General features: G+C 36.0%; 1 long non-coding RNA gene across 1 annotated transcript; it reads left to right on the plus strand.

Annotated features, from left to right (window-relative positions):
- Positions 1–23,430: 23,430 nt before the first annotated feature.
- On the plus strand, positions 23,431–58,337 carry LOC131396467 (uncharacterized). Its single transcript, XR_009216569.1, has 4 exons — positions 23,431–23,468; positions 43,986–44,128; positions 45,893–45,990; positions 56,844–58,337. It is a non-coding gene; the product is annotated as an uncharacterized LOC131396467 (long non-coding RNA).
- Positions 58,338–72,089: the final 13,752 nt, after the last annotated feature.

Here is a 72,089-nt window from a genome sequence, read left to right on the forward strand (position 1 = left end):
TGCACAGGCAACTATGAGAATACATGTAAAATTAAAATGATTATGAAATAATTATGTAAATTATTGGAGAGGTTAAATAATTAAAATGCGCTAAGATTCTAACATTAGGAAATCAAATGCAAATTTTTCTTAAGAATATAGGAAATAAATCCCAACAACATATAATCATAAAAATTAGAAATGATGAGATTAATCTCAAAACACAGGGACAAATGTAAAAAGTGGATTTTATCCTATACAAAAACCTATTACAGTTTGATTGCTGATCTACTTGTGGGAAGTGTAACTACAATGCTCTTAGAAAATGCTCATAGAAGAATGCCATCATGACCTTAGGGTGCGAAAAGAGAAACACTGATTGTGAGTTTAAACTGATCTTTCCAATTCAAATTTAAGACAACAATGTTTTCAATTAACATTTTATTTTAAAATTTTGCCTCTTTTTTCTTAAGCTGAAAATCCTGACTCCTAATGGCTTTACATTCTTTGCTTTATTATAGTTGCAAAATAACTATGCTATATTCTTAGTGAATATTATTACTAAATACAGTTTAAATTTTCTTTGGACTTTTTAAAAAATAAACAGTTAAGTTACTATCATTGCATTTTAAAGACACTCAAAATGACTCCTCTTTGTGTGCTTCAGCAATCAACCTGATATTTGATGTGGCTCAATTATATTATTTTGCTTTATACTTTTAGGGATTCCTTCTTTCATTTTTATTTGATTCTCTTTAATTATGTAAATTTTTTAGATTCTTTAAAATCAAAACTACAAAAAAGGCAAATTCAGGGAAACCTAGCTTCCATCCTTGTCTTCTTTTCACACTTTCTTTACTTATAGGTGATAATTTTTTTATACACAAACACACACACATGCATAATCCTATTTTTTAATACAAATAATTTTTTTTGTTTATTTGTATTACCCTTCCTTTATGGTAGAGTAGTACTACATACATTATTCTGAACCTTGTTTTTTTCAACTTAGAGCATACTCTGGGGATTCCTCCACAGAAGCAATCAGAAACAGCTGAATACTTGTAGGAAAAGAGGTCTTTAGGAAAGCTAACAATCCAGTGAGAAATGGGAGGGGTGGTGGTTGACAGAGAGCAGTTGCTGATAGCAGATTTTATTCTACCGGTTTATGTTTACTACAAAAGTGTTTAGTCAAACCAGTTATACTTGAACATTGAATTTAGACACAACAGAACTGGGCCCTGGGCAGAACATGGCTGCCTGGGAAGCTGTCCTTAGGTCTCCATTTTCCTTGGAAACTATTAAGTCAACTACACGTGGAATGTTGTATCTACAAGGTGCATGCTAGGAAACCCTGACAATTAGCTGTGAGTTGTCATGCCAGCACTGGAGTCATGACAGGAATGAAATAAAACTTCTGTGCATTTCTTGGAGTGACTATAAAAAGCTCCAGCCTTCCAGAGTCTTCACATACCAGGAGGATTAGATCCGTAGGCATTTGCCTAGTTAATCACTCTGTTCTGAGAGGATAATAAAACTTCTCTGATCTCCTTGAAAGGGCCAAGTGGTTACAGCCCAGATTAAGTTTCAGGTTAAGGCGGAGGTTCTAGAGAGTGAGGGGGCGGGGCTCATCTTTCTAGGTACTTATATTTCAAGAAGGAATCTAGTCTTGGAACTCGAAAACCACTCTATGTTGTAAAGGAGGTTATATGGCTCCTCTAAAGACTCTATTTACATTCTAAAGAGTTGGAGTTCTGACTCAAGCCCATTGTGTTTCTAAGGAGACCCTTTTCAGGATGGGAGAAAGATACAGTAGAGCCCCCCATCCATGGTTTTGCTTTCCATGGTTTCAGTTACCCTGGTCAACCACAGTCTGGAAGCAGATGATCCTCCTTATGACATGTCAGAAGGTCAATAGCAGCCTAGAGCTAAGTCACGATGCCTGCATTGTTCCCCTCACTTCATCTCATCACATCTCACATCATCACAAGAAGAACGGTGAGTACAATACAATAAGGTATTTTGAGAGAAAGACCACATTCACACAACTTTTATTACAGTATATTTTTATAATTGTTCTATTTTATTATTAGTTATTAATAATAAATAAATACACAATTAGTTGTTAATCTCTTACTGTGCCTAATTTATAAATTAAACTTTATCATAGGTATGTATGTACAGGAAAAACCAGTATATATGTAGGGTTCAGTACTATCCGCGGTTTCAGGCATCCACTGGGGGTCTTGGAACATATCCCCCGTGGATAAGGGAGGACTGCTGTGGCTGCCTCCTCCTTCTCAAGCAAAGAAAAGTCAGTTTTCCTCAACCCTCACCTATGGGGTGCCAGGCTACTTGCACAGGACAATTATTCTGGCTCTCATTGTGTTTCCCCAAGAGTAAGGGGACTCACGCACTTATTTTTTACTGTGAAGTTATAATAAGAAATCTGTCTCTGATCCAGAACACTTCATGTGCATATTTAGGATAATTTTAATAAAAATGAATATTCAAAACATATGTGTTACTTCACTTTGGGAATCTACACACTGCTTGTTATAGAGACGACAGATAGCATGCTGAGAAAAGGAAATTGCATGAGAGGTCAATTCGAAAAATGTTTCAGAAAACCATTCAGAATAGCTCATAGCAAACACATGAAGAGCATTTTCAAAGATAAATTACCTTCTATTCTCAAGAAGCTGAAGATTTAACACTCATCGAAGACTATTAACATTGAATAGATGTTAACTTGCTCAACTTCCCTACATTTTAAACATTCATGCTTGAATAATGTGTAATTGCTAATAAATCAGTAACTCTGATGATGAAACAGATGTATGTCAAAAGAAGTAACAATTTAAATGTTATAGTTATCAATGTCTCTGTAAAATGAAACTATGCTCATAAAACTTTTTAAAACAGTGAATATGAAATTGTTTTATGTATATAATTAAAAATATTTGGTGATCTTAATAATTTTTTTAAAAAATAACTAGTGAGAATTTAAGTTCACATACAGTTATTTAAAGTGATATGTAAAAAAGGAGATTTCATTACAAATAGCACATTAAAGGCCATGGGACCATATTACAACACTGAGCTTTGAACACTGAGTGATTCAACCTAGGAAATAACTGGACTGTACTTCTCTGTGGCTTTGAGAGGAAACTTCAGTTATATTATGTATAACTTATTGATGGCTACATGTATCCAAATATCTGCCCTAGAGGATGAAAGATAATGTGTCAATTTAAACTACTGTCATATTGAAGTAATGTATTCTTTCTTCTTGCCCAGTGCAGTAAGGTGTGTGTGTGTTGGGGGTGGAATTGGGGGTAGGGGTTGTAGAAGAAGCTTTGATTACTCTCTGTAGAATTTAGAATCCAATCAAGAATTTGCAATATGTTAAGATTACTGACAACCAAAAGGAAATGAGGAGAAAAGCAACATCATCTCTTGTTAGCAGTATCAACAATGAATGAAAAGATGGAGACATCAGACTTTATATGTTAAGCAGGAATAGCATAATACTCTCTCTGCCCCTCCTCTCTCTCTCCACCTTCTAGCACTTCCACAATGCATATGTTGGTCCATTTGATGCTGCCCCACATGTTCCTTAGGATGTGTTTACTTTTATTCAATCTTTTTTCTTTGTGTTCTTCAAACTCAATAATTTTAATTTTCCTATCTTCAACTTCACTGACTCTTCTGCATGTTCAAACTCATCTTTGAATCCCTCTAGTGAATTATTCATTGAGTTATTGTACTTTTCAGCCCCAGAGTTTCTTTTTCAGGTTTTCTCTCATTATTGACATTTCCATTTTGTTCATAAGTCATTTTCTTGACTTTCTCCATGTCATCTTTTAGTTCTTTGAACATCTTTAAGACAGTTGTTTTAAAATCTTTGTCTAGCAGATTTATCACTGGAGTTTCTCAGTGACAGGTCCTGTTGGTTTATTTTTTTCCTTTGAATGGGCCATACTTTCCTATTTCTTTGTATGATTTGTGACTTTTTTGTTGAAAATTGGACATTTGAATCTGAAAATATGGCAACTCTGGAAATCAGATTATTCCCATTCTCCAGGGTTTGTTGTTTTAATTTTGTTTAGTTTTGTTTCTGATTGCTGTAGACTGTCTCCATGCCAAGGATCAGCCTGACATATAAACTTAAGGTCTTTTCAGATCTTTTCTGAGCCTGCACCTTTCATTGGGTATGTGCAGTGACGTTTCAATTTCCACTGTAATGCAGTTGCTTTTGAATGTATTAGAATTCAATGTCTGGCTCTCAAAAGGAGGAAATAAGAAAAATAAAGGTTGGAAAAAAGGTGCCAGTCTTTAAATCCCCTGAAAGTCATTTCAGCCAGAGGGGACAGGACTTACAACAGTAAAAGGAGGGGTACAAAAATGGCTGACTGCCTCTGTGTCTGCACCTCTTTGTTTAGAAGCAGCAATAGGTGATTAGAGCATAGATCTCTGATATTTGGAGGACAGGGTCCTTTTTGTCCATCCTGGCTCCCACAAGCTGTGTACAAGCTGCTCCAAGAATACATGCACAGCTGCTTGCCATGGAGCTGGGGGTGGGAGATGGGTAGCTGCTACCAAGCTAAGAGCCGAACTTGACAAAATTAATCACAGTTTACCTTCCCTTGGAAGTTGCAAGCATTAAATAGACTCCAGAGTCACAAAATAGTTACATTAAAAAGCTTCTTCAAGTGCAATTGTTGTCTAAATGGGGAGACGGATTCCTTCTGCTTCCTACTTCACCATTTTTCCAGATTCCATTTGTTTCATATACATATATAAGTTATTCAGAAATTTAGATACATATTATGTGTATTAAATAGTAAATGCAATCACGAGCCAGTGTTGAAATACTGACTTCATGTTCTTTTAGATTTTTTCACCATTTTCATTTTAATAAGGGAAATAAAATTGAATTTATAACCAATCCATACAAGTGTGGATTTTAGTTGCTTTTAAGTCATGTTGCAGGAAGAAATTTTGAGTTCAGATGAAAACTCATTGGTTGCTATGCAGGATAGAGTTATTTAAGAAAAAAGCAGATGAAATAGAAGGATAAAAAAGTAGAGTAATACTATGTAATTTATAAGGAAGGCTATATTTTTTTTAAGGTAAGGCTGCTCAGAATGAAATTCTGTTCCAGAAGATTAATTTTTAAAATTAATTTATCTATTTATTTATCACCTGGAACATTCCCAAAAGGAATTGAAGAGACTCCCAGAAAACATAGTTAAAATGCAGAAAGATGAAAAGGAATTGATGCTTACCTAGCATTGCTCTTTATCATAGTGGTGATCAATATCTTGTAACGGGCTACGTAAAAATGTATCAGAAATGTAGAACATACTAGTATTATACCTACTGTGTTCACTTCACAAAATCTAAATTTTGCAGAATTTTTATTCGAAGAAAAAGAGTGGATATTTTTCCACTGTTCAACCATTTCAAAATCAGTAAAATACAAAACAGCTTATGTCTATCCCTCCCTCACTTCTAAAAGCCCAACTGCCCTCTTCATGCATACTAATACAGGAGATAGAGGTCGGGCAGAGTGGGATGGAACGTGAGAAGGGAGGCCTCCGGCTCCAGAGGTCGTGCTGTTTCTGCTTCATCGTGTTATCAGCCTCCCACCACTTTATACATCTGCCCATTCATTTCTTTAGCCCTTGATAACTAAAAATAATTATCTCATTTAATCTTCAAAACAATACTTTTTGGTAAGCAAGAAAGTTAATAATATCATCAACACTGAAAAAAGAAAGATGGGTGAACGGATGAGAAGTTAAGTAGATGTGGCCAAGGGCCATATGCTGGCCAGCTCCTGATTGCCCATTCAGTGCTCCAATTCACTGCACCTCAAGGATGGTCTCCCATAGACCACCCTTTTTTTCTCTTTCTCTCTCTGTCTCTCACATGTACACACACAGACTAACTCTCTGCACTGTGGCAACCAACTTTTCTACCTTCCATGATTTTAGTCAATAAAGATGTGGCAGAAAAATAATGATAATTCTCCACATATTAAATTCTATATGTTTCTCCCCCCACATTTCCCCTTTCTGACCATTTCTGCCTCTCATTTATCTTCCTGGTAGGGGTCCTTGAAAATGCTTCTTTGGCTGTCTCACCACTAAGCCTTGCTTTAGCCCAAGTGTTCTGAGCCCTGAGAGATACAGATTGATTGAATGCTTAAAATTATGTTGGATGGCCTTGCCTTGGGAGATATGGAATATAGGCTGCTGTGGGAAGAGGGGCAGTGGTAGGTGACAGGCTCCTAGTCAGATCATGAGCTCCCTGGAGCCAACACCAGCTTCCAAACCCTAATCTACCAGGATCCTAAAGGAAAGACCACTGGTGAGTTGGCTTTTCTGAAAGATTTGATCATCTCAGATTTAGATGATGCATCCTTACATGGCAGTTTTGATTTGCCACCCTGTCTCGTCACCCTCCCTAACCCGGCACTTTCTTTGTCTCTGTATCCTCATAATCCTTCAAATACATCAAAACTTTTTGTGGAAGAAGGGGTCTGTTTGCCTTTTATATTTTAGACCTTTTACCCTCCTGGTTTCAAGGCAAAAAGAAAAAATAAAAATTTAAAAATTAATTAAAATGGTGATGGATTGGTCATCTTTAGCTCTTCAACTTGGAAACCATCATTTCTGAGATATCTGGCAACATTTCTCCCCTTCCAGCTTGGACTTGGTTTCCTGCTTAATGCACTTGGTTTATTTCAAGATATTTCCCTTAACATGGAATATATGTTATATTTGAACATGTAATGTCTTTTAGATGATATTTCAAACTTTATGTATTCCATAGGTGAATAACACAGATAACTTTGGGAACCAAATAACTGGAACTAGGTTGGAAGTGTAGAGAGGCTAAGGAATCCTACGACTGAAGTCCTGTGAAACCGTAGATTTAGAGAGAGAGACATGTATACATTGTCATGTCTGTGTGGCTTTAATCAGGCTCCTCCTTGTAGCTCAAATATTCTTCTTCTAATCTCTAATCTGTCAAAATCATGTTGACCCTTCAAAAATATCCATTTTCCTAAGAATAATGAACATTTCCCTTCTTTAGTTTTTCCTAACACTCATTTCATGTCTCTGAGATGTCCTTATCATATTTTTGTAAATGTTTGTTTCTCTGGATTACTAGATCCTTGAGGGAGGAGTCTTCCTCTCGCATCAGTTAGACTAAGTCATCATCAATCTCACTGCAATTCTTCTCCTGTCCCTCCAATATACTCCCACCATCCAAATGCTTTGTAAAACACATGTGACCATACCAGACCTCTGCTTAAAATCTTAGAATTGTTCTCCAGTGAAGAAAGGAGAGTTTCTCACAACAGTATAGCAAAGCATTCATAATCTTATCTTTGTCAATATTTTTAGCATCATTTCCTGGACTATTCCTTAGCATATATACTCTGAATCATGAACAATTACTTACTATTTCACAAAACACTATATAAATTTTTGGTCTCTTTCTAAAATATTTTTCTTCCCATTGTCAACTAGCTATCCTCACCTCATCTTTCAAGACTAATTAATTACCTCCTTTTTCTTCTCTCTTTCACTCCATCTTTTCTTCCTTCCTTCCTTCATCCATAAAATCTCCTTAAATGTCTATTCTCCCCCGACACTGTCTGAAGCTGGGGATAAACACATAGGCCTTATATTTCTTCTTATTCCAGATACAGTTAAGAGTATATTCCTCTATGATGTCTCTTTGCCATGTTACGCTTGTTTATTACTACATTTATTAACTGTTATATAGTTGTTTTTTTTAACTCCTTAGGGAGCTGTGTTTATAATTCCTTCACCTAACACAGTACTTGCACACTAGAAGTGTAATATGTATATTTTTATATTCATCTTTTCAAAGCCTTTCATCTGGTTACCTAGTATAGTATCTTCAACATAGAAATTTTCAGTAAATATTAACTGGATGAAACATGTGTTGTAAAAAAAAGAGGTAACTTTTTGGAGGAGCATGGGTCAAAAGAGGCAAGATTGAGTTTCAGTTTTGTCTCTGATAGCTGTGGTAAAATCACCTATTCCTTCACTTTTTTGACTCTCATTTTTCTCAAATGGAAAACAAGGGAATTGCATTGGCTTACTTCTTGCATCCTTTTCTTCTATGGTTCTATCAAGTGGACTTGATATACATAGGCGTTAACTTTGGTTTGATTCTCTTACTTTTGAAATAAAAATAATATGTTGGAAGTATTTTCTAAACATAAAAAATATGTTTAATCACGTAATTCTAGTGTCTCTACTAATTAAGATAAATAGACTAAAATTTATTTCTAGTGCTGTGAGACTAACTTAATTCTTATTTTATTCACTAAGCAATATTTTTTCCTAAAGGGAAAAAATTAATAATCACTAAAGAGGCATATTTTATGGCTTGATTTTACTTTTTTCAAGTTTAAAATTATAAGGTTAAAATAGAGGTGAGAAAATTGAAACTTTTTTTTTAAACAAATATGCTATGAACTTATAAATGTTTGATACCAAGATTTTCTTCAAGTATTTTAGTTTCGATGACTGGAAAAATTGATGGGAACAGTAATAACAACCATCAGGTATGGTTTCCAGAATCCTCTCCAGCCTGTGCTTTTTATATTCCCTCCATCTGTGGATCTGATCCTTTTGAAAACACTGTTGATTTTTGTTTTGTGCACTCTTGAGGAGAGACACTTGAAGGTCTGAAGGAAGACAGCATCCACACCTCTAACCCTTGGGGAGTAGCCTGTTTGAATCCCCATGGTTTCCACACTCCTCTGAATTTAGTGCTACATATCATCATTGTGGTTATTCTTTTGAATTATTTGTATCGTTTGTGTAAATATTGACACAAGATAAATTATTTATGGTCTACCCTTTCCAATTAAAAAATATATATGTCTTTATGTCAAATCTTATTCCCATTTTGAATTCATCTTGAACACATACTAATAGACTGCTGCCCAATATAGAGAATAAGTATAAGTGACCGCTATGACTGTTAACATTTGTTAAGTGGAGCACAGGGTGCCGGATGGTGAGCTGCAGTTCAACAAAAGGCCACAAGAGAAATTGAAATAGAGAAATTTATTACTCACAGGTCCTGGAGAAGGTGCATGGCACATCTCAAGGGACCATGGGGAGGTCAAACAGGGTACAGGCAGGGAGAGAGAAGCAGGACCTGGGGCACAAGACTTTACTAGGGTTGGTGTGTGGAATGCTTTGGGGTTCCCAAATGAAGACCAGATTGATTAATTCAAACCAAAAAGAGCGAGGTTTTGGTAAGCTCCATAAGAGCTTACCAAAGAGAAGGCCCTGTGAGGTGGGGGAGACAGTTTATCGCAAGGGCTGTGGGGAACTCATGTCAGGAACCTACATTTGCTTGTGACTCTGCAGGCTGTTATCTAAGGCATGTGCTGGCATGAAGTGACTAAGTGTCAGTTTAAGGCCCTTGCATGCCTCTTGTCCAAACAAACTGGATGCCAAGGCAACAATGCGGTGGGATGGCTCAGCTAAACTCTTTTCAGTGACACATGAAAAAATGATTCTTTTTGTAGTAAAGTAACAGAAGTTAAATTTCAACCAAGTATTAATTTATCCCTTTTGTACAATTTGGCAAATTGTCCCTCACACTGAGGTAATTGAATTCTTAATTCCCTTTCTCAGTCTGCCAGTGAATTCCCAGGTAGTTCTGGGTAAGTCACTTTCGTTCTTTTGGTTACTTTTTCATCATCTATGAAATGAAAGTTTTTGACCAGGCTATGTGTGAAATCTAATATTCCACATTTAGTGACTAATTGTGACTTTGAGGAGGCCTAAATACTTTAAGGAATATTCAGTTTTAGGCTGAGAGAAGTGAAAATAGAAATATACTAATTATGGGCAAGAGATTAAAATACATGATAGATAGATAGATTAATAGATAGATAGATAGATAGAGAGATGATAGAAAGATACATAGATTTCTTAAATGTTAGTACATACAGTCCCTGACTTACGATAGCTTGACTTACAATTTTTTGACTTTATGACAGTGTGAAAGCGACATACCTTTAGTAGAAACCGTACTTTTTTGAATTTTGATCTTCACCCGGGCTAGTGAAATGTGGTAGGATACTCTCTCTGATGCTGGGCAGTCGCAGTGAGCCACAGCTCCCAGTCAGTCACGTGACCACAAGGGTGAACAACGATACACTTACAATCATTCTGTTTTCACTTTCAGTACACTATTCAATAAATTACATGAGATGTTCAACAGTTTATTATAAGATAGGCTTTGTGTTAGACATTTCGCCCAATAGTAGGCTAATGTGTGCATCCGAGCACATTTAAGTTAGGCCAAGCTAACCTATGATGTTCAGTAGGTAAGGTGTATTAAATGCATTTTTAACTTATGATATTTTCAACTTACAATGGGTTTATCGGGATGTAAGTTGAAGAAGATCTATGTTTTTTTTAGACAACTTTGACTTGTTTTTTGCATATTTTCTATTTCTTTGGAGAGCACATAACCCAGCTATATAACAAAGCAGAAGTATGTTGCCCCTGATGAACATAGACAATTGAATCACGAAATAACTATCAACTGCCTGCCAACCTCAACTTCAAAAGCTTAATTTTAGAATCCCACATAGATGTTGCTACTCAGAAGAAAAGGGAAAAGCAAATTTTTTTTTTTTTTTTTTTGCTGAGGAACATTCACTCTGAGCTAACATCTGTTGCCAACCTTCCTCTATTTTATATGTGGGTAGCTGCTACAGCACGGCTGGTGAGTAGTGTAGGTCTGCACTCGGGATCCAAACCCAGGAACCCGGGCTGCTGAAGCAGAGTGTGCTGAACTTAACCACTAGGCCATGGGGCCGGCCCTGGGAAAACCAAATTTTAAGGTCTCAAGTATATTTTCTGAGATGATATATATAACATAATAATCAGGGGTAAGATACAAGATTAAGACTTTTCTAATATTTTCCTTTTTTTTTTCCAGAAACATATTTATTATTCTATAGAAAATAGTTTTCACACAACATATCAGCTCTTGATGGGATTATAGTAAACATTCCATAATCTGTGACAATGAGAATTAGGAACAACAGGAAACATTAAAAGCTATTGGTATTCAGAAATTCCCCTTTTAGACATTATTCATCACTGTTGCATTGTAATATTGCATTGTGTCTTTCAAAGAAATGTTATTTTGAGAAAGCAGAAGTTATTCTGGTTTTGCTAACAATTAATTGCACTGCAAGTGGTAAGCCACACACTAAGTCTCAGTGTTCTCCATTGTAAAGTGGGATTAGTATGGAAATTAAATTAGATATGAATATCTCCGAGGGCAGTGCCCAATTCATTGAGTTGTAGATGTGGTTTAATTACTATGTTGTCAATCAAAGCCCTGAGAATTTCAATAATTGGCTTAAATGGCAGAGTTTTAGTGGTGCGATTTTTCTTAGAATTTAGGTCACTGGCTGTAATTTCCCTTCTCTTTGCCCATAATGTCTCTGCTAGTTACAAGATGACTGAAAGAGGAGAAGGCTAGGCATAGATATCACTGAGGCATAATTCAAAAAAAGGGAAAAAAATAAGAATATAAACTTGGATTATCTACAAAACTGGAAACCACTATCTGGATAACTGAGACTAGAACAGAGTACAGGTAATGAAAGATCACAGCAAGGGCAAGGCCTGGTTGTGAAAAATTAATATTATTCATGGAAAAGAATGAAATCTGTTTCCATTAGTTGTACAGGTTTTACAGTCAGTCAAGTACTGACTTCTGCAGCTATAGAAGACCTCTGTGTTCCAAGAAGTTTTGTTGTCATGAGAATCACATGAAAGCTGTCATCTTCAGATTACCCTGGTTGAAGTGTCAGCACACCGGTCCCGGGTCCCAACAGCCTCACAGCACCAGCAGGACCCAGAACCTCTTTCCAGGACCCTGCCCACCAACTCCAGACTTGGACAGACTCACTCCAGAATCTACTCAGCCCTAGAGGCTATTGTTAATCCTCACATTTTAGGATTCTGGGATGTTTGTATGTTTGTCAAACTTTCTAGGTCTGCAGAATATATGGACATCTTGTACATTGCCAGATTCATTGGAAAAGTCCACAATATAAGACATGAAATTTGTCTTCTGGATCTAGAAATTAGAAGATCAAGGGTGAGTCTTCAGAGAGTTTTGGTTTTTCCTTCTTTAATAATGCACACTAAAAGCCAGATTGCAATGTGTAAAATATCCTATAGGAACTTAACCAGAGTTGGCTCACAAGTTGCCACCTGGAGAGAGCCAACTTTCAAAAATTAAATGATGAATGTAAAAGAACCAGGAAAAGCCAGTAAGGAGACAAGAATACCTGTAAATGATATTCCTGAAGTATAATTTAATAAATTCCTGAGCCAAAGCATGCTTTAGCATTCTAGACCCTCTTGCAAATCTACTCATATTTTTTAAAAGGGGTTACTACACCCATGCTCATAAGAACAAAAAGTAAAATATTCAAACTTATTCTATAACATTATTAGTGCATTACATTTTTGCAGTTGACTAAATTGTAAATGTACACTAATGTGAGTGAAAATCCAACATTTTCTAGTAATATCCTTGTTTTAGGTTTAGCTATCAGATAAAAACTTCCGGAGAGTATTTGCTAAAAGAGTACCTTAATGGGAAAGTTTCCAGATACATCTCTTTTCAAATTTTTTAACTTTTAAAATTCCTCAATTTATGAAGAAGAAACTTATTATATCAATAATAGCATCATAGCCTGTAAGTTTCTATTTACTTGGGCTATTTATGAAAGTGTTTTTATTGAAGAAAAATATTTTCCTTTGATTACAGACATGCTCTTCCCTATTTTCTGGCTAATCAATTCTCTAGTTAATTGAATTTTGGGGGGAGGGTGGGGAGGAAGATTAGCCCTGAGCTAACATCCAATGCCAATCCTCCTTGTTTTGCTGAGGAAGATTGGCCCTGGGCTAACATCTGTGCCCATCTTCCTCTACTTTATATGGGATGCCGCCACAGCATGGCTTGACAGGGTGCAACCGTCCATGACCAGGATCCAAACCTGTGAACCCCAGGCTGTGGAAGTGAGGCGCACGAACTTAACCACTACACCACTGGGCCGGTCCGGGTTAATTTAATTCAAAGACTTATAAAATAACTTCATCAAAATCCAAGTATTGCAATGTATGTCCAGTAAGGAAGGAACTCATTGAACATGCATAATGAATTTCCTTACTTCTAAAATTATCATTTGAGAATCTTCAACCAGAGCTCCATAAACAACGTTCCACTAGAAATCAGTAAGCAACAAATTGACTAAACATTTTTTGCAAACTCTGGACTGGATATTATGTCGAGTTACATAGAGGTGGCATGTGTGATCCTACACTGTCACTTTAGTATTCTAAGAGGGGCCACAGTCCTAACACACCCACGTAAACACCCAGACCACCAATTCAACAACAAATACAAAAATCACGAACCAAAAGGTCAGTGAGAGATGAATCAAGAGTATTTGTGTAACAGGGAATCTGAAAAACTGATTTTTAAATATGTTTTTAGAATAAAATGTTTTCTTTTAAAAGTTAGCAAGTTGCTTCCAGGGAAACAAAGCATTTGCTAATCTTGACAAAGGCCACTCGTCTCTGAAACTCGGCCTCTAAATGTTTGTGGAAAAGTGGTGAGGATATTTCCACAGGAGCTAGGGTTCCTCTAGTGAGAAATGGGATCAGGACCCTTGTTCACTCTGCTGCCAAGTCAGACCTTTTTACATGGACCTCATGGATTTATGTAGCCCTGACTGAAGTCATCTGACGCCAGAGGGCCTTGATCCTGAAAGAGAAACTCACTGCAAAAGTCTCTCTCTCTTAAAAAAAAAAAAAAAAACACCCCCGTGTCCTGGGTTGGTTCAGTGTTGCTCACCGGGTGTGGGGTGGCTGCCTCAGGAACTCCTGACTGGCCGTCATGGACCCCTGGGGTGTCGGGAAGGGGAGGATCCTGTGTGTGTGTATGTGTGTGTGTATATGGAGGCTGTTTGTTAAAGAGAGAAAGCTGAATTGTAAAAGAACAGGGTTATTATAAATCCAGGTCAGTTCTGCCCCAGACAACATCATACACTCTGGAATTGTAAAGTTCTCCAGAATCATGAGGAACCATAGAGTGTTTTGGCTCCTTCAATGGAGAGAGCAGCAAAACAAGAAGAGAGCAGATTTTCAGTATTTCCAGGTGTTAGTTTATCCCAGACCCACCACCAGTATCGGTAGTGAAAAGAGTTAGGTGGAATGTCCTGGAGCCTCAACACCAGTGGGAGTTGTGCCATTGTTTAGCCTCAGGGGTGGGCCTGAGTTCTGGCTCTGAGGACAAGGTACAAGGGACTAACCCTGGGTTGAGTAGTTTTCCAATCTTTTTATTATGTCACAGAAGGGCTCTAGGAAAGGAGGGGTGAGTCAGTGAAATGCAACCTTACTTTTTTCTCAATCTGGTGAGATCCCACATATTTGTTACACATATGAACCAATATATACTATCTCTAGGCATTAAAATTAAGTTGCTTAGAGTAATTGGTCTAAGGTGGAATGAACTTGAAAATAAATCAAATGAAAGAAACTTTCTGAGAGTGTATTTGTATCCCACACTGAAGAACAGAGTGACAAAGGCATGCAGGCATTAGGACACAATTCTGGATCACAGGTGACTGGGGTGTGGAGGCAGTGAGGGAATTTGGAGCCTTGTTCTCGAGTGTGTACATAGTAAATTTAAAGGCATAAAAATGAATACTGGATCAGAGGAGTGTCATGATCAAAGCTATTCTTTAAGACGAGTCATCCAGCGATAGCAATATGAAAATTGTAATGAGGAGAGAGAAAACATTTAGCGATAATAGTGTACTCTTCTTAAGTTTGTGTTGCAACATAGTTATTACTTTTCTGCCTCTATTGACAATAGTAATACTAGTAAAAAAGAAAAAAGCAACCCTGCCAGGGGTGGGCTGAGAGCTGGTCTGGCTCTTGCAAGCCCATGGTGTTCTGTTGTTGAATGCAAGTGATTTCATATAACACCACGTTGGGCAAACAAAGACAGCCTAACGGTCATATCTGAGTACAGATACAAATGAGAAGCGTGCAAACCAGAAAACTGAGTACTCAAACACCTCCCTCCCAGCTAATACAAACGGCTACTGCTTATTAACCAAGTACAGCTTTAATCTTGCTCCGTGCCTCCCACTTCCTAGATAACAATTGTATAGATACCCTGTTATAGAAATGCCTCTACTGTCAGCACCCAATCTAGAGCAAAACCATGATTCCTTGAATCTTCCCTCTCATCATCTAATTTCAAGTCCAAATCCTGTAACAAGCCTTTCCTAACACCCTCTTACTGAGACGCCCCATGGCTCCTCATGATGTGAAATCTCCTTTGTTGCAACAACTATCAACAAACAGAACTCTGTTCAGTTACAGGTGTGTTCCTGAAGATCTTTGGCTGGTGAGCACTGGCAATAGTAATGTCCTAAAAAGAGGTTAGAGGCTGCTCTTATGATCTGTTACTTGTGCAAATACTATCCATTAAGTAATTTCATCCAATTTAGCAACTTTATGAGGATAACATTAATTCATCTTTTAGATAAGGCGATGTGGACACAAGGAGTTCAAGAAACTCACTCACGGCCACCTAGCTAACGCGCTGAGTCAAAGTCAAACACAGAACTCAGGCCCCCGACACCACACATTTAACTATTGTCCTTCACTTCAATTCTGTATACCTATTTGAATGAAGGACTGGAGAGGCTAAGTGAATTGTCCAACTTCACACGAAGAGTAGCGCCAAAGGCACGACTGAACTCTTATTGTTTGGAACTTCACAACGCATACATTAACTCATCATTTAAGTTTCCTTCTCTGTTTTTGTTTGGCTTCATCTCAATGACTTAGTTACTTCTAACTTATTATAATTTCAAAATTATGCACTTAAGGCTTGGAGGAGCTGGAAAAGGAAAGATTGGTGTTGGAGATCATGCTGCTGACACCAGCACAGAGTTTATCATGTATTCGAGGTCCAAAGCAGAATTCAACTGTTATTTATCCAAATGCTGAAGATAGATGAACTTGTTAATTTATTTAAAATTTCCTGGACTATAACTTAGTAGCTCATGGTCGGTAAGGTTATTTGGTGATAATTTTGATATTTTAAAGTTAAAGAAGTTGACACAACAAATATGTGAAATAACATCCCATGTATATGTAAATCGCAAACAGATGACTTGAAGTGCAAATAGACCATATTGATTATAGACAAAGTCTACTATAAAAGTGCCACCAAGATACATTGCCCATTATATGTTATACACGTTTTCTTCTCCTTTTATAAAGTGTGCAGTCTCTTACTTTTGAAGCACTCCTGCTATCAGCAACACATGCTGGAATGAAGCAAAAATCAGATTTATAGGAAGCTTTAGGGAATATAAGATATTTAAGGAGGAGGCCATTAAGTGTCACCTCTTACAGGGGAGCATTGGGCAGGTTTTTGGCTGACCTACCATTTTAAGAGGATAGGGATTTTTCCAAATGTGCTGTAGGTTGTTCAGTGTGTGGATTTCAATATGTTCCCAACACAGGAAACTAGAGATTGTCCTCAGATTCAGAGTGAGCTGGGATCATTGCATGGCATTTTAGCTTAGACATTTCTCTTGCTTTGGTGGACATTTGTTCAAAAAATTCTTCACTCAAAGTTGTGTGCAGGCCCTGGGTAGGATAACATGAGAGCTGAAGACTGGTATCTTTGCTAAGTACATTTGAGTCATCAGTACTATGTACTCTTATATAGTTGTATGTTTTCTTCTTATAACATCTTATATTATCTTTATGTATTATGAGTATTAGTCAACGTTTAATTACTACTATTTTATAGTAAGGATGGCATCATGAGAGAGACAAAGCTTTCTCTATTTTTCAATACTTTTAATAACAATTTCTTCCAGGGATACTTGTTCAACTTAAAAAACTTTACTTTTTTAATCAGAAAATAATTTTTACAAAAATTACATTTTACAAAATGTAATATAGAATGTTCTTATTCTTTTATGTGGCAGATTGTATTTTCTAAGGATTGCAGCAACAATCTCCCCACACCACAGGCTCTTCTACCATGTGACCTTGCCACTTGCCCATGCCCAACAAGATATGGTAGAAGTGATCTGTGTGACTTCTGGGGCTATCAGAAAAGGCCACACAGCTCCCACTGGGTTTTCTTAATGTGCGTATTCTAGGGGAAGTCAACTACCTTGTGAGTTGTCCCAGTGCCATGCTAGAGTCCACCTGGAGGAGCTGGTTGACGGTCACACTTGGTCCCCACTGAGTCATCAGACCTGTGGGTGAGTCGTCTCGTGTCTCCACACCACCCTTCCTGCCATCTGAGTTCTACCGTGTGATCCCAGCACACACCAAGAGGAGCTGAAGCACAGCCAGCTGAGCCTACCTAAACTACTAAACCACGGAATCCATGAGCATAACACAGTGACTGCTGTGTAACACCACTAAGTGCGAGGTAGCGTGTTACACAACAATAGGAACTGGAACCATGTCTTATAAAATTAGCAAAGGGTTTTAAAATGATGATATTTAATAATTATTGAAAAGCACATTGGTTTGGCCTTGATGGGAAATGACTTTATATTGTATCAAGGGCTTTAAAACATGCAGGATTTTTGACTCTATGAAATTATCCTAAGGATATGATAAGGTATATAGATGAAAAATTAATGTGCAAAATATTAATGACAGCATTATATATAGTAATTTTCAGTTGCATATAAGCTATCCACCAGTAAACAAATTTTTAAGTAATGTCTTTCAATGAAATCATAAACTTATTAATTTATACCATGTGGGAGTTTTTAGTAATATGTGCATGAATGAGAATCCAGCCATGAAAGAGAAGAAACTGAGGGCATTTAAACACAGCTAGGAGAGAGAAATCTCTACGGAGAATGTTTCACACATCACGTGAGAAACGAGGCTCCAGCGGGGCGGCGGAGCGTGGCAGAGGCCGGGGGCGGCGGAGCGACACAGGGAAGAGCCCCTGCTGCCGGCACCCAGGGGTGGCGGTCACCCCGCGAAACCAGAAGCACAGCAAGCAGGCGTGTCGAGGGGATTTGGAGGCGGGGAAGACACTCTGACACTGCAGGTTTTGCCACCTACGGCAGAGAGAGAAAAAGAAGATGTGCCCTGGATTCTGCCTTCTGTTGCTCCGATTAAACCCAACCAGCAGCTTGCTGACCTAGGAGCCAAGCAAACACAGCGCACCAAGTAAGCCCTTGGAAGTACAAAGCAGGGCAGCAGAAGGGGAGAACATGGATCTAAGGAAAGTAGACCCAAGACCCACACAACACGGGAAGGTGAAAAACATTGCTGGAATAGCCGGCTGGAATGCACACAGCTAGACACATGCTCGCACGTACCTGTATGATAATTGAGCCCCTGATTTTAAATGGTGGATTATTTGACAGGGATTTAACTTCAAGGAATTTTAGCTCTCCAATTTTGAATGCAAAAATCTTGACTCAGAATTGTCAATATTGATGGATTTTCATTGATAACACAGATTTCAAAAGAAATTTCACTAGACCAGTTAATTTTTATCAATTCTTTCCACAGAAAAACATACCAAAATTTTAAATATTTGGTTTTATAGCAATAACTTTACTCAGCATCCTTTCTCTTCCACTCAATTTTTAAGGAAAAAGAACATTGCTACATGAGTTGTTTTAGTATTTATGTTTATATCCTAATATAATTATCATAGTTTCTGATACTATAAGTTTTCTTTCATGACCATTTTATTTATATGAGAAATACAGTGGAGCACATAGCAACCCAAAAATATTAGAGCCAGGACAGTGAGGTCAAACATCCAGCCAAACATGACTAGGCCCAGACCCTCTGCCTAGTAAGAGGGAGAATAGCTGTATATGTGAGCAGCTCATAATCCCACATGCCATGCTTATGAAATAATACAATTTGAAGTAAAACAATCTTACTCTTCTAGGACTTATGGATTTACGAGACTGTGCAGCCAGCATGTGGTCCTGTAATCCTGAATGTCACAATCCAGGAGGCACTTTCTCCCCCATTTGTTAGCTTCTCCTTTAAGAATCTAGTGACTAAGGATTCAGAGTCTACACTGGGAAAGGAAAGATATGTGATTAGAAGTCATCTCAATATCTTGGAGGAATAAATCAAGAGTTACATGGAAGGAAAGGAAGAAAATATTTGTTTGGGCAATACAGTGCATGGTCGTGGACCACACACCTGAGACCTTGGACGACCACACTGCCTACTTGAGACTCCTGGCATGGGCCGCATCTTTCATAGCAAATGTCTGCAGCCAGCCCACCCATCCCCAGAGCCTGTGATGTGGGCTGCTAGCAACTGACAACGCACCCTCTCATCCAGCAGCCCATGATGACTGCCACAGGGCTATAGGAACCAGTTCCAGTCTCAAGAGGATGCAAGGAAATGATAACACTTGAGCTCCGGAATCTCCCCCATAAATCAGGCCAGGGACAGATTTCACCCAGGATCAGAGCTTTGCTCATCTCTTCTGTTTTTCTCTTTCTTTTACCTATTTTTCCTTAGGAGCACTCAATAAATCAAATGCACCAAATCTCTGTTTTCAGGCTCTACTTTTGAGAACTTGACATAAGACATCATTTAAAGGAACATTTAGTTTTTAGCTAAGGCTCTGGCCACAACTCTACAGAGCGTCATTCTACTTTTAAGCAACAAGTGAATCACAAAGACCCTGCTTGACCTTCTACCTTAAGAATCAGACTATGCTCGGGTTCTAATCTTGGCTCACTAGACAGACAGAAGTGAGATAGCCCTTTCTTCACTCCTGATGTCCAGGTCAGAACTGTTATAAGCTCTGAATTTCAAGCTTCCTCTCTTTAAGCTTCCACTGTTCTTCAGTGTTATCTTTGCTCTATAACAAATTACCACCTATTTGGTGGATACTATGTTTATTATATCACAGTTTCTGTGGGTCAAGAATCTGGGCATGGCCTAACTTGGTCCTTTACTTAGAGTTTCACAAGGTTGGAAAAAAATTTCAGCCAAAATTGGGGTCTCATGTGGAGGCATGATCAAGGAAGAATCTTCTCTCAACCTCACTCAGGTTGTTGGCAGAATTGATTTCTTTGTAGTTACAGAACTTGCTGTCTGGAGACTGAAGTCTACCTTCAGCTTGTAAAGGTTGTCTTTCACTAGAGGCCATCCCTCAATCCTAGAGACCATCCTCCACTCTCAGAGGCTGTCCTCCACTCCTAGAGTTTACCCTCTATTCCTGGAGGCCACCCTCCACATTTAGAGGCTGTCCTCCACTCCCAGAGGCTGTCATCCACTCTTAAAGTTTACTCTCCACTCCCAGAGGCCATCTTCCACTCCTAGAGGACATCCTCCACTCCTAGAGGTTTTCCTCCACTCCCAGAGACTGTCATCTACTCTTAAAGTTCATCCTCCACTCCCAGAGTCATCCTCCACTCCTAAAGTTCGTCCTTCACTCCCAGAGGCCATCTTCCACTCCCAGAGGCCATCCTCTGCTCCTAGAGGTTATCTTCTACTCCCAGAGGCCATCTTCTATTCCTAGAGGTTGTTTTCCACCCTCAGAAGCCATCCTCCACTCCCAGAGGCTGTCCTCCACTCCCAGAGGCTGTCCTCCACTACTAAAGGATGCCCACAGTTCCTTGCCGCATAGGCTTTCCCAGTATGATTGCTTACTTCATCAAGCCAGCAAGGAAATTCTCTAGAATGAGTGGTTAGCAAGACTGAATCTTATCTAATGTGCAAAATCACGAGAGTGACATCCCATCACCTTTGCCACATTCCACTGGCTGGAAGCAAGCCCCAAGTCAGGTTCTGCCTGCACTCAAAAGAGGGGGATCACACAGCGGTGTGAACATTGAGGAGCAAGAATCATTAGGGGGCCATCTGTCTGTTAGTGACAGATTCCAAGTGTGGGACTCCCAGACCCTGCTTATGGCACAGCTATATGGGTAGGAAGAGAGGAAATCCGTTCAAAGTAGGTAGTTATGAAAAACAGGGAAACAACAGTAAGAGTTTTAAAATTCTTTGTCTCATGACCCAAATGAATGTTTCCCTGAACCATATTAACTTAGAGATAGTTTTCAAGATGCTAGAGAGTAATCTAAAATGTGTGATTTACAGTTAACTTAAACTAGAAAAAATATTCATCAATGTAATTCAGCATTGTTTCTCTTTTGATGCGTAGATGTATCCCAAAGTATATATAGGCATTTGTATGAATGGTTAAACTATTTCATTTTTAATTTTTCATAAGGTTGATGTAATCTATTGGCTCTGTTGTACTTAGCTACATGATTTTCATGAAAGGAAGAAAACTAAATAATTATCAAATCACCCTTGGCTTTTTATTAGAAAAAAATCCCATAAAATGAATTTAGGGATAAAAAGAAAATGCTTTAAAATTTTTTTTGTTATTGTTTTTAACCTTTGAAAAAGAAAACATAATTTCAGGAGCTTGGAAAAAATCTACAGCAAAGAAGTTTGCATCTTTTGAACAGAGAGTAAACGTTGTGGTTTGAGGTTGTTGTACCTTATCACTGGAGATTAATCCATCATATGTTTCATTTTTGCTTTATTTACAATTGTTTTCTTTATTTGGCAAAATGGTCTGTTTTTTTCTGTGTTTTCTGCTTGGTTTTTGTTTTTGCTGTTAATGAATTTTAAATGCATACTATTTTCATATTACATATGTAATCTTGGGTAGAAATTGACTAAATAGAAGGGGAAACATTTTAACCTAGTTAATAAAATTGAGAAAATGTAGCTGAGTTTCTTCTATTTTTTATTAGGAAGAGAAATTTTAGGTCATTTCCTTGATAGCATCACTCACTGTTGAGGACATCAGTAAAAATGGTACCTGTCCAAAACAGGAGGGACCTCTGTATTCATAAAGATTTCTAATGTTGTAACTCCCAGAAAAACAAAAAACATTTTTCAAAGTGAAAAGAGTAGAAAACATAGTCTTTTGCAGAAGAGATAAGAAATAAAAATAGTTTATAAGAGATAGTCCAGAATGGCAAAAATATTTTACAGTTCTGATTGGAAAATTCCACTCCCCCACTCCTCTACAACCAGCAATAAGTGTTATCCTCATTGTGGTCAAATATGCATATATTATGAGTTGAATAACCAATATGGCTTAAAAATTAAAAAAATATATATTTTAAGTGTTTTTGATTAAATATCTCTATGCAAAGAATGTGACATTCAGTGTGAATTTTAAAAAGCCATTGAGATCACATTACGTGATCTCATGTAATGCTAAGAAGAACTTAGCATTAACGACCTGAATGGGACTATATACTCACTATAAACCAGTTTAAAGAAAACAAAAAAATTTTTATGTATACATACAACCTGACAATCTATTCTGACTATTGAGTAACTAAGATTTTTAAAATTTGCTTTTTAAATCCAGTGTGTATGTGTGTGTCTGTGTGTATGTGTTCTTTTAACTTAAATTCAAACACATAGGTTTGGATTTGTAGGATTTTCTTTTCATGATGGAAAGTAAATATTTTTGAAGTGAGTTAGTTCATCCACTTTAATGTTTACCCCAAGGAAGTTAGAATCATCCTAATATCTTAGACACTGAAGTTTATATCCTGCTACAAAGACACAAATGCAAACTAAATGTTAGGTCTTGTATTTAAAGCCTTCAAACTAGCACCATAATTTAAAGAACTTTATTGGTATTTCATGGGAATATTGCAAGAAAATCCCTCTGGTGATAGTTCTAGTATAAGAATTACATTCTTGGGGGCTGGCTCAGTGGCGTAGTAGTTAAGTTTGTGTGCTCCGCTTCAGTGGCCTGGGGTTTGTGAGTTCGGATCCTGGGCATGGACATACTCACCACTTATCAAGTCATGCTGTGGCAGGCATCCCACATATAAAATAGAGGAAGATGGCCCCGGATGTTAGCCCAAGGCCAATCTTCCTCAGCAAAAAGAGGAGGATTCGTAATAGATGCTAGCTCAGGGGTAATCTTCCTCACCAAAAAAAAATAACTAAAAAAAATTACATTCTTAATTTATTATAAGAATAAGCTTTAATTTTAAATGTCTGTCATGGTTTCTAAGTAAATCTAGCATACTCTATCTGTTGGGATTTAAGGGGATTCAAGCAATAAATTTGTAAGCCATTATAGCCTTTTCTCAAGACAGTAAGCAGGATTGTAATTTTTTATATATTCTTGCCTATTATCAATTATATCATGTGTCAGACACTGGTTAAGTGTTCACATAACAAATTCACTTTTCTAAGTGTACATTAAGCTGTATTACCCAACTACATATCTGTGTTCTATCCAACAGAATGTAAATTGTGCACCACTCTCAAGCCTGGCATGTAAGTACCTTCCTCTTCTGCTGATTTCATGTAGACAAATATATTATATTGGAAGCCATTTGTTGAAGATAGTCAAGCCCCAAGGTGGAAGGGATCTGGTCCCTGAATTATGCCTTGAAAGAAGGCTTTTGTTAGTCAGATACATCCATTTTGAAGTGAGTTAGAAATGAACTTCTCTTATAAAGATAAACTGGTATTATCAATAGCTATTGTAAAATTTGGAGTTTGTGAGTTTTGCATTGTTTTGAACTGAAATGGAGCTTAGAGGTTAGAAACTAAAGGCTAAATAAAATATTGATAATATTAGAATTGAATGTCTAATAGCAATGGTGAAAAATATTTTTAAACGTTGTAAGAACAATTGTAACAACTTACTTTGTTTACAAAATCAACAGATGGTTTGTTAATAATATTCAATAATGTGGTAGTGCAGTACAGGAGAAAAAACAGAATTAGTCAAAACCTCCTGGGGTTTTAATTCCTGTGAAATGGAAACAAAAAGTTTTTTTTTTTAATATGATTGTCATGAGAATGGAATGAAATAGCATATATCTAGTCTATTCATATAATAGTTATCATGTAAATGTTTGTTTCTGCTTACTTTAAATAATTAAGGATAAATGAAAGGAATTAAAAGGAACTGTATTAAAAATATTTTAAGAAATTGCATTTTCATGCAATGATAAAATTGTTTTTTAGGAAAGCTCAGAATTCTATGTAAGGCTGTACATCTTCACTGAGTTCAACTTCAACTGTTAACACAGAAATTCGGCTTCAGTTTTATTTTAGAACCATTTGTATAATGTCAGATTTCACACATATACTTAGAATTTTAACTATACTCTGAATAATAAATATTTTATGATGATGAATGCTCTTGACATAGTTTTTTAAGATGATAACTTCAATTTTACTTTTTTATTATGATCATTTTATTTAAAGTAGTGATAATAAGAATAATAGCTAATATTTATTGAGTGGTTACAATGTCAAACTTTCATCTAAGAAGGATACATTTATTATCTCATTTAATCCTCACAACAACCCTAGCAAATAAATATCATTATTATTCTATTTTTATAGATCAATAAACTGAGGTTTAGGAAGGCAAAGTAATTTATTCCATATCACCCAATTAGTAAGTGATAGAGCTGACTGAAACCTTACTTTTTCACCATATTTTTCAGTAAGGTCATCAACTTAATTTCAATAAAAATCCGTGGACTACTACATAAATACTTATGTGTGTGTATTTTTGAGGTAGATTAAATTATTGTTTGGGAAAATGCATATATGTGTATTACAGAATCAATAATGGATGAAATGATATGACAAAATTATTTTGAAATTCCTGAGGCTACAGTTCAGGCATGGCAAGCAGAGGGAACAACACTCACAAAGGACCCATGATAGAAAAAGGATTCAATGTGTTTGAGAAACTGAGATAAAGTCAGTGTGCTCAGAGCGTAATGGGAGATGTGCTTGAGATGAAGTGTTGAATGGTAGCTGTATAATAAAAGGCAGTATGTAGACTAGACTGTGATAAGAGGTTTGAGTCTCATTTTACATGCAGCAGAGCTTTATTTCTTTTGCGTTTCTCAGATAGGGGCAGTGGGAAATGAAAAAAAAAAGAAACCAATTTTGTTTCGATGAAAAATATGTCTACTTTTGGAGGTAAAGAATGATCTGTCCAGGCCAATAATCACAATATCCTATCATCCTCCTAATGATTCATCTAAGTTTGATGGTGATTGAATTTATCTGGTAGAAAGGGAAGGAGGGAAGAATGAAAGAAGGGAAGGAGTAAGAGAGAGAGAAAGAGAGAGAGAGATTGAGAAACTTAGAGAGAGCTAATGCAAAGGATCAGGAGATAAAGGTGATAAAAAATCAAAGCCTTGAAAATGCCAGAAGAAGATTCAAGCAGCACAAGAGAAGGGATTAGTGCCTAACAATGGGAAGGACAAATACTTTACTCTTATACCAGAGAAGATAAAGAAGTCAAGTACTGATACAGGTTGATTTGTAGAGTTGATGCTGAAAAAATAAAAGAGAATATCCCTTCTATTTTATCAAGAGGGTATACAGGTATCCATAATGGAGAGTGGGGTGTGTAGCAAGAGGATGTGGAGGTATCAGGAGAGAGGGAAATTTATGAAAGACTTGTTTCAGGGTGAGAAAGAGGGCCATTCAGGGAATGGCAGAGTAAAGACCTTCAAAAATTCCCTCCTACAAAAAACACTGAGAACGTTGGCAACAATTGTCAAACTCAGCTTTTTCAGAAATCTTGAGATTAACTAAAGGCATGAAATAATGCAAGGAGCGTTTACTCAAGCATTACATCAAGCTTTATGGCCTCTTCACATGCCCTATTCCCATTCAGTCTCTCCACAGATCCACAGTGGACTTGAAAATCAGCAGCCTCATAACCATAGTAGCTATGAAAATCAATAGCTAAGTAATCACTTAAAGGTGCAGAATGAACTTGGAGCTCCCCAAAAAGCAACACTGCAGAGAATCCCAGAGCTTATCTTCATTTGCCCTGACTCAAAGCTCAGTTTGTGGGAACAGCCCTATCTTCAGGACATTTGTCAAAAATAACCAGTGACAAATAATTAACATCACAGCTGCCTGGAATGGTAATACCAGTTGGAGCTCCCGAGAGGCTGTTCTTGGACATTTCCAGGTAAATAAAAACCTTATAAGGAAAACTGGGGAATGAGATGTGTCCATAGGGAGCTTTGAAGAGGTATGACCTGTTCATGGGAATCCAGAATGTCCTGTTCATGTGCAGAGCTGTGTACATGCTGAGAAAAGACCTAAGAAGGCCCCATGTTCTCATCTCTGGCTGATCTTGAGGTCCTGTGCAAGCAGAAAATGAAAGCTAAGGTAGACTGTAAACTGCCTGCCAGAGTATTGGAAAATGTAGCCAACACACACACAGGGCCACCTAGAAAAAGCTGGGAGAGTTATTGATTCAAAACATTTACAGGAGTTCTTTCACAATTATCACCTAATCACTAAGATAACTGAGCAAAGAATTCTACAACCACACGTGAAAGAGAAAACAGGCTTTAAAAAAATTAGTCCAGGTGCAACTATGACATACAACTATCTACTGGGGCTTTGGGAAAAAAAGGAGGAGGACTGGCAACAGATGTTAGCTCAGGTCCGGTCTTCCTCAGCAAAAAGAGGAGGATTGGCATGGATGTTAGTTCAGGGCTGATCTTCCGCACACACACACAAAAAAATTAGTCCGGAAAAGTAACTAAACAACAATCAAGAATAATGACAGCAACAACAGCAAACTCTGGGGTGGGAGTGGGGTCCGATTTTCAGAGTTAGCATATTATATTATTTAAAATGTCCAGTTTCAGCAACAGCAACAAATACACAAAGAAATAAGAATTATGGCCTACACACAGGAAAATTAAAAGTAGTTAATAGAAACTGTTCCTGAGGAAACCCAGATATTGGACTTACTGGACAAATATTTTGAATTAGTTATTATAAATATGTTCAAAGAAGAAAGGAAGATCATGTCCAAAGAATTAGAGGAATGTAGGAGAGTGATGTTTCATCAAATAAAGACTACCAGTAAAGAGAGAGAATTTTTTCTTTTAAAGAATCTAATAGACATTCTTGAGTTCAAAAGTATAATAACTGAAATGAAAAATTCACCAGAAGAGCTTAATAGCAGATTGCAGAAAGTAGAAGAAAGAATCAGTTAATTTGAACAAAGATTGATTGAGATTATCCAGTCTTAAGAATAAAAAGAAGAATGAAGAGAAATAAATGGAGCGTCAGAGACCTGAGGACACCATGAAGTATACCAACATATACATAATGGGAATTCCAGAAGAAGAGAGAGACAAGAGGATGGAAGGAATATTCAAAGAAATAATGGCCACAAATCTCCCAAATTGGATGAAAACCATTAATCTACACACATATAAAAGTCTAACTAATTCTAAGTAGCATAAACTCAACAGACCCACACTCAGACGTATCAGTCAAACTGCTAAAAGCCAAATACCAAGAGAAGTAATTTACCATGTTAAAGGGATCCTAGGTAAGATTAACAACTGACTTCTCATCAGAAACCATGGAGGCCACAGGCAAAAAGATGACATATTCCATGGGCTGGAAGCAAATAATAATGTCAACCAGTAAAAAATAATGTCAATCAATTCTATATCCAGCAAAACAATGCTTCAAAAATAAACAGCACATTAAGGCATTCCCAGATAAATAAAAACACAGAATTCTTCATGAGCATACCTATAATTTCCTAATAGAAATTATAAAGGGAGTCTTTCAGACTGAAGTGGAAAGACACAAGCAAGAACTCAAATCCATATGAAAAAATACAGAGCACCAGTAAAGATAACTACATAAGTAAATATATGAAAAACGTGTAAGTGTAATTTTTTTCTTTTCCTATATCATCTTAAAAAATAGACTGCACAAAGCAATAATTATAAAACTATGTTGACGGTCTTATAATGCATAAAAGTGTAATTTGTATGGAAATAATAGCACAAAAGCAAAGGTAAGGAAAGAGGTATATTAGAACAATGTATTTTTTTAATGTAAATTTGAAAATAACTTGGAATTAATCTGAACTCGATTGATTTACATTATAATATGAATTATAATCCTAGTTCAACCACTAAGAAAATAACTCAAAAATATAAAAAAAGAAAAGTATTAAAATTTTATATTTGAAAAAATCTATTTAACAAAAAAGAAGACAGTAATGGAGGAATAGGAAAACAAAAGGACTTAAAACATGTAGAAAGTAAATATAAAAATAGAGATATAAATCCTATCTTATTAGTAATTAAATTAAATAAGGGACTAAGCATTTCAGTTAAAAGGCAGAGATTGGCAAATGAATAAAAAATGATTTAACTATATACTGTCTACAGAAAATGCTGATTCGATAAAAGACAGAAATTTGCTAAAAGTAAATAGAAGAAAAAATATATATATACACAGTAACCAAAAGAGGGCTGTGGTCACTATACTAACATCAGAGAAAAATAAACTTTCAGGCAAAATTTATTACTAGAGACAAAATAGGACATTTTATAATGGTAAAGTTTCAAACCATCAGAAAAAACAATTATAAACATATATGCGCCTAAAAAGAGATATCCACAATACACAAAACAAAAAACAACAGAATCAAAGGAAGAAATAAACAATTCAACAATAATAGTTAGAGATTTTAATACCCCAGTTTCAATAATGGATAGGACAAGTAGGCAAAAGATCAATAAAGAGAAAGAAGACCTGAACAACGCTAAAAACCAACTAGAACTAAGAGACGTTTTCTATCATCCCATGTAACAAGAGCAGAACACACATTCTTACTAAGCACACATGGAATACTCTCCAGAAACACCAGATATCAGGCCATTAAATAGGCCCCAGTAAACTGAAAATAGTTGTGCTCATACCCAGTATGTTCTCCAACCACATGCAATAAAATTGAATTTAATAACAGGAGGAAATTTGGAAAATTCATAAACGTGGCAATTAAACAATGCACTCCTAAATAACCAATGCATCAAATAATAAATTACATGAGAAATTAGACATTACTGTGAGAGAAATGAAAATGAAAAGAAAACATGCAAAAACTTATGTGATGTAGCAAAATGAGTTTTTAGAAGGAAATTTATAGCTGTAAACATCTACATTAAAGTATAAAAAATCTTAAATCAATAACCTACTTTTTCATCTTTAAACATTAGGATAAAAAAACAAGCTAATTCCAAAGCAACAGAAGAAAAGAAATAATAAAGATTAGAGTGGAAATAGTGAATTAGAAAAACAATAGAGGAAGTTATAAAACCAAAAGTTACTTCTTAGAAAATAAAAAAAATATTGATAAAGCTTGAACTAGGCAGAACAGGAAAAAAGAGAAGACTCGAATTAATAAAATCAATAATGAGAGAGAAGACGTCTCTATCAACCTTACAGAAATAAAAAGGACTACAGGAGAATACATGAACAAATGCATGCTAACAAATTAGATAGAAAGAAATTCCTAGAAGGACACAAACTTCCAAAACTGACTCAGAAAGAAAATCTGAATAGAACTATAAAAAGTAAAGAGATTGAATTAGCAATCAAGAAATTTCCTACAAAGAAAAACTCAAGCCCAGATGTATTTCCTGGTGAATGCTACCAAACATTTAATGAATTAACCCCAATCCTTCACAAAAACATCCAAAAAACAGAAGTGGAAGGAATACTAACGCATTGCGTAATGTCAGTAAATACCCAGATACCAAAACAACACAAAAACATCGCAAAGAAAGAAACTATACGCTGATAATCATTGTGTGTATAGATGTAAATATCATCAATGAAAGACTAGCAAACTTCACCCTACAACATATAAAAAGGATTATGTAAATGATCAAGTGGGTTTTATCCCAAGAATACAAGGTTTGTTAACACATGGCCATCAATTGATGTAACACACTATATTAGCAGATTAAAGGGCAAAAGCTTCATGATCTTATCTATAGGTGCAGAAATATCCTGTGATGAAAACTCAACATTCTTTCATGATAAAAACACATTAGGAATAGAAAAACAAGTTAGGACTAGAAAGGAGCTTCATCAACTTCATAAAAGGCATCTATTAAAAAGAACAGCTAACATACATTTAATAGTGAGAGACTGAAAGCTTTCCCCCAAGGTCAGGAACAATACAAGATGCTCACTCTTGCCACTTCTATTTAATATTTCACTGCAGTTTTTGCCAGGGCAATTAGGTAAGAGAACAAAAAGGCACTCAGATGGATAGAAAGAAGTAAAGTCATCTCTATTCCCAGATGATGCAATCCAGATTGTAGAAAAATCTAAAGAATCTTCCAAGGAACTATTGAGCTAATAAACAAGTTTGAGAAGGTTGTGAGATATATGATCAACATAACAAAAATCAACTATATTTCCATACACTAGCAATGAACAATCCAAAAATAAAATTAAGAACATAATTTTATTTATATTAGCATGGAAAAGAATACAATACTTAGGAATAAATTTAATTAAAAATGTACAAGACTTGTACACTGACTACTATAAAACAAGTTCTTCTGTCAAAAAACCTAGTATTGTTTAGATGGCAATATGTCCAAATTGATCTATAGATTCAATGCAATGCTTGTCAAATTTCCAGTTGTCTGTTTTGTTTTTTTTTTTCAGAAATTGATAAGCTGACCTAAAATTCTTTGGGAAATTCAAGGATGAAGAGTAACCAAAAAACAACAACAACAAAAGAACTTTAAAAAATAAATAAATTATAAGACTCACAGTTCCTGATTTCAAAATTAACTACAAAGCTACAGCGATCCAAGGCAGAATGGTATTGACATAAGCATATATATTTACCTCGGTAGAAATAAATTAAGAATATACAAATAAATGCATTTATTGTCAGTTGATATTCAAAAAGTGTGTCAAGACAATTACTGAGAAAGAATAGTCTTTTCAACAAATGTTGCTGGGACAACTAGATATCCACATTTAAAAGAACAAAGTTGGACTCCTACCTCACATCTTATGTAAATATTAACTGAAAATAGGTCATGGTCATAAATGTAAGAGCTGAAACTTTAAAGTTCTCAAAAGAAAATACTGAAGCTATAGAAGCAATGCTTTCTCATGTATGTCACCAAGACCACAAGTGATAAAAGAAAAAATAGATAAGTTGGACTTCATCAAAATTAAAAAGTTTTCTCTTTCAAAAGACCTTACAATAAAGTAGAAATACAACCCACAGAATAGGAGAAAATAATTGTGAATCTTATATCTGATAAAAGACCTGTATCCTGAATATATGTAAAACTTTTACATCTAAAAAAAAAAAAAAAAAAGCAAATAATCCAATTGAAAAATAGGCAGAAGATTTAAATAGACATTTCTCCAAGGAAGATATAGAAATGACCAATAATCACATGAAAAGGAACTCAAGACCATTAGTCATTAGAGAAATGCAAATCACAACCAAGAGATACCACTTCATACACATTTGGGTTGCTAAAATAGAAAAAGACAAGTACAAGTGTTATCAAGAATGTGGAGAAATTGGAACCCTCACACTTTGCTGGTGAGACTATAATAATCATGCAGCCAATTTTCAAAACAATTGGTAGCCAAATGTAACATAGAATGACTATATGACTTAACAATTCCATTTTTAGGTAGATACTCAGGAGAACTGAAAATGTATGTCCCTACAAACATGTGTATATAAATGTTTATGGCAACACTATTCATAACAGCCCCAAAGTGGAAACAAACCAAAGGTCCATCAAATGACAATGAATCAACAAAATGTGGTATATCCACACAATGAAGTACATTAATAAAAAGAGATTAAATACTGATACATGCTACCACACAGATGAAACCTTAAAATATCATTCTAAGTGAAAGAAACCAGTCATTAAAAGCCACGCATTGAATGATTTCATTTATGTGAAATGTATAGAATAGGCAAATCTATAGAGGCAGAATGTATATTAGTCTTTGGCAGATGCTGGGGGAGTGAGGAATTGGGAGGGATTGCTAATAAATACCAGTTTCCTTTTGGGGTGATGAAAATGTTGTAAATTAGGTGTGATGGCTGCACAATTGTGTGAATATACTAGAACTACTGAATTGTACACTTTAAACGAGTGAATTTCAAGTTATGTGAATTATATATCAATAAAACTTACAAAAAGAAGGAAAGAAAGGAAGCTACTAGTAAGATATGTTGGAGGATTTTCAGACAGTTTTAAATGCCTGTTTTATATACCTTATTGTAAATTTAATACAAAGAGGGTCACCATAACTATGCACTTTTCCAAACTGTATGTTCAAGTATGCATTTGCTTCTTTGGAGATGTCCCACCACTGGGCTCAGCCACAATCTTTATTTTTATATTTTTATTTTTTAAGATGATAGCAAGATACTGGGGAAGCATTCTGAGGGTATTTGCAAACAATTAAGTGTAATAATAAACCATGAAATCTAAGTATTGCTAAGGCAGGAAGGAAGACAGGAATGATTACATGAGTAATAGAAAGAACTTGAGTCCATGGACTGAAAATATTGAAGTTGACAGATGTTTGAAGCTGGGATGGTTTGCAATGGGAATGGAAAGATAGGAGGTGATGATTGGTTAGTAGAAGGTCTGGAATTAGTATTTTAGTGATGATGCCATTTCTGACATGGGCTATGTCCCGAATGTGAACGTGATAGTGGGCTGCTAATGTAAAGTGAGGAGAAGACCATAGGAGATGAGAAGGTCAAGGAATTGAGACTGTGGGGTTTTGGATGGGCTGTCCTCATGGCTGCTGCTGTCAATGACAGTGTTGGCAGGAGCTGAAATTCAGTAGCAAGGTGCTACTGTTTTTGTTTGTTTTTTATCAATAAGTGACAGTGATGAGTTCTGAAAATGGCAGCAAAGGGAAGGAAGTATGATGGTAAATACTGAAAGAATGAGCCTTAAATAAGCAAGGATGTTTTGGAGGACTGTGGAGTGGGTAATATTTAAAGGTGGCAGCAAGTAAATAAAAAGACATGTATGTCACCTTCTGATCTTGAAATGCATGGGCAATAAAGACAGAAAGATTGAAGAAACTCTGGGGTAAGACCAGTTTTCTCATAAAGCAATAGAGTGGAGGCAATGCTTTGAGAAGAGGTGGGGGAACATAAGAGAGTTGCAGATCATAGAGCATAATTTCCAAAGAATACAGGAAAGTATTTCTAATGAAAGAGAAGGGTACAGTGGAGGATATCCAGAGGATTTTGTGTGGGTTCTGAAATGAAACAGCTTTACAGAAGGTGAGAGTGTGAACGATAAGGGATGACCACTGAGATTTGCACCTGAAGTATACAGGACTGTGAGGTATGATGCAATCAAGCACTCTGAACATATCTTACAGGAAGGTGGGACTCAGAGAAAAGAAGATGAGATTTGTAAAATGTTCATTCAATTTGAGTTCAAGTAGGTCATTGATGATTAACAAGAACTTTTGAAATTTACTCTTATGAAGTAAAACTGTTCACAAAATATTGGATAGAAGGTCATACTGTAAATCCCAAAAGGACTTTTATTTACTGAATCTCAAATTTATTCTTGCTTATTTGATAATTTGATAACCAGGGGGTTTACTTTGCAGTGTGTCCACTTCTTTTGCTCCAGAGGCAGAGTGAAAAGCAACATCCTCAGGACTAGGAAAAAGATTATCCTGGATGCTTTTATCCTTGTTGTAATAATGTTAGACTATTAAATTATTGCCCTTATTAGCATTACTTTAAATTAATTATACTTTTAAAATCTTGCTTGATTTAACTTAAGTCTACAGCATAGCTTTTCAGTGTCGCTACATAGAGCCAATTCAGGTACTCATTCAAGGGCTGTATCTTCCATTGGTACTGTACTACTAAGTAAATTTGTGACAATGGAAAATTCAACTACTCTTTTGTCTTTATTTTTATTTATTTATTTTTTTGGTGAGGAAGATTGTCACTGAGCTAACATCTGTGCCAATCTTCCTCTATTTTTTTGTATGTGGGATGCTGCCACAGCATGGCTTGACGAGTGGTGTGTATGCCCGCGGCCGGGATCTGAACCTGTGGACCCTGGGCTGCTGAAGCAGAATGTGCCAACTCAACCACTCCGCTACTGGGCCAGCCCCTTTTGTCTTCATTTTTGACAAATGGAAAAGAAAGAGTTTATCTTGGAAAATCTCTGACCCTTTCTTGATATGACTATGTGTGCCTAAGTTTATGTTTGTGTGAGACTGCCTCTGTGTATGTGTGTGTGTGTGTGTGTGTGTGTGTGTGTGTGTGTGTGTGTGTGAGTATCTGAGATAGAGAAAGCAAAGAATTTCATTTTTTCTTATTGGCAAAATGCTAAGAAAAATTCATGTGTCATTTCCCATATTTTCATTCATATTCAGGGCAGTCAAAATATCAAAAGAAACATAAGGAATAGTATTAAATACGTGACACATGCACAGAATTATTTAGGCTTCTTTCTGTCATGATAGTTGTAAATGAAAGCAACATGCCTGATAGTTTCATTGTTGATGTTATCATAAAGAGTTTTCTGGGCCTATTACCTGGTTGAAAAACTTTGTTTTGAAACATGGTTTTATAATGCTCGACATTATTTATTTGATATGCATGGAAATAAATTTATTTTTTTCTCTCTCGACAATTTAAATTTCAGTGTTTTGGGAGAAAGGATTAGGTAATCACTGAAAGAATTTATTTTCTTGACTTACAATAACCCCTTTAACAAAGCACAACAGCAGAGACAAGGCAAAGTTCTGTAATTTACTATGGATCCTGAAGTATATTGTGTTATCATTTGTCTAATGAATAAAATGTCCCTAGTTTGCCAAAAAGAAATATTACCAGAAGTATAAGTGAGTACGTTTTACAAGTCCAGGTTTTTTTAACATTATAATCATGAATCAGAAAAGCTGTTATTGGAAGAAACTGTTTTAGATAATATGACATGATCTTCCATTTACTTTCCCTCCCAATAACTTTTTTGTATATGTTTCTAACCCAACCTTTGGAGTTTGAACCTTGGACTGTCACCTCTGCATCTCTGCAGTTGCCAAAGTTAACATATTAGAAACAAATGAACAATGAGAGAAATGTGTCAGAGGCTCTCAGCTCAAGAGGGGCATTAACTTGCAAGTCAGTGACAGCTTCAATTTGCTAGTTAAAGATCATCAGGGTAATGAAACAGCAGCTGGGGAGCTGTTGCTGCGCTCTGAGCATCTCTGAAGAGGAATCTTTGGCAGAGAGTCTGCATTCTAACCTACACTTACCACTGCTTAACGATGGATGGAACAGTGGTTTCTTAGTCCTGCCAAGAACCAGGCTTGCCAGCTGTTCTATGGCATCAATAGTTAGAAGGAATTTTGTGCAAAATGCAAGACAATTCTCACAATTTTGATTTTAACATCTCTTTAGTTTCTTTATCACTCTCATAACTGTTACTTTTCCTTACTCCTAGAAATAAACAAAAAGGGAAATAGAAATCACTGGAGAACTCTAGGTGCCTATGGAAATCTCAGGAACTCAAGTAACATGGGAAATATTCTTTTCAATATTTTCTATATTTTTTTCTCAGATTGTACATTAGGGAATATATATATACACACACACATACATATATATATATATATATATATATATATATATGATTCCTTATATAATTTCTTGTTTTTCAGGCCTCACAGCCCTCAAGAACAAAGATCATAGTCAAACTATTACTTTACACCAGCCTCCTCCAAGTTTCCTGAAATTCTATATCCAAAGGTCCTTCCCTCACTTTCCTGGATGATACTACGTTTGACCTATATGGAAGGCTCATTCTTCAAATACCTTTCTCCGTCTGAGTTTTTAGTGAAACAAATTTAAGGTTATGCAAGATAAATTATAGCTCTTGGGCCATGGCATCTCCTGGACCCCAAAGAATCTCACATGAGTTACTGCGTTGGTCCATGACACTAGAAAAACAGTGGTTCTTTTTGTCCAGAAAGACAGAAGCTTGAGGAGGACATATTCTGACAAGTGACAGATCTTCAGTCGTCTCTGGATGTGCCGAGCTCTCAGTGTGATGCTGTTCTCAGTGCAGGAGGAACATAAGATGCCACATTCTGGCTCGAACCTGTTAACCATCTCCACTCTGATCACATGCCCAGTGTCTCTCTCATACTGCTCTGCTCCTTTCACTGTTTCCTAACTGTATTTTGGTCTTTGTTGACACTGTTCCTGGTTTCTCTGCCTGGAATGTCTTCCTTCTCAATCTTGGTTTAGCAAACTTCTACACATCTTTTTTACACGAGTTATTTCAGAAAGCCTTCCTTGATTCTCTGTAGGCAGAGCTACCTAGTCAGGACCTCTTTGTCACCAAATGAAGGAATTTCTCTCTGTTAATATGATGACTGAAATCAGTTCCCTGGAAGATGTATTCTGAGGCAGAGGTTTACATGCAGGAAGTTTAACTAAGAGCATTGTCAGGGTGCCTGTAAAGAAAATATGAAAGCTTAAATGGGCAGAGGGTGAAGTTGAACTGTGATGCAGTTACAACAGAGCATCCTGTGGATCCTAGCAGGACCTCTGGAGTTGGGATGGCTTTTAAGTGTTGTCTCAAATAGAAACAAAGGGATCATTCTTTGTATTTGTACATCAGTCACTGGATATGGCTGTCTCTGGAGAGGTACATGATCTGAGTAGAGACAGTGCCCTTTGACCAAGAAAAAGTCTTAAGCAAGGACTCGATTGTGAGCCATCGGCACCTAATACTCCCAGAAGTCATGGAAGGCAACACACGCTGCAGTCCATCCCTGTGCTGCTCAGATCCACTTGCTTCATATAGAACCATTTTCCTCTTGGAGAATAGCTTTCCCTTACAAGACAAGTATTAGTGGTATGTACTGTGCTCCCACTACTGTGCTTTCTCTTGATGAAACTCAACATCTGCCTCTGCTCTAACCATTCTAGATTCACTTCCTCTTCAGCTAGCATTTCTGCTAGTTGAGATAGATTAATTTGTTGAGTGACCCAGACTGTCATCCTCAAGGGATTTGAGACCTCGGTCATTATATTTTCTCAGAGTGTGGCTGCTTTGCTTGTTCACTTGCTGTCAAGTATGGGTGAAGAGTACCAAAAGAAGTTCTAATGGACCACTTGGGTGCCAGGTGTGTTCTTCTCCACCTTCATTACGTAATGACAGCTCTATGTCCTCTTGACGATCAGGGTCTACTAATCCTGCCAGGGTAGTGAGTCATGTCCGTGCTTGCTAATTTCTTGACATGAAGAGCCTGAAATGACTGGGTAGAATCCATAGCTTCAAATTCAAAGCGACTCTTATTGTGTAGCCTAGGAGAAACATTCTCCATCCTGGAGTAAATATGCATTGTTCATGCATTGCTCAGAGTATTGTTAATAAAGAGAACTATTGAGTGAACTTCTGAGGAAGCCATACAGTACAGAGGTGAAAGAATTAATATAATGGAGACCACTCTAAAAGTGGTAGTAATTCTCTTTAACTTGTATTAATAATTATGTCTTTAATATTATAGCAAATTTTAAATAAGCTTCTTTCTCCTCATGTAGTGCTGTTACATGACACAGAAAGCATCTGATTAAATCCTTCCTATTGAGGGCTGGCCTGGTGGCATAGTGGTGAAGTTCATGAGTTCTGCTTCGGCGGCCCGGGGTTTGCCGGTTCGGATCCTGGGCGTGGACCTACTCACCGTTCATCAAGCCATACTGAGGTGGCGTTCCATATAGAAGAGCTACGACTTTATAACTATGATACACAACTATGTACAGGGGCTTTGGGGCAAAAAAAGAAAAAAGAGGAAGATTGGCAACAGATGTTAGCGCAGGGCCAATCTTCCTCAAAACAAAAAAATCCTCTCTACTGTTGTTTTATTTTCCTTTTTTGATTGTAGCAACCAGAGACAGATTTTGTTGATGATAGTGCTGAAAATAAATGATTGTACTCAGAAGCCACAAGCCCTTCTCTCCTTGTTGCTATCCAAGCACCTTATGCATTAGGTGAGAAATTTGAACTTAAAGCTCAGGAATTTGCCTATTATCCATATAAGTTTGGCTATGTAGCAGGCAAAATACAAATAAAAGTGCAAGTTGATTCAAAATTTTAATTGGTAGAATGACTGTTTTTAGTAGTACGATTGTAGTAATTTAGGTGCCATTGGGCAACGAGTAAGTGTAATGGTGTGGAGAGTCAGGTATCTCACCGTGGATAGGACAATAGAAACATAGCTCGAGTAAAGTGAGGAAAAATCCTGTGGTGTTAAATTGGAATTAGAGTTATCAGTATAAACACATGCTTTAAAAAAATATGAATTCTTTTGTGTCAGACTTGGTAGGTCACAGCAGACTACTGCTCTTGGTACAATAGACAGAAAAAGCTGAATAAAATGCAAAAATCATATTGTAATGACATCACAGAACAGAAGAAAGAAAGATTAGGTAAACTAAAATTTGAGAGGGGATGTGGTAATTTGATAGTATCTATCTATTTTTCCCCTGTAAACATTATCTTATTCTTAGTGAGGACAAGACAGAAAGATTCTAATGGGAGAAAGAAAATCAATGAGGTGTTTGTGGCTGTGAGGGATAGGTATTAACAAATTCAAATCTTGCAGGGCTTCAATAACATGGCCCATTTTCCCTGGAACACTTGGTGAGAACAGGGGCTTCACAGGAGTCCAGTGAACTATGCCAAAAGTTTCTAAATGGCAGGCTGAAATGTCCTCAAGTCCAATCATGTGCTCAGACACAATTTTAATCTCCTTCTTAAGATATGTCAGACTTTAAGCTACACACTATAGGAACCTAGAGAACTGAGTCAGAGCATCTGAAGCTCCCACAGTTTTTCATGGTTGAGGAGCACCAAGCTTTTAATCAAAATGCAAAGAGACCATACTGTAGGAACAGGGGCAAAATACAGGTAGCCTCTGTCTTACGTAAACTGGAAGCAAAACCTGCCCCAAATCAATTCTTAATTGAAGTGAGATGATCAACCCCTCACCCTATCTATTTACCATAGGAAAAGGGGGCAGATACATTATCTGGGATCTCAAGACTTCTCCTGTATGTTATGCTTGGCGTGTAATCAAAGGCAGTAGACATATTTAGAGGCAGGACAATTAGGCCATCAAACAGAAAACAGGATAGCCACCTAGACACTGAATTTACAAACAAACAGTGGCCACACTCCTATGACAACAGAACTCTGATCCACACCTTTGCAGCAAGCAGACCCAGATGCTGAACCACAACCTCTGCAGCAGCCAGCCTGAGAAGCTAAACCACAACCTCTGCAGTGATTAGCCCCAAAAGATCAGGACTTGCTCAAAGACTACTAACCTCCTCAAAGAGAAAACAAGCTAGAATATGGTACACATAGCAGTAATGACATTAATCATAACTGGACAAAACACTGTAATTCAAAGTCAAAACCTTGCCAGCAAAGATTAAGAAAGGGGGACCTAACTGTTTGCTAATTACAAAGGGACACACTTTAAATATAAGGACACAGATTGGTTGAATATAAAAAGGTAGAAAAAATATATCATGCAAAAACTAAGCAGAAGAAATCTGGTATGGCTAAAATGATAGCAGGTAAAACATAATTTATATAGAATAGAACTAAAAATATTGCCAGAAATAAACAATTATAATTCATAATTATAAATAAATCAGTTCAACATAAAGACATAATGTTCCTAAATTCATATGCATCTGATAATATATCCTAAACATACATCAAGCAAAAATTGTCAACAAAAGAAAAAATAGACAAATTTATTTGGAGATTTTAAGATACTTCTCTCCATAACTGATATAACAAGCAGAGAAAAATGTCTGTAAGGATTTAGGGGAATTGAGCAATATGATTAACTGACTTGACCTTATTGATGTGTGTATAGTTACTGGAAATACAACTGCTAAATGCAGATTTATTTCAAGTGCAATTGGAAGATTTACCTGAGCCATAAAACAGATATAAAAAAATTTACAATGTTTCAATTCACAACCAGAATGTTCTTTGACTTGAGTGACATTAAACTAGAAATCAGTAGAAAGAAAACTAAAATATCTCCAAAGTTTGGAAATAAAATAAAATAATTCTAAATAACCCATGGACTAAAAAAAGTAATCATAATAAAAATTCTTTTGAACTGAAATTAAAAAATACATATGAAAACATCAGATACAGTTAAAGTAGGGATTAGAGGAATTTCCTAGCTTTAATTGCATATGTTAAAAAGAAAGAAAAGATGAAAGTTAATAATCTAAACTTCATGTCAAGAAACAAAGAAAAGCAGACAAAATTCAAAGAAAATAGTAAAAAGGAAATTATAGAGATGAGAACATAAAGGAATATGAAACAAACATTTAATAGAGAAAGGTTTCTTTCTGGAAATTGTTAATAACATGGATAAACACCTACTTAGACTGATCAAGAAAAAAGAAAAAAAGAGCAAAAACAGAGATTACCAATATCAGGAATAAAATACTTTCCTGATCTTTGGCATCACTACAGATCCTATAGATATGAAGAAGATAATAAAGGATATTATAAATAATTTTATAGCTATAAATTTGATGATTTAGATGAAATTAAATAATTAAAAAATTAAAACATTACTGACAGAATAAGAAATAAAAATATTTGAACTTTCCTATAACTAACAAATAAATTTAATTTGTAATTAAGAAAAGCAAACCTTTCTTCAACAGTAGCTTCAGACCCAGATGTTTTCACTGGAAAATTCTTTTAAAAAATTAAGGAAGAAATAGCTCTTAGTTTACACAAACTCTTCTAGAATCTAAAAAGGAGGAACCTTCCAAATTATTTTTATGGCATCAGCCTAATTTTGATTCCAAAAGCTGACAAAGATATTTAAAAAGAAAAGAAGAAAGAAAGAGGGATAGAGGGAAAAAAAAGAAAAGGAAAACTCTCTCAGCAACATAATATTTTAAGAATAACAAATCCAATACCGCAATACGTGAAAAGGATATTATTACATTAAGATCAATGATGTTTATTCAAGAAATGCAAATTTGGTTGAAAAGCTTAATACTAATCAATGAAATTCATCTTATTAATAGAGAATATTGGGAAAAATATATGATCATATCAATAAATGAGAAAAACTTTTGATAAAATCTAACAGCCATTTTGATAAAATTAATAGCTATTAATTAATATAAATTAATTAAATTTATATTAATTATATTATTTAATATAATTAATTAATTATATTATATTATTATATTATATATATATAATATATATAATATATTATATTATTTATTTATTAATTATAATTAATATAATTAATTAATTATATTAAATAATATAAATTAATAAAAAATAATAATGAGTGGCTGTTAAATTTTAATAGTCTGGAAAAATGAAAGGAATTTTCTAAATCTGATTAACAATATTTGCAATAAACCTACAGCAAACCTACTTAATGGTTGCAGAAGAACCTGTAAACTTTCTTAGTTCCATCTAAATCTCTACATTGTCTGATTAGAAAAACAGACCATCGTCTTTGGGGAGAGTGGTCATTGGGCATATGCTCTATTCAAAGTTCCATGATCAAGGCCAGGTATAATTGAAAATTGTCATGATGGATTTTTTGTGGAGGTTATGGTGGAGGGAGGAATGTGAGCCTGTTATGAGTGGTAGTGCTAGCCAATGTTTTAACACTGTTCATATGGTTGCTTCCCTAATCTAAATTTGATGTTATTTCCCATTTAACTCTCCACTTCTACCATAGCATTACCAAACCTCATTATCAAGAGTTTTCGATCAATTTTCCCTGATAACGTAAGAACTTTTGAGAACAGGAACAATGTTTACCTCTACAGTATGTAGTTTAATGCTTGGCACAGATTAGGAGCTCAATGAAATTTGCTTAATTATTTGCAAACCTGTCATTATTCTGAGCCTGAAGAAACCTACTTTAAAGTATAGAAATCTTTTCTATCAAACTACTTAACAAGATAAAAAATAAATTATCTAAACATATGATCTGTTGTCCCAAATCAGAGATTACTTAGAAAAAATGTTGCGCTCCTTACTTAAACATATAACAAAATGTTATAATTCTGCTTTTTTTTGCCTCAGGTTTGGCTAATGCTCCAAGATGGTAGACATCTCATTCCAAAGGGGTGTTTGACTTCATCACCATGCAGTACTCGCAAATGTAAAGAAATAAAACCGGATTTGTATCTTTTGCCTACAAGGGAAAGAGAAAGTCTGAGATAAGAAGAGAAAGCTGTGGGTCTTCTGTGATCCCAAATACACAAGGAGAAGGAATTAGGGACCCCATGATTGCCCTTGAGGCCTAGGGAAGTTGGTCCTAGGAATTGGTGCTAGGTAGTTGGTCTTCTTTGGAGAGCTTGCATAAGGTAGATTCCATGAACAGATTTCTAACTTATACCCAGAAAAAGACCAACAAGCTTTTCTGATAGTGGAGCTAGGAGAGGTGACTATGTTAAGATCTAGCATTCTGTTCTCATAAAGATTGTTACAGCAAAGAATCTGTGAGAAGGCTCTGTAGATCAATATAACCCATATAGGCTACTTGCACAAGAAAACAGGATGAGATTATGTCAGATCCCACCAAACTAGTGAGAATCACAAGGTCACAGGGAATATAGAAGGAGCCCAATAATATACGTTTGCCATACCCATTTTATTTTTTATTTTTCCACTAGACACAGAGAAATACTGCATTTCCTTGAATATTTTGCAAATATGTAAGTCTTTTTGACTAAATTCTATTCAATGGAAGGTGGGCAGAAAATATACATGCTACTTTAAGACCTGGCCTATAAAATATTCCTCAAGAGATTCTCTATTCTGTTACCTCATCCACAGTCTTGAAGGTCAGATGTTGTAGGCAGCGTCCTCACAGAGGTGCTTGCATTCCTAAATGAATGTGTGGAACAGAATCCTTTAAAATCCACATTTGATCTTCATGCTACCAAGCAAAACAAGTTTGTGTGTGCATATGTGTGTGTGTGTGTGTGTGTGCACATGAAGCAGTTGAGATTTGGGGTTGTTTGTTACAGAACATAACAAGGGACCAGCTAGAGAAGAGGGCATTCACCTCTACCTAGGGAACTACAAGTGAGAGAACCCTAGTGATGGCTGTGGCAGAGATAGTGAACTCTGAAAAATCTATGCAGAGTGCTAGGTGAGAAAGTCAGTCCATTTTTAATGTCTGCCAGTCCCTGGGAGTCTGGTACCAGCTCTTCAAGAATACAGTATTAGAAAGAGATGTGATTGGTTTTTCATCAATCCCACGTCTTATGCTTTTAGGGGCCTGCCTTCAACAGGATGTGGGGCAGAGTTGTGACTTTGAATGAAGTGTAAACTTACAACCTTTGAAAAGATATATTTACTACTGCCAGGTTAAACTTCTATTACCTGTAAGAAATGAGAAGTAATGGAACTTGCCCTAAATTTCATCCAGGGAAAAGGGAAGAACTGGTTGCAGAGAAAGTATTTAAATGAATAGAGACAAAAAGTTGCTTTATGATTTCATTGCATGGGTTGTAGTTCAGTACGGTTACTAGTATTAGTACTGTTTTTTTTTGCTCTGCAAATGTAATAAGTGTATCATTATATCCAGAGAATGAATTATTCACAAAGTTTGAAAGAAAATTGTTCATCATACAATGTAAGGAAAAAAAGCATATTTTTCCCATTTTATTTAAAAGCCCTAAAACAAACGTTCATTTATTAAAATTGAGTATATCTTTCCTTGGAATGGACTGGATTGCATTTAACTATATTATCTATGGGTTTGCAGTAGCCCAGTCATATTAGAAAACGATGAGAACATCATTGTCATTAAAATATGAGATAGTATTTTTCTTTTGAAGTCATAGTAATGATAAATATCACCTTATTTCACAAGCTTTTTCATTGGAGCTTTAGAAGATTTTAATAAAGCCGGAAGCTTTTCAAAAAAGTAAAAATGTTATCAAATGGAATTTTAATTCTTCAAAGCCCTTTCATCGTCTCACTGCAACCATCAAGTTCTCATACCAGACCTCAAGGGTAAGGATATTTATTGTTGTTTTTTGTACCTTCAAAAATTATTCTAAAAAATTTTGGTAGGATTAAGAGTTCACTACAATTATTGACATATTAAAAAGAAAATAAAATAGAATAATTAGTTTTTAGAGAGCAAATAGTTTTTAAAAATGCAGGTTACAATAGACAAATTTCCTAAGTATATATAGCTTAACATTTTTAAGTTTTCTCTCTTTGTTTTCTACTAGTCATATCTCAATATTTATATTTTCCATTTACCGAGCTCATCCTATTTGTCAGGAATAGGCCTAGGAGTTTTATGAACGTAGTAATTTAAGCACCAATATTACAAGATTCAGACAGGTCAAGTAACTTCCCAACAGCTAATTATGATGGAGCTGGGGTTTGGATGGGACTCTGACTTCAAGAATCCTGAGTCCTGCTCAATATTAGCCTCATTTTGATCTCGAAGTTTAAGAATTCTGTGCCATCAATTAAGTAATTCACTTTATATGTTTAAAAATACTTTTGAAAGTTAATATTTGGTCCATAATATTTTAACTTAAGAGATGTGCGAAACATTCAACTGATACTACAACTCAGTTATGTAGAGAAGATGTAGTTTCCTCAAGAGGCATTATGTGTTGACTATCAACAAGAAGAAGAAGGAGGAGGAAGAGAAGAAGGAAACTTCATTTAGCTCCATCTTATAAACTTATTGGAATAAAAATTATTTGCAATTTTCTCTTAAGAGATTCAGTTTCTCTTAAATAAAAAAAATCCATTTTTTTTCCTTCTGCTTATCTAGCAGAAATGGTGTTCTAATGGAAGAAAGATACACGCTTTGAACAACTCCGTGGCATCAGAACACCCTGGGGTTCTTGAAAAAGGGATTCTCTTCTGCTCTCTCCTTAGCTCTATGTCCCTTTTTCACCTTGATGTTGATTGCCCTGCTGATGCCTTTGATATAAGTTCAAAGCTGGTACAAATCATAGTCTGGTCTTACTTCTGGCTTTGCTATGGACTAGTTGTGCACTTGTCCAATCAGCCTCTCCTCAGTTTCTGCAGGCTACAGGCTCCTGAATCTATGCTTTGTCCTTCCTTCAACTCACTGTCCAGTGAACCATCTCCTTCCCAATCTCCAATGTGGGGGACATCAGTTCATACCATGGGTACCACATGACTTGATCCAGAGTGGCTCTCAGATTTGCATCTAATTTGCTAGGATCCTCTCTTTGCATGACTGAGCTGAGCTACCAAGTCTACGTCATCAATCCCCAGGTTGTAGGTGAGGAGTAGGGGAGTCGAGTCAGTGGATGGTTACCCCAGAGATAATACTTTTACTGAGTTCTTAATGGAGACTAGGGTTACAAGAGATTCCCTCAGCCCTTAATGTGACCCTCACATATCTAACCTATTACCTTCTTCTCAGCCCTTGTACATGTTATCACTTTTCATGACTATATTATCAGATTCTAAATGGAAAATACTATGCATTCGATGCAATAATCATGTAACTGTTTCTCACATGTGGTACATTAAGTAATTTCAGATGCTAATATTATTTTCATTTTAAAAAAATTATTATATAAGCCTAGGGAATAGGTCTTGGACATTTCTCACTCTTTTGTTGCTGTTGTTATTTCTAGAAACTGATTTCAGTTTCTCAATGCCCCATTACCTAACAACCTAACAGAAGCCAAAGAAAAGAGGTAGAACTGCTAAGCAATGTTGGTGACTCTAATTTTTAGTGAAATTTTTAACTGGAACTGTTTTTTCCACTTCCAGCATCTGAATCAACACTCTGGGCTCTTAGGATTTATATTATACATCAGGACTGCTGGGGTGAAATTTGCATAATTTAAATTATGACCAACACATATTAGGTAAGAATCATAGAAACTGATCTCGTTAAGTGTGATAGCCTATCCTGCAAAGCCAAAGCCAGTCCTTAAGGGGTGATACGAGCTGGAAAGAAAAGAAGCTGATTCTTCCAAATAATGTGGGCATAGCGCTGTATTGCTACAGGGATAAAGAGACTTAAACTGGCAGTAGGAATTGGTAGAACAGTATTGATTACAGACATTGCTTGTTTTATGGTATTGAGGGAAGCTTGAAACTCATAAGTATGTGTTTCATAACACATGATTTGAATGAAGAAAAGTGGTTAAATTGGAAAATAAGAAGAAAGATTGAGAAGCAGAAGCAAGAAACGTTTAATAGATGACTTTTAACACATGGCAGCTGACTTTATTTTTTTTTTTCTCCTAAAAAGAAAAAATTCACCAAACAATGGGAAAAATAGATGCCCACTAGAGTACAATGCTGGTAAATATTATTTTATTGGAAATTAAAATAATTCTTTCTTTCTTTTCTTCATTCAATTCAACTCAACTCTTTACAATTTTAGGTTGTGATACTGATAATCTTGCACACATAATTCTAGGTGCTTGGGATAAAATGTTTAAAAGACAGATTTGGTCCTTGGCCTCTGTATAGTGGAGAATTAGCTTTAATCAAAGAGGGATCTGGCCTTTTTCCTGGTTCCCAGGCGTAACCTCTAACCGTTGGAATTTCCTGAATGAGAGTAGTGTCTTTGTTATTCGTGGAGTGACTCAGACCACACCTGATAGTTGGTGCTAAGAGATGACTCAGGATGGGGCCAGCAAGGAAGAACAACCATATGATTAGAGGGTTAGGACTTTGGGACAAGTAAAATCATCCCAACATTAAGGAGTGTGAGGCTGAGGGTAAGAGGACTGGAGACTAAGTTCAACCACATGGACAATAACGGAATCAATCATGCCTATGTAATGAAGTCTCAATGAAAACTCTGGACACCAGAGAAGGTAAGTTGGGCTTCCTGAGTAGGTAATAGTCTAGTCGTTGATAATAATCTAACAATTAGTAATGTGTTGCCATGCATTGATAATGGAAAGGTAGTGCATCCTGAGGACATGGAAGTTTCACAGTTGGAACTCTCCCAGTCCCGCATTCTGCCCAATGCAGCTCCTTTTTGGCTCGTGCTGATTTGTGTCCTTTTGCTATAATCAACTTGTAATTTTAAGTATAGCACTTTCCTGGGTTCTGGGTCATTCTAGAGAATTGTTTAACCTGAGGGACTCTGTTGGGAGCCCCCAATTTGTAACCAGCTGGTCTGAAATGAAGGTAGCCCCGAATTTACAGCTGATGTCAGGTGTCTTGGACAGACCTGGCAGTCTAGAGGACTATACCCCTAATCTTGAGTTTAGCTAACTCTGGGGAGCCTCACAGAGCTTGTATCGTAATGAACAACTAGTGAGAATAACTTTAAGATACTGAGTTAAATAGTGAATGAAGATATTGTTTCCTTTGCTGGATTTTTTCCTCTTTTGACTGGACACTTACTTATTACCCTTCCCTATGTCAGGCAACTTCAGGTCATAAATGAACTACCTTTCCCAAACATTTTATCCTATTGTTTAAACTAATAACTGGAATTAGATATCGTTTAGCTTTTCTCAAATACTGCCTTTAATTTGGAATAATTTGCCTCTGTGGTCTGGCAGACCTTCCAGTATAATGTTTATTATGATGATGTCTGTTTGGGCTACAAATAGTTGTTAGCTTATAATAAAGTTAATGAATTAAATGAACTAATGAATAGTGAATTGTGTATTTGCAATGTTTTAATGGAATTTTATTTTTGAGTTAATTCCTAAAGAAGACTCCATTATGAGAAATTCACTTAATTTCACTTCTGGTAACAGGTATTTTAGAAGATACTTATTTTTCAAAATAAATATTAACTAATTGCTGATGCCCTTTGTGGTCTCACTCCATTAAAACAAAATTAGTTATTTAGTGGCTTAACACGATATTTCAAAGGTAATAAAATATTCTAGAAAAGGCAAAACTGTGAAACTGCCTGAGGTCAATACCATACGGAAGGTGTGTGTATTTATAGCATCCCATCCAAGGTTGGAGGCTATTGAAGTAAGACCGCTGCCATTTAGCCAATGTCATAGTGGGAAAACTCCATAGCTACTAAAGAATGAAACCAATAAGATGTATGAGTCCCATGCTGAGCTCAGCCTTGCAGGTTAGTTTGCTGATATATTCTTTTCAGGATCATAATGTGCAATCTGAGTATGTATCAATAGCAGCCCTCTTTGGATAATATCTCCTATTTCACCATGAAAAGTTTTTTCTTTGAGGTAAATAGAGGAAACACACTAAACCATTTTTGGCCTAAATAAGGTTTGCATTCGATTTCAATTCAAAATAGTTTCATTTATTTTGTATCTTGTACAAAAATATCTTTCTATTGCATCTTTGTTTTCCCATCAGAGGTACTTGCTTTACAATAGATAAACTCACTTTTCAGGGATTGAAAAGTTAAGTGAAATTGGCACTTAGTGAATTTGTGAGGATAAGACATATTTTCTCCTGGTTTGGTCCCTTTTCTTCTTTAATACTTTTGATGATAGATGGAAAAAGGACAATCTGACAGGCTAAACAATTAACTTTGTAAAATAAATTATGAGGGACCCGCCCGGTGGCTTAGTGGTTAAGTTCACACACTCCACTCCAGTAGCCCAGGGTTCACAGGTTCATATCCCAGGTACGGACCTACACACTGCTCAAGAAGCCGTGCTGTGGCAGCATCCCACGTACAAAATAGAGGGAGATGGGCACAGACGTTAGCTCAGGGCTAATCTTCCTCAAGCAGAAAAAGAGGAAGATTGGCAATGGATGTTAGCTCAGGGCAAATCTTCCTCACCAATAAATAAATAAACTTTGTGAAAAAGCAAACTTCACTTACATTTGGCATTGTTACCTTAGAGTCCCTGTTGTCTATTAAACAAACATTATGGCTGATTCTCTCTACCAAACAGCCAATACTCAGGCACAAATTTTTCTGTAATTTTTGTGTTGCAATGGCTCAGAAAACTTGACTTGTTCATCTAAAATATACTAAATTGATCTAGGTTTTAATATGTTTATCAAGTGTAATATTTTTCATAGTTAGCAATTTCCAAATTTCCTTTTCTTTTAGCTAAAAAATAGTTATATTATTTTATTTTTTCCCATGAACTGAAATATGTGGTGGGCTGGCAAAATGGTTTGCCTAAAAAATAAAGCCTTGATTTGCACCATTTAGCATTCCTTTTCCATGGTACACATATTCCCACTATGCAGATTTCAGGCTGTCTGGGGGAGACAGCTGGAGTTGCAGAGAAGCAGCTTTCTCAGGCTCCTCAAGTCGGTCCCAGCACATCATTCACTGTAACTTAGTTACCAGAGGGCAGGGATGCAGGATTTGTATAGAGATAAATGTAAGCATCTTGGGGAAATATTAACCTTTATTAAGTCAATATATTATATCTGGCTTACAAAATAGGGTAAATGCTAATTTAGGTGTTTTGCCATTAAATAATCGAAGATAAATTAATATTGTAGGTGAAAGTAATTAAAAACAACCTTAGGGAGAAGCTCTTCTAGCTTCTATAAGTCACTAATGAGAAGCATTAAGATCCCTTGGAATCAACATAGAAATCCAGAATAAAATGCAGATTTATTTTTTTTATGCAGATCTTTTTTATGTGGAAATTTAAGAATAAAACTACCAATAGTGAGAAATGTAAATTGAAAGATATTAAAAAGGATATTGAATGCTGCATTATAACACTATTGAATTCAAAGCATAGCAAAATCAGTCATTATTATCCTTTTAACAAGTCAGCCAAAAGAAATATGTTAGTAGGCAGACTATTTCTTTTTTTTTTTTTTAATTTTATGTTTATTGCAGTAACATTGGTTTATAACATTGTATAAATTTCAGGTGTACATCATTATACTTCTATTTCTGCATGGATTACATCATGTTCACCACCCAAATACTAATTACAACCCATCACCACACACATGTGCCGAATTATCCCTTTCACCCTCCTCCCTCCCCACTTCCCCTCTGGTAACCACCAATCCAATCTCTGTCTCTATGTGTTTGTTTATTATTGTTATTATCTACTACTTAATGAAGGCAATCATATGGTATTTGACCTTTTCCCTCTGACTTATTTCACTTCGCATAATACCCTCAATGTCCATCCATGTTGTCACAAATGGCTGGATTTCATCGTTTCTTATGGCTGAGTAGTATTCCATTGTGTATATATACCACAGCTTCTTTATCCATTCATCCCTTCATGAGCACTTAGGTTGCTTCCAAGTCTTGGCTATTGTGAATAACACTGCAATGAACACAGGGGTGCAGGTGTCTTTACTCATTGGTGTTTTCAAGTTCTTTGGATAAATACCCAGCAGTGGAATAGCTGGATCATATGGTAGTTCTGTCCTTGATTTTTTGAGGAATCTCCATACTGTTTTCCATAGTGGCTGCACCAGTTTGCACTCCCACCAGCAGTTTATGAGAGTTCCCTTCTCTCCACATCCTCTCCAACACATGTTGTTTCCTGTCTTGTTAATTATAGCCAATGTGATGGGTGTGAGGTGATATCTCATTGTAGTTTTGATTTACATTTCCCTGATAGTTAATGATTTTGAACATCTTTTCATGTGTCTGTTGGCCATCTGTATATCTTCTTTGAAGAAATGTCTGTTCAGGTCTTTTGCCCATTTTTAATTGGGTTCGTAGTTTTTTTGTTGTTGAGATGCATGAGTTCTTTACATATTTTGGAGATTAAGCCCTTATCATATGTAGGATTTGCAAATATCTTCTCCCAATTGTTAGGTTGTCTTTTCGTTTTGTTGATGGTTTCCTTTGCTATGCAGAAGCTTTTTAGTTTGATGTAGTCCCATTTGTTTATTTTTTCTATTATTTCTCTTGCCCCATCGGGCATGGTGCTTGAAAATATGTTGCTAAGACCGATGTCGAAGAGCATACTGCCTATGTTTTCTTCTAGAAGTTTCATAGTTTCAGATCTTACACTCAAGTCTTTAATCCATTTGGAGTTAATTTTTGTGTATGGTGTAAGGTAAGGGTCTACTTTCATTTTTTTGCATATGGCTATCCAGTTTTCCCAACACCATTTGTTGAAGAGACTTTCTTTTCCCCATTGTATGTTCTTGGCTCCTTTGTCAAAGATTAGCTGTCCGTAGATGTGTGGGCTTATTTCTGGGCTTTTGATTCTATTCCATTGATCTGTGTGTCTGTTTTTGTGCCAGTACCATGCTGTTTTGGTTACTATAGCTTTGTAGTATATTTTGAAATCAGGGAATGTGATACCTCCAGCTTTGTTCCTTTTTCTCAGGATTCCTTTAGCTATTCGGGGTCTTTTGTTGTTCCATATAAACTTTAGGATTCTTTGTTCTATTTCTGTGAAAAATGTTGTTGGAACTTTGGTAGGGATTGCATTGAATCTATAGATGGCTTTAGGAAGTATGGACATCTTAACTATGTTAATTCTTCCAATCCAAGAGCACAGAATATCTTTCCATTTCTTTGTGTCTTCTTCAATTTCTTTCAGCAATGTTTTATAGTTTTCAGTGTACAGATCTCTCACCTCTTTGGTTAAGTTTATTACTAGGTATTTTATTCTTTTTGTTGCAATTGTAAATGGGATGGTATTCTTAATTTCTCTTTCTGCTACTTCATTGTTATTGTATAGAAATGCAACTGATCTTTGTATGTTGAGTTTGTATCCTGCAACTTTACTGTATTTGTTTATTACTTCTAAGAGTTTTCTGGTGGATTCTTTAGGGTTTTCTATATATAAAATCATGTCATCTGCAAATAGTGACAGTTTCACGTCTCCCTTTCCAATTTGGATGCCTTTTATTTCTTTCTCTTGCCTGATTGCTCTGGCTAGGACTTCCAGTACTATGTTAAATAGGAGTGGTGAGAGTGGGCATCCCTGCCTGGCTCCTGTTCTTAGAGGGATAGGTTTCAGTTTTTCACCATTGAGGATGATATTAGCTGTGGGTTTGTCAAATATGGCCTTTATTATGTTGAGGTACTTTCCTTCTATACCCATTTTATTCAGAGCTTTTATCATAAGTGGATGCTGTATCTTGTCAAATGCTTTCTCTGCATCTATTGAGATGATCATGTGATTTTTATTCATTTTATTAATGTGGTGTATTACATTGATTGATTTGTGAATGTTGAACCATCCCTGCATACCTGGAATAAATCCCACTTGATCATGGTGTATAGTCTTTTTAATGTATTGTTGTATGTGATTTGCTAGTATTTTGTTGAGGATTTTGCATCGATGTTCATCAGTGATATTGGCCTGTAATTTTCTTTTTTTGTGTTGTCCTTGTCTGGTTTTGGTATCAGGTTAATGTTGGCTTCGTAGAATGAGTTGGGGAGCTTCCCACCCTCCTCAATTTTTGGAAGAGTTTGAGAAGGATAGGTATTAAGTCTTCTTTGAATGTTTGGTAGAATTCACCAAGGAAGCCGTCTGGTCCTGGACTTTTATTTTTGGGGAGGTTTTTGATTACTGTTTTGATCTCCTTACTAGTGATTGGTCTATTCAAATTCTCTACTTCTTCTTGATCCAGTTTTGGAAGGTTGTATGATTCTAAGAATTTATCCATTTCTTCCAGATTGTCGAATTGGTTGGCTTATAGCTTTTCATAGTATTCTCTTATAATCTTTTGTATTTCTGAGGTGTCTGTTGTAATTTCTCCTCTTTCATTTCTGATTTTACTTATTTGTGCCTTCTCTCTTTTTTTCTTGGTGAGTCTATCAATTTTGTTTATCTTTTCAAAGAAACAGCTCTTGTTTTTATTAATTTTTTCTATTTTTTTTAGTCTCTCATTTATTTCAGGCAGACTATTTCTAACAAATATTTAGGGATTTTTGTCTTGTTTATGCTTATATCCTGAAATAACTATTGGGTGATTCATCAGAAAATATAGCTTTTTATGTTATTAATGAATAAAAACTGGGGACTAATACCAATAGTTATTTATTTATTGTTAATATACATTGATTATAGAAATACTGTGTAGCAGAACTGTAAGTAGAAGAGGTCTCTAGTTTTCAGACCAGAGAAATTTGGATTTACATGCCTATGCTTTCATTTAATAGATGGACAACTTACCTGATAATTCAGGGCTTGTTTCCTCATCTATGAAATGGAAATAATAGTATTTTCTTTGTCAGGTGATTTTAAAGATTAAAAAGAATGTTTTAGAGTCCCTGTACATCGTTGGAATAAAATAGGTATTCAATAAATAGCAACTCACAATTATATTATCAGTGGTAAGAGCTGGAATAAGGAAGTAGAAGCCTGAAAACTTTAGGAAACATGTTTATTGTCACAGGATCACAACTAACAAAAATAGGCCTCCAACTCAAATTTCTTGACCTTGACTCTGGTTTTCTTTCAAAGATGTCATGGAACATACAATGGCAATTTGCAAACAGCTTGAATTGTGGAAAAATATGTTGATAGTATAAATGCATTGGCTAAAATTAAAATCATGATTATTCTTAGCTATAAAGAGAGGTGTAATATCTTCACATTATGTTTCACAGGTAGAGACGGTAATTGATTAAAGTAAAAGAAAGGTTGATATCCATAATAGCTTTATATTTTACAAACATCTAAAAACAATGGCTGGCTTTGTCAAAATTTCTGAGCAGTGATCATTTTCTAAGCAAACATCACTTTGGAGTCCTTTGCTGTAGTTTTCTATTTAATTTCTCTTAGTTTTCTTTCGCTGCATAACAAATTACCACAAACATCACTTAAAACAGCACACATTTATTATCTCATGATTTCCGGGGTTCAGGGGTCCAGGCACAGCTAATTTGGTGCTTCTGCTCAGATTTTCAATCACCTTGTTGCCAGGTTGCATTCTTATCCATAGGCGTGGCTGGGGAAGAATCTGCTTCAAGCTCATCAGGTTGTGGATAGAATTCCTTTCACTGCAGCAACACGACTAAAGGCTATAGCTCTTGCTGAAAGTTGCCCAGAAACCACACTCAGTTGCTAGAGGCCGCTTGCAGTTCCGTGCCTTGTTAGATGCTGCAACATCAAGTCAGCAAAGAAAGTCTCCAGGCCTATATGCTAAGAAAGAATATTATACCACACAATATTATCATGAAAATGAGATCCTATTACCTTTACCATATTTATGGATTAATAGAAAGTCACAGTTTCTGTCCATATGCAAGGGTGTGTATGCTCTTACACAAAAGTATGACTACCAGGAGGTGGGTTTCATTGTAGCTTACCTTCAAGTCTGTCAGTCACAAGTACTAACAGTAATTTGAACTTAAAATGAAGTAAAATTATTGAAACATTGCTTGCTAACTCTTTGATAACATATTTGCATGTCAAAAAATATTTGGTCACTTAAACAATTTTTACCTTTAATCTCAATAAAATATTGGATCTTTGTTATGAACATAAATACAAAGAAGGGAAGTAGAATTGTTCGAAAGGCTCAGAATATAGACTTTCTTTGAAAAACGCACGGCAGAAAGATCAGCATCTTGAACCTATTTGGAGATTTCTAGCAGACTTTATTAAAAAGAACATGGTGGAAAACAACAGCATGTGCCAATATTTTGGAGAAGCTGATGAAAGGCTGCTGAGATCTCATGACTCTGTAAGTGACATGAGGATCTTCTAATCCGCCTCTGCCCTGTGAACTATACTTTGGCTTTGGTGTTATGAGATGTGAAGAATATTTTATGGACACACTCTTGTCATATTTTTATGAAAGTAATCTCATTTTCTAGGCCATTCAGGAAATCTGACTTTTGTTTATAATATTGTTTTTAAGCAAAAATTATTTTATATAATCACATTTGCAATGTGCATTTTATGGAATACAATCCCTTTTAAAATTGGGCACTGTATTCATTATCTATTGCTGTGTAACAAATGACCCCAAAATATGGCTTAAATAACAGATGTGTATATTTAACAATTTCTGTTGTAAAGGATCTGGGCATGGTTTAGCTGGGTGCCTTTGGCTCAAAGCCTCTCGTGACGTTTCAGACAAGGTGTCAGCCGAGACTCTCCAGGGCCTGACAGGTCTGTTTCCAAGTACATTCGCGTGGTTGCTGTCAGGTTCAGATCTTTACTGGCTATTAGCTGGAGATATCAATTCCTTATCACCTGGGCTTCTCCCTAAGGCTGCTCACAACACAGCAGTCTGCTTCCCTTTTGGCAAGGTATCAGAGAAAGGGAGAGCCAGTGTGGAGAGGATCTAAAGCCAAAAATCACAGTCTTGTGATAACCGAATCCACTAGGTGGCACCCCAACCCTACTGTATCCCTCATGCTTGACTAGGCCTACTTACATGCCAGTGGAAGGGACTACAAAAGGGCATGAATTCCAAGAGACAAGACCTCTGAGATGTGGGCCATCTCAGAGGCAGCCTACCGCAGGCACTGGCTGTAATGATAAAAGAGAACATTAAGCAAAGGAAGAATATAACAGGTATTTAGTGACCACAACATCCTAGATGTCTTTTTTATCATGCTGGTTTTATCTTCACACAATTTTTGGAAACTGAACTTTAGAGACATTATGGAACTTGGCTGAGGTCACGATACTAGTGAGCAGAAGTAAAACAATGCTCTGTTTTACTCCGAAGCCCGTGCTTGTCAGGCCTTCACTTCAGGCGGCACCTGGAAATGCTCGAGCCTCACATCTTGTAGCTCTCCCATGCTGTACTGACTATCGCTATTTAAAGGCATAATAAAGTAGTTCAAAAACATGCTAAATTTTAGACCCCTGAAGGGAAGAGTTAAGGTAAGAGATATCTTTAAAATTCTGAATTTTTACCAGAGATCCCTACAAAAGAAGCAGCTAATATCTGGTTGTTGGAGTTCAGTTCAGTGTTTTATCTGTTGTTCTGTGGCTTGGCATTGATGACACTTTCACTGTGACCTATTTCTGACCTACTAGGCGCATAGGAAGCCAATTGCTCCTGCTCCTGTTCTTTCCATTTCTCCCCACCTCCCTCCCTCTCTCTCTCTCACACACACACACACACACACACACACCTCTCTCACACACACACACCCCTCTCACACACACACACCTCTCACACACACACACCTCTCACACACACACACCTCTCTCTCACACACACACACACCTCTCACACACACACACACACACACACGCACAGGTCGTGCCTATTTAGAAACCAGAACTAGAGGCATATGTTCTGTCATCTGGACTCCACGTATAGATTCTATATATAGCTCCTCCTTTGCTTCCTGCCTTCCCAAGGCTGATGTAAATCACTCATCCCTTTGTACTTCCCACACCTTCCCAATCTACCCAATTACAAGCTCAGAGCTGTAATTATTTTTTTTATTTTTAACAGCGTATTGGATCTCCCTTTCCTGTCCCTAAATTACATACTGTGAATGTTCCATAAATTTTCAGCAGTCACATTTGATTATTCAGAGTCCAGGCCATTTTAAAACTCAACCTGAAAAATGATTGAAATTTTCTCCTCCCTTTCCCTTAAGGATCCTGGGTCAAGGGACCTGAGGGGAGGACACGGGGTAGAGGATTCTTCCCTTTCACTCCTCCCACTTCTTTATCTTGGGTCTAGTCTCCCCTGCTCTCTCTCTGTTAAGCAAGTCATACTGTGAGCAAAAAGCAGTCAGAGTAAAAGTTTCAGGGTTGTAAATTTAATTAAAATTAAATTCCCCAAATCACAGCCCTCAAGAAAAGCATTCACTTTTCTCACTTGCCACACACTGGTATTGAATCAATTTCTATCTTCTTCTTTTTATTTTTTTCCCTAGGGAAGATTCGCCCTGAGCTAACATCTGTGCCAGTCTTCCTCTATTTTGCACGTGGGTCGCCGACAAGTGGTGTATGTCCATGCCCGGGAACCAAACCCAGGCCGCCGAAATGGAGCTCACTGAACTTAACCACTAGGCCACAGGGCTAGCCTTCTATCTTCTTAAGTGACTCCCAGAATCACTGGATTTGTCTTACCATTTTTCATCTTCTTTAAACCAAGTTTATTACTCTCTTACCAATAAGCCAGCATTCTGCTTTTATTATTTCCCAAAAGGCATATGATGAATCCTCTTCTGTGAAAGAATAAACAATGCAAAGCTATAATGAGCTAAGGATTTCCATTATTTGAACTGCTTTCCAGCAGCACGTTGACCTTTCTTCATACAGATTTTCATTCTAGAGATAGGACGATGTGTGCTTATGGAAGGCAGACTGAAGGCCCCCAAAGATGCCCATGCACAAATCCCTGAAACCTACGAATATAATGAGATGAGCCCAGATGGGCCTGATGTAACCACAGAAGAGGAAGACAGAGAGATCCAGAGCGTGAGAAGGGCTCCATGTGCCACTGCTGCCTTGAGGATGGAGAGGGCCACAGGGAAAGTATGGGAAGAAACTGTATTCTGCCAACACCACGGAGCTTGGAAGAGGACCCTGAGCCTCAGATGAGAATGGTGTCCCCACCCGCACCTCAATTTCAGCCCCGTGAGACCCTGGACGAGAATCCAGCAATTCTGAGCTGGACTTTTGACCCAGAGTAAGGTGAGCTAATAAATAGGCATTGTTTTAAGATACTAAGTATGTCGGAATTTGTTAGGGCAATGATAGAAAACTAACACAATTTTTTAAACTGATGCCTAAATATGTATCATAATATAGGGTATGCACAGATTGTGGGATTCGACTCTGGCTCGTTGTATCAGTTACAGTGTAGTATCAAACTGAATACTATTCCCAAGGCCCCGGGGGTCTGGGCCTGTGAATGTACAGGAGTCATAATCATGTTTTATCATTTCTGCATTAATCCACTTGCTCCATAGGGAAAATAATCCAATAAATATTTTACTTGATATAGTTCCCATAATTATATCAATAAAGCAATAATCCCAGGTTCATTTCTTGGTTTACCCTCCCCACATTATCTTGACTATCTTGATTCACTCTCCCCACACCCATCGCAACTAATATGTTATAAGCTCCCATAATATCATGTGTGTGTAGGCTTAAATATTTAATACAATGTTCTATTTGTTTTTGCATAGCTCTGAACCTCACAAAGATAAGATGCTTGAAAGTTTAAGAGATGTGTTTTTACTTATATTTTATACCCAGCACATTGCAGGTGACACGTGTTCAATCAATGCTGATTTAATGAATGGCTGATTTAATGAATAATTACATCTTCTATTTTATCAGCTACTAAAGTATACCTCCCTCTTCTATAATCTCTCTCTCCATAAATACATTTTTTGTGCATGTTTTTCAGTCCTTGATTCTTGGAAACCATTTTTCACTAGATTGTTTCAAGTTATCTTTAAAAATAGAAATTTTGAAGAGTTCAATATCAGAAATAGTAAATTTATGTTATAATAATGCATCACATTAGAAAAATATTCACTTTTTAACAACATGTGGTTTTATAAAGTTTTTTCTCATCAGATTTGCACATTTAATACATAACAGATTTTCAGAGAATACTAAATGAATTGGTATAATTTTTGACTCAAGGCAAATAATTCTATGATGACAAAAAAGATAATTAAAATAACTAATAGTTGTTTCAAATTTATATTACTTAGATATAACTGTAGTAAAATAATTAGATAAATGCATTTAGAACTAAAATATCTAAATTGCTTTCAGAATATTCAAATAATTGTCAATTATTTACATATATGTATAGTAATCACAGTTTTTCTCTAATTATGAAATTGTAATGTATATGCTATTACTGTGTGCATTATGCATGCAAAAAGAAGCACATATAGCTGACATGGAGGATGGGCTGAACGGCTGTGGAAGCAAAATGAATGTCTTCAAATTCTCAGAGGATGATTTTTCCCCCTTGTGCAATCATAAAATCTGATAGAATTTAAGGTCTCAGTTCTGGTACTTGATTTGGACAGATGTCCGGAAAAGTGTCTAAGAGACACGATCAGTTGATGTCGTAGAGCAGAGCAATTAGTAGATGCCGGTCACCTTGTGAAAGCCACAGTGACCCAACTAACATGAAATACGTTGACTGTTGATACCTGCACAAGAGAACTTGCAGTGGGCAAGCTATGTGGACAAATACTTATTTAAATGCTACCACAACTGTGATGCATTATAGTTGCAGGGAAAGATGCTACAGCATCTTTCTTATGACTCTGTATCTACATTACTATAATTACTTAGGGTATAACACTATGTATCATATACAACTTGCCTGTTGTAGATTGCATCATTGTTACAATGCCATAATCACTCCATGTATCCACGTCCTTTTCCATGTGACTTTGCAGTTCCTCCCACACAAAGTGGAGTATATTTCTCGGTCCCATTGATGTCTGATTTGATCTTTGTCCAATAAGATATTAGCATAAATGATAAGAGGCAAGTATTAGTTCACACTTGCTGTCAGCCTGAGAAAAACATGCATCAGGTAGCCCACTGTCCAAGGCGTATGAGAGACAAGTGGAGACACCCTGTACCCAACCTGCAGACTGAAGCCAAGCCCACCCCATCCTAGATCAGTCAACACCCAGTCAGCACAGTTGTGTGAGCAAGAATAAGAATAGCTGTTTGGGGCAACTGAGCTTTGTAATGGTATGTTACAAAGTGTTATTATGACAATAAATGATCAAGTGTTTTCCAAAGTAGTGATTAAATAAACATATGTTTATAAGCATGAAATGATTCCCAAGTATTCAGTGCATATACAGATAACTCTATTTTGTTTTTTTTTAAGTTGATAACGATGCTTTCTTTCAGGTATTTCCATTGTGATAATATTAAACCAACAGAAAGACTTATTAAGTGACACCTCCAATGTGCATTTTGCTTTCTGTATGCCATTCTGTTTTCCCCTTAGGTGGAGAAGTAAAAAATATTCTGGGGACAGCTTGGGAAGAAAAATACAGGTACATACACAATTGAGATTTTCTGACATGTTCTCCATTATATCGGAAGAAAAATGCTGTATTTTACAATCTTGTCACACAGTGTAGTTACAAGCAGGCTCTCTGGGTTTTTCTACTAAAATAAACATTCAAGAAAAGTAACTAGGAAAGGGCCCATTTGAACCACTCATAAAGGTACCAGAAGGAGGCAACCGTTAGCTATCAATGGTGAATAAAGATAGTCTGTGGTGAGGGCTGGAGAGAGGTTTCATTTTGTCTTGTGATGTTTGTAAATTACACTCTTGCAGGTGTTTTGAACATATCTACATGTTTTACTATTCCCATCTGTTATGATTTCATAAGTCAAATATTTCTCTTCCAAAGTATTTCATTACTCATATTTTATTTCCTTCCATGAATCAATTACATCACTCAAAAAAACAAAAATAACAAATCTAGTCAGAGCAAACAAATCTAGTTGGCTAAATAGAAAATGCATGGAATCTATGACCATAAATAGTTATTAACATTTCTGTGATTCTGTTGGTTTATTCCTCAAAAAGATAAGAAATGAGAACACCTGAGACCAGAGTTTTAGGTTGAGATTTACATTCATGATTGTTGCCAAGTCAAAACATGAATATTGTAAAATGAAAATAAGATATTGTTATGAATAAACAATAATTAACTAATTAAACGTTAGTAACCACTGATGCAAAACATAATACTATGGAATTTCACTTTATTTCCTTCTCTGTACTTTCATAATAGTACAGCATATTTAGTTTCCCTTATTCTTTGTATGATAACATTTACCCACAATACAATATTAGCTTTGGTATACATGCATTTAAAAGTGAAACAGCAGACGATGTGACTGTAACTGGAAATGTCAATAATGTTTTGTCGTGTGTGTGTGTGTGTGTGTGTGTGTGTGTGTATATATGTAGCATTTGTAAACACATATAAAGACAGTTTTGGAAGTGAAACAATGGGCATCTGGTCATTTGTTTTCAAATCTGTTTTTTGTTGTAGCTTATTTATTTTTCCTCTTCACACATTGTCTAATACCACACATTTAATCAAAAAAATTAATTTAAATTTTCAGCTACTTTCCTATTTTAAGTGTTATAACCACATTGTATCATTTTTTTCATGATGGAAATAGCTTTATTGTTTTCAAATTATAAAATTAGTACATTGTCATTTAAAACATTTTGGGCAATATTGAAAGCCAAAAAGTAGAAATACAAGTACCCCACAAAATTTTTATACATAGCCTTGGAAAAGACATCAATTTGGTACTTAATTTTAAAGTGGCTTTGTAACTTTTTAATGGACCACCATATCCAGAAAAAAATTATAAAATGGGACAAGTTTATTTTAATTCATCTCAAGTCCTTTTCGCTCACTTTGGGAGACATGTGACCCTTCACTCTTTGGAGGCTACAGTGTTCTTCTTCTCTATAAATGTTACAGGTCCTCTGCCTAGGTATTTTTGCAAGTTAATGCTGTAGTTTTTCCATGGTCTCATCTCTTCCTCCTTTTATATCCTAACTTCTAATCAACAGTTTGTTTTATTTTATATGACTGACAAATATGAGACATTAAGAAAATTGTCATAAAATGTCAATATGTAAAATTGTCATCAAATGTCCAAGATAATGTTTGCTAGTTTACATATTAAATTTCTTACTTCAGTTGAGCTCTATAATGACTCTCTGAAGCGAGTGATAATATAATGAGGTAGGAACTGAGAAGAACAAAATATAATGAAGAGGATAACTGTCTCACCACAAATGATTTTAGTTAATTAAAAGCATTTACGTTAAAAGAAAACTTGGCTCATATACTCTTCATAGTTTTTTTTTTTTACTGCATTTTTGGTGAAAATGATTGTAGGAAATTTACTATCATAAAAATTGCCTTAGTCAATAAACATTTACCAAGTGCTACTAAGCAATATAATAGATATGAAAAACTCATATTTTGAGCTTAATGAAAAGGTAAATATTACTCTTATATTTGTAAAAAGCACCTCAGGAAATAAAATAGATATAAACTCAGAGGTAGACACTAATAGTTGCTTTTCTCGTCTTCTTCAGAATGCCAATTTTTTAGGCAGCACTGTGCCTCACTATAAAATGTAAAACCTTCTTTACAAATAGGAGTTATCCTATGAAATAATTCAGGCCAATTAGAAAGAAGTTGTTGGGAGTAGACTTCAATGGGATAAGTATGCAATTGGCCCTTCACCCTTTTCCTTTCAGGAACGTGGATATAATGGTGTTGGGAAATAAATCTCCCTAGGTCTCACATTTCTGCATACCTTGCAAACAAGATACTGACTGCCATTTATTCCAAACTACTGTTTCAAAAGTATGTGTATAAAAAACTGCCTTGGAAGATAGAAACACTGTCGCTCTGCAAAAGAAAGGACAGCATAATTACTGTACGTGATAATTGATTTGGGTTCCCTAAATTCATAATTCCTTTCTTGGAATGCAGTCTTCCCCAGGCACAGGCCTCCACTGGGTCCATCTGCATGGGAGTTCAGAGCAAGAGTGATGATGCTCATACTGCTTGCCTAAGTAATAAAGTATTTTTATCATACATAAGAGTCCTGTGCCTTTTACTAGCATCCATAAAATGGTGGCAAGCTAAATTGTTATCTTGCAAGAGGAGTGAAAATCCCAGACCCTCATGTTTCTTGGTAGATGGCTGAAGCAGGTAAGAGTTTTGTAAAGTTAGCACTTAGATTTTGGTCTATGATCCATTTTGAGTTTTTTGTTATGATGTGAGTAGAAGTCAAATCTCATTGTTTTTCATGTGGTTATCCAGTTGTCCAAACATGTTTTTGAAAAGTCTATTCTTTCCTCCATTGATTTGTCTTGATACCCTTGTCAAAAATCAATTGATATTAAGTGAAGGAGTTTATTTCTGAATGCTCAACTCTATTCTATTGATCTGTATGGTTATTCTTATATTTCTACCACACTGTCTTGATTACTTTAGCTTTCTAATAAGTTTTTAAAGTGTGAGTTCTCCAACTTCATTATTGTTTTTTCAAGATGGCTTTATCTATTTTGGACCCCTTGTATTTTCATATGAATTTTAAGATGTTTGTCAATTTCTATAAAAAGAGGAAGCTGGGATTTTTACAGGGATTATGTTGAATCTGTAGATCAATTGAGGAGAAATTATGTGTTAACAATATTAAGTCTTTCAATCCATGAATGTAAGATGTCTTTCTATTATTTGTCTTTAATTTCTTTCAACAATGTTTTATAGTTTTCAGTGTGCAAGTCTTGCATTTCTTTTTAAAAAATTTACCTCTGAGTATTTTATTATTTGATGTTATTTAAGTGGAATTATTTTTCTTAATTTTATTTCCAGCTTTTTCTTTAGTGGCATATGGACATACAATTGATTTTTGTATATCAATTTTCTATCTTACAAACTTGTGAAATCATTTATTAGTTCTTATTTCTGTTTTTGGTTTATGGTTTCCTTAGGATATTCTATACAAAAAATTATATCATCTGCAAATAAAGATAGCATGGCTTCTTCTTTTTCAATCAAGATGCATTTTCTTTCTTCTTTTTGCCTAATTATCTGGCTAGAATCACCAGTACATTGTTGAACAGAGTGGCATAAGCAAACATCTTTGGCTTGTTACTGATCTTAGGGAGAAAACATTTTGTGTTTAATCACTATGATGTTGGTATGGGTTTTTCACAGATACCCGTTGTCAGGCTAAAGAAGCTTTCTACTCCTACTTTTCATCAGGGAAGAATGTTGGATTTTGCAAATGCTCTTTCTATATTCATCGAGATTATTATGTGGTTGTGTCCTTTATTCTATCAATGAAGCATACTACATTTATTGATTTTCATATGATGAACAAATCTTACATTCTTGAGGTGAATCCACTTGATCATGATATATAATTCTTTTTTGCATGTTGTATAATTTGTTTTGCTGATATTTTATTTATTTTTTTCAATTTTTTTGTGAGGAAGATGAGCCCTGAGCTAACATCTGTTGCTAATCCTCCTCTTTTTGCTGAGGAAGATTGGCCCTGGGCTAACATCCATGCCCATCTTCCTCTACTTTACATGTGGGACGCCTGCCACAGTATGGCTTGATAAGCAATGTGTACATCCCCTCCCAGGATCCTAACTTCAGGCCTCTGAAGCAGAGCATGTGAACTTAACCACTAAGCCACCAGGCCAGCCCACGTTTTGTTTGTATTTTATAGAGGACATTTGTGTTTATATCCATAACAGGTACTGATATATATACCTTTTCTTTCCTTCTGATATCTTTATCTAAATATTTAAAGAAGAATTAACACAACTCTTCACAAACTCTTCCAAAAATAGAAATGGAGAGAACACACCCTAATTCATTCTACGAGGCCATAGAATGGTATACCAAAGCTAAAAAAAAGGGAGTGGTATCAGCATCATGAGAGAGTGAGTTGTTCCCTTTGTCTCTTCCCTCTAAGTTACAACCCATAGAACATTCATAGATCAACAAAGGATCCTGTGTACAACACCAGAATGTCTGAGAGATTCATACCTCTGTACATCTGAAAGTGGGTGGACTGAACCTTGTGGAGGTGGTGGAACCAGAGAAGCAGAGGCAGTGGCTCCCAAGAGCAGAAGCTCAAGGGACTGCAGTGTTGCTGTGACCACAGGCCCCAGGAATTATGGCAGCACCCATGACCCAGCCTCCTTTCCCTCCCCTGATGGTAGAGCCTATGACGCTGGCCCTCCCAGCACCAACAGTGGAGCCTGCAACCCCAGTCCCTCCAAGTTGCAGTGGCAACTGCAACTTCAGCCCTAGAACCTGTGGAAGAAGTTCCAGTGAACCCAACAAACACAGATGTGGTGGAGGTACCTGTGACCCTGGATCCCACCCTACCCTCTCCCTCCACCTGCAGTAGTGAGGGTATCCATGACCCAGATGACCTTGGAAGTGGCAGAGGTGCTCACTAACCTGGTGACTCCAGTGACGACTACCACAATGGCAGTGACACTGGAAGTGACAAAGTACCGGCAACCTCAGGGGCACAATCAACACAATGAGGACACTGATGACCACTCTGGCAGAGGCAGTGGAGGTGGAAAGCTCTGGCTCTCAAATACAAACAAAACCAGTGTAGAATCAAAGTAAAAAAAGCTTTACCTACATAAGAAAGGTGTTTTCTACCACAGAAGTACCAGCAGAAGAACAACTCATCGAACACTATGAAAAATTACGGTAACATGGTATCACAAAAAGAAAATGACAATTCTCCAGAAACCAAACTTGAAGTAACAGAATATTGAGATCTAACTCATAGAGAATTCAAAATAGTTGTCATGAGGAAACTCACAAGCAACTAGAACACTCAGAAATACAGTTAAATAAGCTCAGGAAAAAAATTAATAAACAGAAGGAGTAGTTCAAAAAAGAGATTGTAACAATAAAAAAGAATTAAACAAAGGCTGGCTAGGTGGCATGGTGGTTAAGTCTGGCATGCTCCACTTTGGTGGCCTGGATTCATGGGTTCAGATCTCAGGCGTGAACCTACACCACTCATCAAGCCATGCTGTGGTAGTGACCCACATGCAAAATAGAGGAAAGATTGGCACAGATGTTAGCTCAGGGCCAGTCTTCCTTAAGCAAACAGAGGAAGATTGGCAACAGATTTTAGCTCAAGGCCAACCTCCCTAACAAAAGAAAAAATAATTAAACAGAAATTCTGGAGATGAAGAACACAATTAATCAGATGAAAAATAAAGTAGAAAGCATTAAAAATATAGCAGATCATATGAAAGAGAGAATTAGTGAGCTAGAAGATAGAAATCTAGAAGTGATTCAGGCAGAGGAAGAGAGAGAAATAAGATTTTTGAAAAATGAAGAGATTATATGAGAAATATCCATTTAAATTAGGAAAAGCAACATAAGTATAATGGCTATTCCAGAAAGAGAAGATAGGGATAAGGGAGCAGAGAGCTTATTTATAAAAATAGTAGCTGAGAATTTCCCAAACCTGAGCAAGGAACTGGATATACAGGTACATAAAGCTAATAGAACATCTAACTGTCTCAACATGAAAAGACCTTCTCCAAACGAATTATATTAAATCTGTCAAAAGTCAATGACAAAGAAAGAATATTAAAGGCATCCAAAAAGAAAAAAGCAATAACCTACAATGAAATCCCCATTGGTCTATCAGCAGATTTCTCAGCAGAAACTCTACAGGCCAAGAGAAAATTGAATGCTATATTCAAAATATTGGAAGATAAAAACTGTCAACCAAGAATACGCTGTGCAATGAAGTTATCTTTCAATTATCAGGGCGAAATAAAGGCTTTCCCAGGCAAACAAAAGCTGAAGGAGTTCATTGCCACTACATCCGCCTTACAAGAAATCTTGAAAAGAGCTCCCCTACCCGAAATAAAAAGACAAAGGTGTGCAAAGCTTTAAGCAAGGTGATAAATAGACAGACAGAATCAGAAAATTATGACTCTGTATCGAAATAAGTTAGTAAAGATTTAATTACAACACAAAGTTTAAAGGGAAAGAAAGCATTAATGTTAACTATAACCACTCTAATTTAGTAATAAATGCACAATATAAAAAAGGAATTATTTGTGATAACACAAACATAGAAGGGAAAGAGGAAGAGGATGGAATCTACATAAGGCTAATGAAGATAAGATGTTATCAGCAGAAAAAGGGCTATCTGACTTATGAGACCTTTTATACAAATCTCATGGCAACCAAGAAACAAAAATTCTGAGCAGAATCACAAAACATAAAAAAAGAGGAAACTGAGAAACACATCACAGAAAACCACCAAACTGAAATGACAGACAGAAATACAAGGGGAAAAAAAAAAAGCAATGGAAATATAGAGCAACTATAAAACAAAAGATAAAATGGCAGTATTAGCTTCTCATATATCAATAATCACCCTTAATATAAATGGATTGAATTCACCAATCAAAATACATGGAGTGGCTGGATGGATTAAAAAACAAGAAACACCTACATACTGCCTCCGGGAGACTCATCTCATCTCTAAAGACAAACATAGGCTCCAAGTGAAGGGATGGATGATGTTACTCCAAGCAAATGACAACCAAAAGAAAGCGAGTGTAGCCAAACTTGTATCAAAGTAGACTTTAAGCCATAAAAGATAACAAGAGGCAAAGATGGACAGTATATGATGATAAAAGGGACAATCCATCAAGAAGATATAACATTTATTAATATATATGCACCTAACACAGGAGCACCAAAGTATATAAAGCAACTATTAACAGATCTAAAGGGAGAAACTGACAGCAGCACAATAATATTAGGGGATTTTATACTTCACTTACATAAATGAATTGATCATCCAGACAGAAAATCAACAAGGAACATCAGCCTTAATGAAACACTAGACTAGATATATTTAATATATATAGAACATTCTATCCAAAAGCAGCAGAACACACATTCTGCTGAAGTGCACATGTAACATTTTCAAAGATAGACTGTATTTTGGGAAACAAAACAAGTGTTAATAAATTTAAGCAGATTGAAATCATATCAAGCATCTTTTCTGACCAACTGGAAAAGTCACAAATATGTGAAGACTAAACAACATCTACTGAACAACTATTGAAACAATGAAGAAATCAAAGGAGAAATAAAAAAAATACGTGGAAACAAATGAAAATGAAAACACAATATACCAAAACTTATGGGATGCAGCAAAAGTGGTACTAAGAGGGATGTGTATGGCAATACAAGACTACCTCAAAAAAAAAAAAGAAAAACCCCAAATAAATAATCTAACACTATATCTGAAACAATTAGAAAAGGAAGAAAAAACAAAGCCAAAAGTCAGTAGAAGGAAGAAAATAATAAAATTAAGAGCAGAAAAAAAAAATGAAATGAGACTAAAAATATAATAGAAAAGGTCAATGAAACTAAGAACTGGTTCTTTGAAAAGTTAAACAAAATTGACAAACCCTGAGCTAGACTCAATAACAAAGAGAGAATGCTCAAATAAGTAAAATAGGAAATAAAAGAGCAGAAATTACAAGAGATATTACAGAAATACAAAGGATTATAAGAGAATACTGTGAAAAGCTATACACCAACAAATTGTATCACCTAGAAGAAATGGGTAAATTCTTAGGATCATACAACCTTTCAAAACTGAATCCAGAAGAAATAGAGAATCTGAATAGACCAATCACTAGTAATGAGATTGAAACAGTAATCAAAACCCTTCCAAAAAACAAAAGTCCAGGACCAGACAGCTTCTTTGGTGAATTTTACCAAATATTCAAAGAAGGTTAATACCTATCCTTCTCAAAATCTTCCAAAAACCTGAAGAGGACAGGAGGACACTTTCTAATTCATTTTATGAGGCAACATTACTCCGACACCAAAACCAGAGAAGGACAACACAAAAAAATAAAGTTACTGGGCGATATTGCTGATGAACGTAGATGCAAAAATACTCCACAAAGTATTACCAAATCAAATACAACAATACATTAAAACTATCATACACCACAATCAAGTGGTATTTATTCCAGTGATGCAAGGATGGTTCAACATCCACAAATCAATCAATGTGATGCACCCTATTAACAAAATAAATAATAAACATCACAAGACCATCTCAACAGACACAGAGAAAGCATTTGACAAGATTCAGCACCCATTTATGATAAAAAACTGTCACTAAAATGGCTATAGAAGGAAAGTACCTCAACATAATAAAGGCCATATATAACAAACCCACATCATACTAACATCATACTCAATGGTGAAAAACTAAAACTATCTCTCTGTCAGCAGGAAAAAGACAAGGTACCCACTCTCACCACTCTTATTCAAAATAGTGTTGAAGTCCTATCGAGAGCAATTAGGCAAGAAAACGAAATAAAAGGGACCCAAATTGGAAAGGAAGAAGTAAAATGGTCACTATTTGAGGATGAAATGATTTTATATATAGAAAACCCTAACGAATCTACCAAAAAACTACTAAAAATAATAAAATTGTTGACTGTAATAAATAGTCAAGTTGTAGGGTACAAGATCAACACACAAAAATCAGTTGTGTTTCTATACACTAACAACTAGGAGAAAGAGAAATCAAGAATAAAATCCTATTTACTATTGCAACAAAAAGAAAATATCTAGAAATAAATTTAATCAGGGAAGTGATAGACTTGGACACTGAAAATTATAAGATATTATTGGAAAAAAACTGAAGAAGACACTAAGAAATAGAAAGATATTCCATGCTCATGGATTGGAAGATTTAATATAATTAAAATGTCCATATTACCTAAAATAATCTACAGATTCAATGCAATCCCTATCAAAGTCTCAATGACATTTTTTTCATGGAAATAGAACAAAGAATCCTAATATGTATATGGAACAATAAGAAACCCTGAATAACCAAAGCGATCTTGAGAAAAAAGAACAAAACTGGATGCACCACACTCCCTAATTTCAATGTATACTATGAAGCTGTAGTAATAAAAACAGCATGTTACTGGAAAAAAAAACAGACATGTAGATCAATGGAACAGAGTTGAGAGCCCAGAAATAAACCAACACATTTATGAACAGCTAACTTTTGACAAAGGAGCCAAGAACATAAAATGGAGCTTCAATAAACGGACTGGGAGGGCTGGCCCCGTGGCTTAGCAGTTAAGTGCGTGCGCTCCGCTACTGGTGGCCCTGGGTTCAGATCCCAGGCGCGCACCGACACACTGCTTCTCTGGCCACGCTGAGGCTGCGTCCCACATACAGCAACTAGAAGGATGTGCAACTATGACATGCAACTATCTACTGGGGCTTTGGGGAAAAAAAAGGAGGAGGATTGGCAATAGATGTTAGCTCAGAGCCGGAATTCCTCAGCAAAAAGAGGAGGATTAGCATGGATGTTAGCTCAGGGCTGATCTTCCTCACAAAAAAAAAAAAAACCATAATTAAAAATAATAATAATAAAAAAATAAATAAATGGACTGGGAAAATTGGATAGCCACATGCAAAAGATTCAGTGTAGACCACTATCTTACACCATACACAAAGATTAACTCAAAATGGATTAAAGACTTGAATGTAAGACCTGAAACCATAAAAGTCCTATAAAAAAACATAGGCAATATGCTCTTTGACATCAATCTTAGCAGTATCTTTATGAATATGTCTCCTAAGGCAAGGGAAATAAAAGAAAAAAATAAACAAGTAGTGGGAGAATATCAAATTAAAAAGCTTCTGAACAGCAAAGGAAACCATCAACAAAACAATAAGACAGCCTACCAATAGGGAGAAGATATTTGCAAATCATATATCCAATAAGGGGTTAATACCAAAATATATAAAGAACTCAGACAACTCAACAACAAAAAACCAGACAACCTGAATGAAAAATGGGCAGAAGATCTGAACAGAAATTTTTCCAAAGAAGGTATACAGATGGCCAGCAAGCACATGAAAAGATGTTCAACATCACTAAGTATTAGGGGAATGCAAATCCAAACCGTAATGAGATATTACCTCACACCCATGAGAATGGCTATAATTAACAAGACAAGAATTACCAGGTGTTGGAGAGGATGTGGAGAAAAGGGCATCATCATACACTGCTGATGGGAATGTAAACTGGTGCAGCCACTATGGAAAACAGTATGGAGATTTCTCAAAAAATTAAAAAAAGAAACAACATATGATCCAGCTCTTTCACATCTGGGTGTTTATCCAAAGAACATGAAAAAACTGATTCCAAAAGATATTTGCACCCCTATGTTCACTGCAGCATTATTCCAATAAGCAAGACTTGGAAACAACCTAAGTGCTCATGGATGAATGAATGGATAAAGCAGATATGGTGTAAATATACAATGGAATACTAATCAGTCATAAAAAAACATGGAATCTTGTTATTTGAGACAACATGGATTGACCTTGAGTGTTTTATGCTAAATTAAATGTCAGACGAACAAAGACAAATATTGCATGATTTCACTCATCTGTGAATGATAAACAAACATATACAGAGAACAGATTGATGGTTACCAGAGAGGAAGGGAGTATGGGGAGCACAAAAGGGGTAAAGGGGAACATTAGTACAGTGATGGATGACAACTAGACTTTTGGTTGGAAACATGATGTAGTCTATACAGAAGTCAAAATATTATAATGTACACTTGGAATTTATATAATGTTATAAATCAGTGTTGTGTCAACAAAAAATAAAAAGATGACTTGTAAATAAAACATATATTGTTTTATTAGCAAAAATAAAAAGTAAAAAGAAAAAGACATTATATGTGAAATTTTTTGGTGGTTCATTGATTTTCTCCATTTTTTCTGGTTTTCAATTTTATTATTTCTCACTCTAATCCTTATCATTTTCTTCTTTTTATTTGCACTGGGTTGAGTTTGCTCTTCTTGTCCTATTTTCTTTTTTTTTTTTTATTGATGTTTTAATGGTTTCTAACATTGTGAAATTTTGGGTTGTACATTTTTGTTTGTCCATCACCACATATATGACTCCCTTCACCCCTTGTGCCCACCCCCCACCCCCACTGCCCTGGTAACCTCAGTCCAGTTTTCTCTGTCCATGTGTTGGTTTATATTCCACATATGAGTGAGATCATACAGTGTTTGTCTTTCTCTTTCTGGCTTATTTGACTTAACATAATACGCTCCAGGCCCATCCATGTTGTTGCAAATGGGACGATTTTGTCTTTTTTAATGGCTGAGTAGTATTCCATTGTATATATATGCCACATTTTCTTAATCCAATCGTCAGTCGAGGGACACTTAGGTTACTTCCACTTCTTGGCTATGGTGAATAATGCTGCAATGAACATAGAGGTGCATAAGCCTCTTTGGATTGTTGATTTCAGGTGCGTTGGATAGATTCCCAGCAGTGGGATGGCTGGATCATAGGGCATCTCTATTTTTAATTCTTTGAGGAATCTCCATACCGTTTTCCATAGAGGCTGCACCAATTTGCATTCCCACCAGCTGTGTATGAGGGTTCCTGTTACTCCACATCCTCGCCAACATTTGTTGTTTTTTGTCTTGGTGATTATAGCCATTCTAACAGGCGTGAGGTGG

This window comes from Diceros bicornis, chromosome 33 (genome assembly GCF_020826845.1).
Source record: "Diceros bicornis minor isolate mBicDic1 chromosome 33, mDicBic1.mat.cur, whole genome shotgun sequence".
In the NCBI taxonomy this organism is placed as follows: Eukaryota; Metazoa; Chordata; class Mammalia; order Perissodactyla; family Rhinocerotidae; genus Diceros; species Diceros bicornis.